We start from the raw sequence: 62,200 nt of genomic DNA, 5'->3' as shown, positions 1-62,200 counted from the left end.
ACAGGATCTGTTAAATATGTATCCAGACCTTTTTAACAGTATCGATAATTTTGAAAGCGAATACCATATTGTCTTGAAACCAGACAATCACCTTGTTATACGCGCACAGAGAAAATGGGCCATACATATGAGGGACGAAATCCAGACTGACTTGGAAAATATGGTAAAACAAGATGTCATACGAAGATAAACCGAGCTTACAGAATTGGCCAACAACTGGTCTGGTGAGGTCTCAAGGTGGATTTATCTAAAAGATGGAGATGATACTGCAGAAGTGGCCTCGTACTCTAAGACTGATCCATGATGTTATTGTTTTTTGAGGAACCAAAGAAGAGCATGACCAGACACTTCACAGTTTAATGAGGATTGCACCGAAAGAAGGAATTTGTTTCAACCGTGAAAAGTGTGCAATTACTGAAAAACAGATTTCGTTTTTTTGTGCAATCTACAATCAAAAAGATATGAACACTGATCCCAAAAAGATAACGGAAATAAAAATTATATTATATTAACTGGATTAAACACTCTTACAAATACAACTATAATTACACTTCAATATAAAAATTGATTTCTCCCCAGTAACAAACCTCCTATTCTCATTGGGTGTTACATTGAAATTCTATTAATCATGACCCTACAAAAAATACATCAGCCCTTAATTCAAGATAATTGCTCGATCTAAGCGCATTTATATAGATAATTTAATGTTCAACGATACTAAACATACGGTTTATTCGTTCCAAACTTTCCAAGCTTTCTTCCTTTACTCATTTGAATTATTAAAAATGAATATCATTGGATCGATCGTCAAAACGTATTAGATTAAAATATGAACTAATCTTGGGCGTACGTCTATGGAATAGTAACGTTTTAACTGAAATATGAACTCCGACGATAAAAAGTAATCAAAGATTTGCTTTTGGAGTTTGTTTATAGATACTTTCTTGGACAAACGGATAAGACCGTTCGCTTATGGTGTGTAAAAAACAATGTGCACAAACTGAAAGAAAAAAAATGTTGTTTTTTTAGTATTTTGTTAAATCTTATTTTAGTACTTCTGCAGTTCTACCTAACAATTCAATAACAAAGATATCGTAAAATTTGAATTGACAGACGTTGTCGAGATTGCACCTCCCTCCAAATTCCAAAATTTTCACTTTTTAAAACCTTTTTTCTGTAAATATCATCAATTAGAGACTTCCTTTCAGATTAGAAACAACCATAAATAATGGTATAACTTTTTATCTAGGGGATCATTTTTTAATTATAACGTTGTACTAAGTTGAACACGAAATTTGTGGCCACTATGAAAAAAATGGCAACTCTCTCTTATGTGACCTGAATATACGTGCAAGAACAGGGTTTAAAAAAGGAAGATTTCTTACCCCATCGTCCCTCATCCCTCTCTCATCTATGTATTTCCCTCCTCCCTCTCTCATCTATGTATCTTCCCTCTCTCATCTATGTATCTCCTACCTTCTATCATCCGTGTATGTATTCATTTATTCATCATGGCCACAAATTTCGTGTTCAGTTTAGTACAAGGATATACTTGAAAACTGAACACCCATGTGAAAGGTTATAACATTGGTTTTGCAATTTTTCATAATCTGAAACTTAAGTAATCGATGATATTAAGTCCGTCTAGATATGAAGAAGAAAATGGGACATAAGTCGTGTTACACCGATAGAAAGAATGCCACTTGATTGCATAATGAAATTGGCGTCATTTTATAAATAAAATCAAATATTGAAATTGACAATATTAGACAACAGAATATTATTTATTAAATAATTTTATTAAATACAGGCATTTTTTAAAAAATGATTTTAGCAGATTTGATCTTTTTTATTGAATCACTTCCGCGTAATTTTATAAATAAAAATTTGGTAGAGTCTGCAAAGATTGACTCTTCCAATTTTGATCTCTTAGCTGCCAAATTCTCACCAAAAATCTGATTAAAAAGCTTGCTGTATGTCTGAATACCCTTTATGTAAAATATCACATTTTTAGACCCAAAATTAGCTGAAAAGTTTGCTAGAGACCGGAAGGGTCCATCCTTTTAAACTTTGTCCCTTTTACAGTAAAATTCTCACCAAAAACAAACGATTAAAACGCTTGCCCTATGTATACAGGCATAGTCACACATAAACAATTTCACTTTTATAGATATAGATTTGTTGACGTTAGTCAATTGAAAATAGCTGAAAACCATACTATTAAATTAAAAAAACTGAATTTCACTAAACGTATCAAACGTTTCATGAGGTTAACGCTGGTAAACAAAGGGATATTCCAATCATTGTAGGTGAGTTATTGTATAATTAGTGATTAGGCCCACAAACAACTTAAATATATGAATGGTATTTGTCGGAGGGGGGGAAATTAAGTGTAATATTTTATGTTCACATTGTCTGAGTAAATTCAGGTTTAAGGAAAAATGTAAAAAACTAATCCATTGCTAAACACTTATGTATAATAAAAGTGCCACAAACCGATCAAACAAGAACTAAAAATATAAAAAAGACCACAAATTTCATAGGAGATTTTCTAGCCTATGCGTTATCATGTTTGTAACTAATATTTATCAACTGTAAAGCAAAGACAAACTACATATAATGTATTTTATCTACAAAAAGTTGTGGTACAGTTCGATTGTGAAAATTATATCTGATTTATAATATTGTGTGTGGCAATTTTATTTATGTAGACAGATGGCCAATAAATAATGCAACATTCATAAGAAAAGAGAGCAACAATGTTCTTCATTTCAGGTTTATTTTTATTACTTTATACTTAGTTTCGGTTTTTTATTTTACTTTTAGTACTGACAAATACACGGGGGCTGCCTCGTCAAGCTTACACTTGATTCCCTTATGATGTAAACTTATCGAGAGGCTTTATAATAATAGAAGCTGTTCCGTTGATGGCCGCTCTTTGTATTTCATTACAACTTGGTCTTTCAGCGATTGCTTCTAAGTATTTTTGAAGATATTTTTTTATTAATCCAGATGCTCCAATATTTTGTTATCGTTTCTTATTCAGCTCTATTAAGGTCACAATCATTTGGGACTGTAACATTAACAATGATCGTAGTTTTTCAGACTTGTTCCATATTAAAATATATGGCATTATGGCCTTGTTTTTATGTATATGCCGCCAGTATATCTTTATAACAGCATATGGTAACTTTTTATTTTCATGTTATCTGCAATGGTTAATGTTTCCAAATATTGCTTTTCTATCGTAGTTCTCATATGAGTCAGTAAAGTTGATTTTACAGAACAATATCCACAGACTTAACAAGAATACGGGGTTTCTCTGGTGTCAGTTCTCATATCTATCACTAACGATGATTTCCCGTGTGAGTTCTCATATGTTTCACCAACGATGATTTATCAGAACAAGAATATCCACAACCTTCACATGCATATGGCTTTTCCCCAGTGTGAGTTCTTATATGTTTCACTAACGATGATTTTACAGAACAAGAATATCCACAAACTTCACATGAATGCGGCTTTTCCCCAGTGTGAGTTCTCATATGTACCACTAACGATGATTTTACAGAACAAGAATATCCACAAACTTCACATGAATGTGGCTTTTCTCCAGTGTGAGATCTCATATGTTTCACTAACGATGATTTCAATGAACAAGAATATTCACAAACTTCACACGCATGTGGCTTTTCCCCAGTGTGAGTTCTCATATGTTTAACTAACGATGATTTCATAGAACAAGAATATCTACAAACTTCACATGAATATGGTTTTTCCCCAGTGTGAGTTCTCATGTGTCTCACTAACTTTGATTTTACAGAAAAAGAATATCCACACACTTCACAGGAATATGGTCTTTCCCCAGTATGAGTTCTCATATGTTCTACTAAATATGATTTTTTAGAACAAGAATATCCACAAACTTCACAGGAATGTGGCCTTTCTCCAGTGTGAGTTCTCATATGTATCACTAAATTTGATATTACAGAACAAGCATATCCACAAACTTCACATGAATATGGCTTTTCCCCAGTGTGAGTTCTCATATGTCTCACTAACTTTGATTTTACAGAACAAGAATATCCACAAACTTCACATGAATATGGCCTTTCGCCAGTGTGAGTTCTTACATGTTTCACTAACGATGATTTTACAGAACAAGAATATTCACAAAATTCACATGAATATGGTTTTTCCCCAGTGTGTGTTCTCATATGTATCACTAACTTAGACTTTACAGAAAATGCGTACCCACAAACTTCACATATATGTTGCTTTATCCCAGTGTGAGTTCTGATATGTTCAACTAACGATGATTTTCTAGAACAGGAATACCCACAAAATTCACATGCATATGGCTTTTCCCCAGTGTGAGTTCTCATATGTATCTCTAAATTTGATTTTTCAGAACACGAATATACACAAAACTTACATAAATGTGGCTTTTCCCCAGTGTGAGTTCTCATATGTTTCACTAAAGAAGATTTCACCGAACAAGTATATCCACAAACTTCACATGAATATGGCTTTTCCCCAGTGTGAGTTCTCATATGTTTCACTAACGATGATTTTACTGAACAAGAATATTCACAAACTTCGCATGAATGTGGCTTTTCCCCAGTGTGAGTTCTCATATGTCTTACTAACTTTGATTTTACAGAACAAGAATATCCACAAACTTCACATGTATGAGATGTCGCTGTAGTCTTTGGAATAGGGTAATACATGTTATCGAATATTGTTTCACACCAGGGTGAGTAATCCTATTAAAGTTACGATAATTTTATAAAACAAAAAAGTTTATACATTTTACATGAAACATACCCTTCTCTATTTATTCCAAATTTACAAATCAGTTAGTTTACGCTGGAGATGAATCATCTCATAATATGCCAAACATTAAAATAATAGTTTTTTGAATGCTGAGTTCTCTGTAAGTTAATTTGTTTTTTCCAGAGTGTGTTCATATATATCTAAGTAAACTTTATTTTGAAGAAGTTGAATATTCACACATACCCCGAAATATGTGTTTCTAATAAAATCACACACTTAATAAAAATGTGATTTTCCCAGTAGTTTGATTTCTCATAAGACAAATTTTGATTTGATATCTTATTAGTTTTTGATTTATTTGAAAATTAAACAGATATTTCATGATTAAAACTAATATTACCTTCAAGATGTGTTAAGTTTTCACAACTATTTCATGAGATTCGTAAATAGTATTGCCCAGTAAAAGATGTTTTCCCACAAATGTCGCTGTAGTCTTCCGAATAAGGTAATACTGTTCATCGAATAATTTTTAAAGAAAAGCATATTCCATTAAAATTCAATCATGGGGTTCAATCAGGAACATCTGCAAAAAATGAAATTAAATATTTTAGTATTTGCTTTGATGTATTAGTATTGTTTACTGTGTATTTTATTGGATTTAAGTCAACACCCCTTGATTAATTTCATCCAAACATTCATAAGTGTCACGTTAAAAATAAATATTTTCTAATTTTACACAGAAACACTCGATACAGGTGTTGCTTAGAATATAATCTAGTTTGAAAGAACATCTGGAGGTTTTTTTGGATGTAGATCACAATGTGCTACTATCAAACCAATGTCTAAATATGTTTGTTTTGCATCCAAAACTTTAATTAGGTTGAAAATCCTACAGTGAAATTCTATACATTTTAATTTTTTAATTATTATTCCTTTTTGTTATTTTCTTATATATTTGTAATTTTTTTTAAATTTTGTCGATCCTATGATTCTATCAAGCTATCCTTGAGAAAATATTACTATTAACCTAGTTTATCTGAATATAAACATTATTTGTAACAATATAATTTTTACTAAGAAGGTTGTAAATGTTTCAAGTCTCTTTCAACACAAAATATTTTTAGTTTAATAATTATCAAGTACATGAAGAAATAATTTAAGATCGTTACAAAGACTTCATAAAAAGGTGAGTTTTATAAACACGACAAAAAATTCATTTTTCTGAGAGTATCCTAGACGTCTTCAAAGATTACATAAGATTGTTCATTGAGTATTATTGCCACATATGAGCTGGTGTAACTACCATAACTAATCCCGTCTTAAATAACGTTCAAGAAGATTCTCAAATCTAATTATCTAAGCCCAACATAAAACCTGCACCCTCTGTCCCACTCTCAAAATGTTTAATCCCTATACCCGGTTTTCAAATAATTTAATAGAATGTCTTCTGATGAATGTATATTAACTGTACTCCCTGGACGTACATACTTAGACATTATCCAACAAGCAGAAAAATCCTGCCCTTTTCCATGTTTGTATTTCTATATAGCAGAAATCCTTTTACTCTTATAGTTGTCTTCCTCAGTGTGCAAGACTTTGGAATTCCCTTTCTGTCTTCTGCTTCCCGGACTGTACAGAAATGCAGTAATTTAAATGTAATATATATGATTAAAATTATTCATTAGTTACAGATGTTTAACTTATAAACTTTTTAATGTTTGATTTTTAAATATTAGTAAAACAAAACATTTAAACTACTATAAACATTTAATCTAACCATATTATTTTAGGTTTTATGTAAACATTAAGATTACATTAGAATATGCATTGAGCTGGTGAAACAATAATAATATAATATAATAGCTTTTGCAACTATGATAACAAACTCAGTCTTAGATAAGATTAAAAAAAGAATCTCAAATCTCTCTGTCCCACTTTCACAATGTTGAATCCCTGTAGCACATTTTTCAAGTAATTTATGGAATCTACTTGGATGAATATATAGTAACTTGACCCCGACATCTTCTACTTAATCCGACACGCATCAAAACCTTGCCCCCTTCTTGTTAATATTCCTATATACCTGAAAGCATTTACTCTTGTATTTGTCTCCCTCAGTCTGTTAGACTTTGGAATTCCCTTCTTGTTTTCTGCTTCCTTTACTGTAGAGAAATGCAGTATTTTAAATGTAATATGTACTGACATTCATCAACTCGTTTCTTAGTAATAATCCTAAATATTAGTCCTTTACATCCAGCTGGTAATTTGCCTTGTTTGGGATGAAAATGTTTGAAAAAACATATTTAATGTTTTATTTCCAGATATCTGTTCACCCTTAATTCATATGAACATAAAGATATTTTTAATCACAATCATTTTACTTTACATGTTGTATATGTTGTCTTTAAATATGATTAAGACTTCAGATTTTAATCACTATAAACAGATAATACATATTAAATCAAACAATATTATTATATAATATCCGTGTATTTTTGGTTCCAAATAGTTGCATCTTATGTCCGACTGGTGTTGTGACTTGTTTGGGGTGAAAAACAGAAACAATATTCATTCACTCATATGCACTCTCCGCTTATCTCGGCATTGTTTCCACTCGTTCTGGGCTTCTCCTTGCCACTGGACTCAAGCAGTGCCGATTAAGGATGTGTGTGGTTGGAGATTGCGCAACTCTTGTCTCACAATTACACGCACTACTAAAGTTATCCCTAAAAGGTATCTTTTGTCTTTCAAGACTGAACAAAAGCATATATATATATATATATATATATATAATGGGTTAATAAATTCCAACGAAAGAAAGATGTATATTTAAATAAGGGAGTAGTCACCAACAATGTGTATTTTTTAACATTGTTTTATTATTCCGTGTCTTGGTTTTTCATTGAGAATTATTTTTGGATCATTGTAATAATGTTTTTAAGTCATTGAAATTGTTTATGCGCGTTTCAAACGGTCTGTGATGTGTCTTAGTCAGAAATTATTTTCAAATGTGTAAAGATGGCAATTTTCATTTTCGTAGTTAGTTTGTAGTTTTTCCAAGGGTGGAGGCTTGTAAGTGTTTATTATACATTGGTATGCTGTATTTTTATTGCTTTTTTATTTGGTTTGTCCAGGGAGATTTTGACCTCGCTGTAGTCAGTAGCTATCTCTTTCTGCTAATGTGTGTTTCTTTTCCTTTAGGGTGGGGTAGGGTGTGTGTATGTGTGTGTGTGTGCGTGTTTATGTGTGTGTGTGTGTGTGCGCGTGTGTGTGTGCGTGTGTGTGTTTGCTTTTATTGGTTTGGGTATGTGTATATTGTTTTATAGTATTTTGGGGTTATTTGCTTCCTTTGGAAGGCGGCTGTGGTCTGAGGTCGTTACTAATGTGTATGTGTGGGGAGGGGGGACTGGCTATTCTGAAGTAAGGGTAGGGGTGCTTTCATTCTATTTTGATATTTATTTTTTGGATTCTTGGATTTTAGTATTGTGATTTTTCGTTTTAGTCTTATATTATGTTTTTTTAGAAAGAAGGATGTATTTAAAATAGGGGATTTTTAATGTTTCTATTTATTTGTCTCCCCATGTGGGTATGGCCAGACCCAGGATCGGTTCCTAGTGTGGGGAAGATTTTGTTTCCCCAGAGGGGGGGGGGGTGGAGGGGGGTAGGTATGGGAGGGGGATAATAGAAGGGAAGATAGTCGTTTCAGTCATGAGGGGGTTCTCCTCCCCTGACTGAGGAGGGAGCGAGGTGTTGGAACAGATATTATACTATGGTTCTAGGTGTCTCCTAGTGTTGTTGGTTTCGAGATTAAGTAGGGTTGGTATTGTTCAGTGTGTTGTATTAGAGATAGGGGTGTTAAGTCTGTGTGTGGTTGTCACATACTCCACATCGCGGTTTGTTGCATTTTGTAACTCCTTTTGTAGTATGTGGGACGAGTTTTGAGGAAGTTAGGATGTGTTTTAAGTTTTTGGGTTGGCGTTTGCTTTTTATTATTTTTGTTGTTTTAAGTATGTTGTTTAGTTTGTCGTTCTGATTGAGGAGGATAAGGTTTTTGTTATCTGTGTGAATAGTTCTGGGTTGTTTGTGTTGTGTGTAGAGACGTATGCTAGAATTTGTTCTTTGTATTGTTCTTTTGGGGTTCTTAGTTGGTCCATTGGAATTTTTTCAGCCAGTTCAATACCTTTCTGTATTAGTGGTAGTGGGTATCCTCTTTTCCACAGTGTTATTTGTAGTTCATTCAGTCTAGTTGAACGGAGGTGTCTGTCTGTTACTATGGTGCAGACTCTACGTGCTAGGGAGTAGGGTATTGATTTAGACAGTTTTTAGGATGGTGGCTTTTGAAGTGGAGGTATTGTTGAGTGTCTGGGGGTTTGTGGTAGATGTCGGTGATTATGTTGTTGTTTTTTATTGTTACTAGGATGTCTAGGAAAGGTAGTTCTGTGGGGCTTTGTTCTAGTGTGAAGTTTATTTTTGGGTGTAGATTTTGTAGCAAAGTGTGGAGTTCTTTGATATCCCCCCATGAGCTTCTCCAGAGGATAAAGCAGTCGTCTAGGTATCTTTTCCAAGATTTTATGAAGAGTGTTTTTATATTGTGCCCGTACTTTTGCTCTATCCTTTCATAAAGGGTCTCTTCTAGGAAGGCGAGTGTAAGGGTGGCATATGTCGGTGCCATTTTGGTACTCATTGCTGTGCCTAGTATTTGGATGTAGTTGTCTTTATTGAATTGGAAGGAGTTGTTATTGAGGATTATGTCGATGCTATCAATCACGAATTGTTTATTGAATCTTGGGTGTAAAGTCTGTGTATGTTTGTCAATCCAATATGCGATAGCTTCTTTTCCTAGATTGTGTGGGATATTGCTATATAGGCTGCTAACATCGAATGTGGCTAGTATAGTCCCATCGTCTACTGTTTGTGGTAGGGAGCTAAGGAAGTGTGTGTTATCTCTTACAAAACTTCTGACTAGATTGGTGAAGGGCTGTAATAGTATATCTATTAGGTTGCTAAGTCTGCTTGTTGGGCATGATGGTCCTGCTACTATGGGTCTGAATGTGAGGTCGTTGGGGTTTGGGGTGCTTATGTATTCTGACTTTTGTATGTTGATGGCATGTCTTGCCTGGTTAGATGTGTGTATTTTGGGTAGCCCATAGAAGATGTTTGTTTTTGTTGTGAAGTTTGTAAGGAAGTCTTTTTCTTTTTTAGTTAATGTACTATTGTATGTTGTGCAGAGTTTTGTTATTTTAGATATGGTTGTGTCGTCTATGTTAGAGCTAATTGGTTTGTAATAATTTTCGTTCCCTAGTGATTCTGAAATTTTTGTTTTATAGAAGTTCTTATTCATTATAACTACTGCACTACCTTTGTCTGCTTCCTTTATAACTAAGTTGTTATTGTGTTGGATTTTTTTAAGTGCTTGATTTTGTTTTCGTGTTAGATTACTGGTGGGGTTTTCTTTTTGTTGGGGTTGAGGCTCCAGAGTGTTTCAAAGAAGGTATTTAGTTCTTTTGTGTTGTTATGTTTGTTGGGGAAGTATGTTGATTTGTTCTTAACTAGAGAGTCGTCTGTTGTGTTATCACTGTCGTTAAGTATATCTGAGTCTAAATTTGCGTTCAAATTCTTTGAGGTCTTTCTTTAACTCTGCTATGTTACTTCTGGGAGTTGGGCAGAATTTGAGGCCTAGTTTTAGTACTTCAATTTCGTCCTTTGTAAGCGTCTCTGTAGATAGGTTGATGACTTTGGGTTTTTGTTGTCTAGTCTGGTGTTGTCATTTTGTAAGGGATTCCTAAAAAATGATTGTGAGGGTCGTTAGTTTCGTTGATTCGGTTGGGAGGTTAGTTGTGTCGTTTTGTGGGGATGCATGGGTTATGATGGTACCTGGAGTATTCGGATTGGTTGTGTTTGTGTGGGGGGTATTTTTGGGGTCGGTTTTGTACTGTGGGATACTGGGGGTGGGTGTTGTAAAGATTGTTTTGTATTGGGTGGTATCTATAGGGATGGTTTAGTTCCATTGGGTTGTTACGGTGGGGGTTGATAAGTAGGGGTTTTTTGGCGGTTTGTGTGGGTGGGGTGGGGTAAGAGATAGTGGGTTCTTGGCTGAGTTGGGTGACGTGGTTGGTAGTAACTATTTTCGTATTGTTGTGGGAGGTTGTATCTTTTAGTGTTGTCATGTGGTAGTGGGTTGTCGGTTGTTGATATGTTGCTTTTTGGAGCATTTTGGTAGTAGTATTTGTGTTTGTATGATGTCTGTGTTCTTGTGTGGATGTGTGGTGTTCTATATGGGAGTTTTGGTTGAGTTTGTTGGTGGGGCTGGGTGTATGGTATGAATATGTTCCGGTCGTTTCGTTGTGTGTGTTTGGGTCTGTTGTGTGGGTATGTTTGAGAGTGATGTGTGTCTCGTTTCTTACCTTTGTTTTGGAATCTCTCCAGCTGTTGGAATCGGGTATGTTTCGGTTTTTGGTAGGTTTGACTGGTCATGTTCGTACTTGTTCGTTTTTTTTCTTTTTCTTGAAGATTCTTTAGCCAGGTTATCTTCCTTTCGATAATTCTTTTGGATTTTTCCTCCTCCTCTCTGTATTCAGACTCCCAAAGTCCAATAAGGAATTGGTGGGTCTCTTTGGGGCATAGTTTTCTGATGTCGGTGAGTATTTTATCGTCGATTTTGGCGTACTCCTCTGTGAGGTGTATCTTTCTGTCCTCCTGTATTTCGATTTCAGCTTGTAGTTTTGATATGTTTAGGGCTTTTTTAATTTTTTTCTGCTGCTTTGTGTCTTGTGGTGTGACTTTTTCTCGGAATTTGTTTGGGATAAACTGCTCCTCCATGGTTAAAAATGTCCTGTAGGTTAGGGCGGTGTCGCTACATTTGACTGCACAGTAGTAGGCCATTTTTCTCTTTTTAATAAGAGTTTTCCATGTTTGGACGTTTTTTTCCTTTGTTTCCGGATATGTGGTTCCTTTAGATGTTCTAAATTTTCTTGTTGCTTTTTTAGGAGACCTACAATTTCGTCAATATATATACTAGCGCATTCATTAAGGAGTCCATAGGGAACAAACTAACACAAGGTCCCTTTAATATAATATTAGAGATATATAACATTTTAGATTAGTTTATAAAGAGTATCTCTAAATAATGAATAAAAAAATATATTTAAGATTTCAAAATGGAGGTTAACTTTAATATAATAGCAGAGGAATATAAAATTTTAGAGTAGTTTATAAAAAAGTATCCATAAATAATGAATAAAAAACTATATATAAAATATATTTAAGATTTCAAAATGGAGGTCAACTTTAATATAATAGTAGCGATATATAAAATTTTAGATTAGTTTATCAAAAGTATCCAATATTAATGAAAAAAAAATATATTTCAGATTTCAAAATGGAGGTCAACTTTATTATAATAGTAGAGATATATAACACTTTAATATAATAGAGGAATATAAAATTTTGGATTAGTTTATAAAAATTATCCATAAATAATGAATAAAAAAATATATTTAAGATTTCAAAATGGAGGTCAACTTTTATATAACAGAAGAGATGTATACCATTTTAGATTAGTTTAAAAAATATCCATAAATAATGAACAAAAAATATATTTCAGATTTAAAAATGGAGGTCAACTTTAATATAACAGAAGAGATATAAACAATTTTAGATTAGTTTATAAAAAGTATCCATTAATAATGACAAAAATATATATTTTACATTTCAAAATGAAGGTCACCTTTAACATAATAGGAGAGATATATAAAATTTTAGATTAGTTTATAAAAAGTATCCATAAATAATGAATAAAAAAATATATTTTAGATTTCAAAATGGAGGTCAACTTTAATATAATAACAGAGGAATATAAAATATTAGAGTAGTTTATAAAAAGTATCCATAAATAATGAATAAAAAACTATATTTAAGATTTACAAATAGAGGTCAACTTTAATATGATAGTAGACATATATTATTTTAGATTAGTTTATAAAAAGTATCCATACATAATGAACAAAAAATATATTTCAGATTTAAAAATGGAGGTCAACTTTAATATAACAGAAGAGATATATAACATTTATGATAAGTTTATCAAAACTATCCAAAAATAATGAATAAAAATATATGTCAGATTTCAAAATGAGGGTCAACTTTAATATAATAGTATATATATATAAAATTTTAGATTAGTTTATGAAAAGTATCCAAAAATAATGAAAAAAAATATATATTTCAGATTTCAAAATGAGGGTCAACTTTATTATAATAGTAGAGAAATATAAAATTATAGAGTAGTTTATAAAAAGTATCCATAAACAATGAATAACATACTATATTTCAGATTTCAAAATGGAGGTCAACTTTAATATTATAGTAGAGATATATAAAATTTAAGAAAAGTTTATAAAGTATACATAAATAATAAATGAAAAATATATTTCAGATTTCAAAATGGAGGTCAACTTTTATATAACAGAAGAGATATATACCATTTTAGATTAGTTTAAAAAATATCCATAAATAATGAACAAAAATATATTTCAGATTTTAAAATGGAGGTCAACTTTAATATAACAGAAGAGATATAAACAATTTTAGATAAGTTTATAAAAAGTATCCATTAATAAAGAATAAAAAATATATTAAAGATTTAAAAATGGAGGTTAATTTATATATAATAATAGAGATATATAAAATTTTAGATTATTTTATAAAAAGTATCCATAAATAATGATAAAAAATATATTTCAGATTTAAAAATGGAGGTCAACTTTAATATGATAGTAGAGATATATAAAATTTTAGATAAGTTTATAAAAAGTATCCATAAATAATGAATAAAAAATTATATTTCAGATTACAAAATCGAGGTCAACTTTAATATGATAGTAGAGATATATAACATTTAAGATTAATTAATAAAAAGTATCCATAAATAATGAATAAAAAATATATTTCAGATTTAAAAATGGAGGTCAACTTTAATATGATAGTAGAGATATATAACATTTCAGATTTATTAATAAAAAGTATCCATAAATAATGAATAAAAAATATATTTCAGATTTCAAAATGGAGGTCAACTTTAATATGATAGTAGAGATATATAACATTTTAGATTTATTAATAAAAAGTATCCATAAATAATGAATAAAAAAATATATTTCAGATTTCAAAATGGAGGTCAACTTTAATATGATAGTAGAGATATATAACATTTTAGATTTATTAATAAAAAGTATCCATAAATAATGAATAAAAAAATATATTTCAGATTTCAAAATGGAGGTCAACTTTAATATGATAGTAGAGATATATAACATTTTAGATTTATTAATAAAAAGTATCCATAAATAATGAATAAAAAATATATTAAAGATTTAAAAATGGAGGTCAACTTTAATATGATAGTAGAGATATATAACATTTTAGATTTATTAATAAAAAGTATCCATAAATAATGAATAAAAAAATATATTTCAGATTTCAAAATGGAGGTCAATTTTAATATGATAGTAGAGATATATAACATTTTAGATTTATTAATAAAAAGTATCCATAAATAATGAATAAAAAAATATATTTCAGATTTCAAAATGGAGGTCAACTTTAATATGATAGTAGAGATATATAACATTTTAGATTAGTTTAAAAAAAATATCCATAAATAATGAATAAAAAAATATATTTCAGATTTCAAAATGGAGGTCAACTGTAATATGATAGTAGAGATATATAACATTTTAGATTTATTAATAAAAAGTATCCATAAATAATGAATAAAAAAATATATTTCAGATTTCAAAATGGAGGTCAACTTTAATATGATAGTAGAGATATATAACATTTAAGATTTATTAATAAAAAGTATCCATATATAATGAATAAAAAAATATATTTCAGATTTCAAAATGGAGGTCAACTTTAATATGATAGTAGAGATATATAACATTTTACATTTATTAATAAAAAGTATCCATAAATAATGAATAAAAAATATATTAAAGATTTAAAAATGGAGGTCAACTTTAATATGATAGTAGAGATATATAACATTTCAGATTTATTAATAAAAAGTATCCATAAATAATGAATAAAAAATATATTAAAGATTTAAAAATGGAGGTCAACTTTAATATGATAGTAGAGATATATAACATTTCAGATTTATTAATAAAAAGTATCCATAAATAATGAATAAAAATTATATTTCAGATTTCAAAATGGAGGTCAACTTTAATATGATAGTAGAGATATATAACATTTTAGATTTATTAATAAAAAGTATCCATAAATAATGAATAAAAAAATATATTTCAGATTTCAAAATGGAGGTCAACTTTAATATGATAGTAGAGATATATAACATTTTAGATTTATTAATAAAAAGTATCCATAAATAATGAATAAAAAATATATTTAAGATTTAAAAATGGAGGTCAACTTTAATATGATAGTAGAGATATATAACATTTTAGATTTATTAATAAAAAGTATCCATAAATAATGAATAAAAAAATATATTTCAGATTTCAAAATGGAGGTCAACTTTGATATGATAGTAGAGATATATAACATTTTAGATTTATTAATAAAAAGTATCCATAAATAATGAATAAAAAATATATTTCAGATTTAAAAATGGAGGTCAACTTTAATATGATAGTAGAGATATATAACATTAAAGATTTATTAATAAAAAGTATCCATAAATAATGAATAAAAAATTATATTTCAGATTTCAAAATGGAGGTCAACTTTAATATGATAGTAGAGATATATAACATTTTAGATTTATTAATAAAAAGTATCCATAAATAATGAATAAAAATTATATTTCAGATTTCAAAATGGAGGTCAACTTTAATATGATAGTAGAGATATATAACATTTAAGATTTATTAATAAAAAGTATCCATAAATAATGAATAAAAAATATATTTCAGATTTCAAAATGGAGGTCAATTTTAATATGATAGTAGAGATATATAACATTTAAGATTTATTAATAAAAAGTATCCATAAATAATGAATAAAAAATATATTTCAGATTTAAAAATGGAGGTCAACTTTAATATGATAGTAGAGATATATAACATTTAAGATTTATTAATAAAAAGTATCCATAAATAATAAATAAAAAAATATATTTCAGATTTCAAAATGGAGGTCAACTTTAATATGATAGTAGAGATATATAACATTTTAGATTTATTAATAAAAAGTATCCATAAATAATGAATAAAAAAATATATTTCAGATTTCAAAATGGAGGTCAACTTTAATATGATAGTAGAGATATATAACATTCTAGATTTATTAATAAAAAGTATCCATAAATAATGAATAAAAAATATATTTCAGATTTAAAAATGGAGGTCAACTTTAATATGATAGTAGAGATATATAACATTTAAGATTTATTAATAAAAAGTATCCATAAATAATGAATAAAAAATTATATTTCAGATTTCAAAATGGAGGTCAACTTTAATATGATAGTAGAGATATATAACATTTTACATTTATTAATAAAAAGTATCCATAAATAATGAATAAAAAATATATTTCAGATTTAAAAAAGGAGGTCAACTTTAATATGATAGTAGAGATATATAACATTTTAGATTTATTAATAAAAAGTATCCATAAATAATGAATAAAAAATTATATTTCAGATTTAAAAATGGAGGTCAACTTTAATATGATAGTAGAGATATATAACATTTTAGATTTATTAATAAAAAGTATCCATAAATAATGAATAAAAAATATATTTCAGATTTAAAAATGGAGGTCAACTTTAATATGATAGTAGAGATATATAACATTTAAGATTTATTAATAAAAAGTATCCATAAATAATGAATAAAAAATTATATTTCAGATTTAAAAATGGAGGTCAACTTTAATATGATAGTAGAGATATATAACATTTTAGATTAGTTTAAAAAAAATATCCATAAATAATGAATAAAAAAATATATTTCAGATTTCAAAATGGAGGTCAACTTTAATATAATAGTAGAGATCTATTAAATTTTCGATTAGTTTATAAAAAGTATCCATACATTATAAATAAAAAATATATTTCAGATTTCAAAATTGAGGTCAACTATAATATAATAGTAGAGATATATAAAATTTTAGAACAGTTTATAAAGAGTATCCATAAATAATGAATAAAAAAATATTTTTAGGATTTCAAAATGGAGGTCAAATTTAATATAATAATAGAGATATATAAAATTTTAGATAAGTTTATAAAGAGTATCGATAAATAATGAATAAAAAATTATATTTCAGATTACAAAATTGAGGTCAACTTTAATATGATAGTAGAGATATATAACATTTAAGATTTATTAATAAAAAGTATCCATAAATAATGAATAAAAAATTATATTTCAGATTTCAAAATTGAGGTCAACTATAATATAATAGTAGAGATATATAAAATTTTAGAACAGTTTATAAAGAGTATCCATAAATAATGAATAAAAAAATATTTTTAAGATTTCAAAATGGAGGTCAACTTTAATATAATAATAGAGATATATAAAATTTTAGATAAGTTTATAAACAGTATCCATAAATAATGAATAAAAAAATATATTTCAGATTTCAAAATGGAGGTCAACTTTAATATGATAGTAGAGATATATAACATTTTAGATTTATTAATAAAAAGTATCCATAAATAATGAATAAAAAATATATTTCAGATTTCAAAATGGAGGTCAACTTTAATATGATAGTAGAGATATATAACATTTCAGATTTATTAATAAAAAGTATCCATAAATAATGAATAAAAAATTATATTTCAGATTTAAAAATGGAGGTCAACTTTAATATGATAGTAGAGATATATAACATTTCAGATTTATTAATAAAAAGTATCCATAAATAATGAATAAAAAATATATTTCAGATTTCAAAATGGAGGTCAACTTTAATATGATAGTAGAGATATATAACATTTCAGATTTATTAATAAAAAGTATCCATAAATAATGAATAAAAAATTATATTTCAGATTTAAAAATGGAGGTCAACTTTAATATGATAGTAGAGATATATAACATTTAAGATTTATTAATAAAAAGTATCCATAAATAATGAATAAAAAATATATTTCAGATTTAAAAATGGAGGTCAACTTTAATATGATAGTAGAGATATATAACATTTAACATTTATTAATAAAAAGTATCCATAAATAATGAATAAAAAATTATATTTCAGATTTCAAAATGGAGGTCAACTTTAATATGATAGTAGAGATATATAACATTTAACATTTATTAATAAAAAGTATCAATCAATAATGAATAAAAAATATATTTCAGATTTAAAAATGGAGGTCAACTTTAATATGATAGTAGAGATATATAACATTTTAGATTTATTAATAAAAAGTATCCATAAATAATGAATAAAAAATATATTTCAGATTTAAAAATGGAGGTCAACTTTAATATGATAGTAGAGATATATAACATTTAAGATTTATTAATAAAAATTATCCATAAATAATGAATAAAAAATTATATTTCAGATTTCAAAATGGAGGTCAACTTTAATATGATAGTAGAGATATATAACATTTTAGATTTATTAATAAAAAGTATCCATAAATAATGAATAAAAAATTATATTTCAGATTTAAAAATGGAGGTCAACTTTAATATGATAGTAGAGATATATAACATTTAAGATTTATTAATAAAAAGTATCCATAAATAATGAATAAAAAATATATTTCAGATTTAAAAATGGAGGTCAACTTTAATATGATAGTAGAGATATATAACATTTAAGATTTATTAATAAAAATTATCCATAAATAATGAATAAAAAATTATATTTCAGATTTCAAAATGGAGGTCAACTTTAATATGATAGTAGAGATATATAACATTTTAGATTTATTAATAAAAAGTATCCATAAATAATGAATAAAAAATTATATTTCAGATTTAAAAATGGAGGTCAACTTTAATATGATAGTAGAGATATATAACATTTAAGATTTATTAATAAAAAGTATCCATAAATAATGAATAAAAAATTATATTTCAGATTTAAAAATGGAGGTCAACTTTAATATGATAGTAGAGATATATAACATTTTAGATTAGTTTAAAAAAAATATCCATAAATAATGAATAAAAAAATATATTTCAGATTTCAAAATGGAGGTCAACTTTAATATAATAGTAGAGATCTATTAAATTTTCGATTAGTTTATAAAAAGTATCCATAAATTATAAATAAAAAATATATTTCAGATTTCAAAATTGAGGTCAACTATAATATAATAGTAGAGATATATAAAATTTTAGAACAGTTTATAAAGAGTATCCATAAATAATGAATAAAAAAATATTTTTAAGATTTCAAAATGGAGGTCAACTTTAATATAATAATAGAGATATATAAAATTTTAGATAAGTTTATAAAGAGTATCCATAAATAATGAATAAAAAATTATATTTCAGATTACAAAATTGAGGTCAACTTTAATATGATAGTAGAGATATATAACATTTAAGATTTATTAATAAAAAGTATCCATAAATAATGAATAAAAAATTATATTTCAGATTTCAAAATTGAGGTCAACTATAATATAATAGTAGAGATATATAAAATTTTAGAACAGTTTATAAAGAGTATCCATAAATAATGAATAAAAAAATATTTTTAAGATTTCAAAATGGAGGTCAACTTTAATATAATAATAGAGATATATAAAATTTTAGATAAGTTTATAAACAGTATCCATAAATAATGAATAAAAAAATATATTTCAGATTTCAAAATGGAGGTCAACTTTAATATGATAGTAGAGATATATAACATTTTAGATTTATTAATAAAAAGTATCCATAAATAATGAATAAAAAATATATTTCAGATTTCAAAATGGAGGTCAACTTTAATATGATAGTAGAGATATATAACATTTTAGATTTATTAATAAAAAGTATCCATAAATAATGAATAAAAAATATATTTCAGATTTCAAAATGGAGGTCAACTTTAATATGATAGTAGAGATATATAACATTTCAGATTTATTAATAAAAAGTATCCATAAATAATGAATAAAAAATTATATTTCAGATTTAAAAATGGAGGTCAACTTTAATATGATAGTAGAGATATATAACATTTCAGATTTATTAATAAAAAGTATCCATAAATAATGAATAAAAAATATATTTCAGATTTCAAAATGGAGGTCAACTTTAATATGATAGTAGAGATATATAACATTTCAGATTTATTAATAAAAAGTATCCATAAATAATGAATAAAAAATTATATTTCAGATTTAAAAATGGAGGTCAACTTTAATATGATAGTAGAGATATATAACATTTAAGATTTATTAATAAAAAGTATCCATAAATAATGAATAAAAAATTATATTTCAGATTTCAAAATGGAGGTCAACTTTAATATGATAGTAGAGATATATAACATTTAACATTTATTAATAAAAAGTATCCATAAATAATGAATAAAAAATTATATTTCAGATTTCAAAATGGAGGTCAACTTTAATATGATAGTAGAGATATATAACATTTAACATTTATTAATAAAAAGTATCAATCAATAATGAATAAAAAATATATTTCAGATTTAAAAATGGAGGTCAACTTTAATATGATAGTAGAGATATATAACATTTTAGATTTATTAATAAAAAGTATCCATAAATAATGAATAAAAAATATATTTCAGATTTAAAAATGGAGGTCAACTTTAATATGATAGTAGAGATATATAACATTTAAGATTTATTAATAAAAATTATCCATAAATAATGAATAAAAAATTATATTTCAGATTTAAAAATGGAGGTCAACTTTAATATGATAGTAGAGATATATAACATTTTAGATTTATTAATAAAAAGTATCCATAAATAATGAATAAAAAATTATATTTCAGATTTAAAAATGGAGGTCAACTTTAATATGATAGTAGAGATATATAACATTTAAGATTTATTAATAAAAAGTATCCATAAATAATGAATAAAAAATTATATTTCAGATTTAAAAATGGAGGTCAACTTTAATATGATAGTAGAGATATATAACATTTTAGATTAGTTTAAAAAAAATATCCATAAATAATGAATAAAAAAATATATTTCAGATTTCAAAATGGAGGTCAACTTTAATATAATAGTAGAGATCTATTAAATTTTCGATTAGTTTATAAAAAGTATCCATAAATTATAAATAAAAAATATATTTCAGATTTCAAAATTGAGGTCAACTATAATATAATAGTAGAGATATATAAAATTTTAGAACAGTTTATAAAGAGTATCCATAAATAATGAATAAAAAAATATTTTTAAGATTTCAAAATGGAGGTCAACTTTAATATAATAATAGAGATATATAAAATTTTAGATAAGTTTATAAAGAGTATCCATAAATAATGAATAAAAAATTATATTTCAGATTACAAAATTGAGGTCAACTTTAATATGATAGTAGAGATATATAACATTTAAGATTTATTAATAAAAAGTATCCATAAATAATGAATAAAAAATTATATTTCAGATTTCAAAATTGAGGTCAACTATAATATAATAGTAGAGATATATAAAATTTTAGAACAGTTTATAAAGAGTATCCATAAATAATGAATAAAAAAATATTTTTAAGATTTCAAAATGGAGGTCAACTTTAATATAATAATAGAGATATATAAAATTTTAGATAAGTTTATAAAGAGTATCCATAAATAATGAATAAAAAAATATATTTCAGATTTCAAAATTGAGGTCAACTTTAATATGATAGTAGAGATATATAACATTTTAGATTTATTAATAAAAAGTATCCATAAATAATGAATAAAAAATATATTTCAGATTTAAAAATGGAGGTCAACTTTAATATGATAGTAGAGATATATAACATTTAACATTTATTAATAAAAAGTATCCATAAATAATGAAAAAAAAATATATTTCAGATTTAAAAATGGAGGTCAACTTTAATATGATAGTAGAGATATATGACATTTTAGATTTATTAATAAAAAGTATCCATAAATAATGAATAAAAAATTATATTTCAGATTTAAAAATGGAGGTCAACTTTAATATGATAGTAGAGATATATAACATTTAAGATTTATTAATAAAAAGTATCCATAAATAATGAATAAAAAATTATATTTCAGATTTCAAAATGGAGGTCAACTTTAATATGATAGTAGAGATATATAACATTTTAGATTTATTAATAAAAAGTATCTATAAATAATGAATAAAAAATTATATTTCAGATTTCAAAATTGAGGTCAACTATAATATAATAGTAGAGATATATAAAATTTTAGAACAGTTTATAAAGAGTATCCATAAATAATGAATAAAAAAATATTTTTAAGATTTCAAAATGGAGGTCAACTTTAATATAATAATAGAGATATATAAAATTTTAGATAAGTTTATAAAGAGTATCCATAAATAATGAATAAAAAATTATATTTCAGATTACAAAATTGAGGTCAACTTTAATATGATAGTAGAGATATATAACATTTAAGATTTATTAATAAAAAGTATCCATAAATAATGAATAAAAAATTATATTTCAGATTTCAAAATTGAGGTCAACTATAATATAATAGTAGAGATATATAAAATTTTAGAACAGTTTATAAAGAGTATCCATAAATAATGAATAAAAAAATATTTTTAAGATTTCAAAATGGAGGTCAACTTTAATATAATAATAGAGATATATAAAATTTTAGATAAGTTTATAAAGAGTATCCATAAATAATGAATAAAAAAATATATTTCAGATTTAAAAATGGAGGTCAACTTTAATATGATAGTAGAGATATATAACATTTTAGATTTATTAATAAAAAGTATCCATAAATAATGAATAAAAAATTATATTTTAGATTTAAAAATGGAGGTCAACTTTAATATGATAGTAGAGATATATAACATTTAAGATTTATTAATAAAAAGTATCCATAAATAATGAATAAAAAATATATTTCAGATTTCAAAATGGAGGTCAACTTTAATATGATAGTAGAGATATATAACATTTTAGATTTATTAATAAAAAGTATCCATAAATAATGAATAAAAAATTATATTTCAGATTTAAAAATGGAGGTCAACTGTAATATGATAGTAGAGATATATAACATTTAAGATTTATTAATAAAAAGTATCCATAAATAATGAATAAAAAATTATATTTCAGATTTCAAAATGGAGGTCAACTTTAATATGATAGTAGAGATATATAACATTTTAGATTTATTAATAAAAAGTATCCATAAATAATGAATAAAAAATTATATTTCAGATTTCAAAATGGAGGTCAACTTTAATATGATAGTAGAGATATATAACATTTAAGATTTATTAATAAAAAGTATCCATAAATAATGAAAAAAAAATATATTTCAGATTTAAAAATGGAGGTCAACTTTAATATGATAGTAGAGATATATAACATTTTAGATTTATTAATAAAAAGTATCCATAAATAATGAATAAAAAATTATATTTCAGATTTAAAAATGGAGGTCAACTTTAATATGATAGTAGAGATATATAACATTTAAGATTTATTAATAAAAAGTATCCATAAATAATGAATAAAAAAATATATTTCAGATTTCAAAATGGAGGTCAACTTTAATATGATAGTAGAGATATATAACATTTTAGATTTATTAATAAAAAGTATCCATAAATAATGAATAAAAAATATATTTCAGATTTAAAAATGGAGGTCAACTTTAATATGATAGTAGAGATATATAACATTTAAGATTTATTAATAAAAAGTATCCATAAATAATGAATAAAAAATATATTTCAGATTTCAAAATGGAGGTCAACTTTAATATGATAGTAGAGATATATAACATTTAAGATTTATTAATAAAAAGTATCCATAAATAATGAATAAAAAATTATATTTCAGATTTCAAAATGGAGGTCAACTTTAATATGATAGTAGAGATATATAACATTTAAGATTTATTAATAAAAAGTATCCATAAATAATGAATAAAAAATTATATTTCAGATTTAAAAATGGAGGTCAACTTTAATATGATAGTAGAGATATATAACATTTTAGATTAGTTTAAAAAAAATATCCATAAATAATGAATAAAAAAATATATTTCAGATTTCAAAATGGAGGTCAACTTTAATATAATAGTAGAGATCTATTAAATTTTCGATTAGTTTATAAAAAGTATCCATAAATTATAAATAAAAAATATATTTCAGATTTCAAAATTGAGGTCAACTATAATATAATAGTAGAGATATATAAAATTTTAGAACAGTTTATAAAGAGTATCCATAAATAATGAATAAAAAAATATTTTTAATATTTCAAAATGGAGGTCAACTTTAATATAATAATAGAGATATATAAAATTTTAGATAAGTTTATAAAGAGTATCCATAAATAATGAATAAAAAATTATATTTCAGATTACAAAATTGAGGTCAACTTTAATATGATAGTAGAGATATATAACATTTAAGATTTATTAATAAAAAGTATCCATAAATAATGAATAAAAAATTATATTTCAGATTTAAAAATTGAGGTCAACTATAATATAATAGTAGAGATATATAAAATTTTAGAACAGTTTATAAAGAGTATCCATAAATAATGAATAAAAAAATATTTTTAAGATTTCAAAATGGAGGTCAACTTTAATATAATAATAGAGATATATAAAATTTTAGATAAGTTTATAAAGAGTATCCATAAATAATGAATAAAAAAATATATTTCAGATTTCAAAATGGAGGTCAACTTTAATATGATAGTAGAGATATATAACATTTTAGATTTATTAATAAAAAGTATCCATAAATAATGAATAAAAAATATATTTCAGATTTAAAAATGGAGGTCAACTTTAATATGATAGTAGAGATATATAACATTTAAGATTTATTAATAAAAAGTATCCATAAATAATGAATAAAAAATTATATTTCAGATTTCAAAATGGAGGTCAACTTTAATATGATAGTAGAGATATATAACATTTAAGATTTATTAATAAAAAGTATCCATAAATAATGAAAAAAATATATATTTCAGATTTAAAAATGGAGGTCAACTTTAATATGATAGTAGAGATATATAACATTTTAGATTTATTAATAAAAAGTATCCATAAATAATGAATAAAAAAATATATTTCAGATTTCAAAATGGAGGTCAACTTTAATATGATAGTAGAGATATATAACATTTTAGATTTATTAATAAAAAGTATCCATAAATAATGAATAAAAAATATATTTCAGATTTAAAAATGGAGGTCAACTTTAATATGATAGTAGAGATATATAACATTTAAGATTTATTAATAAAAAGTATCCATAAATAATGAATAAAAAATTATATTTCAGATTTAAAAATGGAGGTCAACTTTAATATGATAGTAGAGATATATAACATTTTAGATTAGTTTAAAAAAAATATCCATAAATAATGAATAAAAAATATATTTCAGATTTCAAAATGGAGGTCAACTTTAATATAATAGTAGAGATCTATTAAATTTTCGATTAGTTTATAAAAAGTATCCATAAATTATAAATAAAAAATATATTTCAGATTTCAAAATTGAGGTCAACTATAATATAATAGTAGAGATATATAAAATTTTAGAACAGTTTATAAAGAGTATCCATAAATAATGAATAAAAAAATATTTTTAAGATTTCAAAATGGAGGTCAACTTTAATATAATAATAGAGATATATAAAATTTTAGATAAGTTTATAAAGAGTATCCATAAATAATGAATAAAAAATTATATTTCAGATTACAAAATTGAGGTCAACTTTAATATGATAGTAGAGATATATAACATTTAAGATTTATTAATAAAAAGTATCCATAAATAATGAATAAAAAAATATTTTTAAGATTTCAAAATGGAGGTTAACTTTAATATAATAATAGAGATATATAAAATTTTAGATAAGTTTATAAAAAGTATCCATAAATAATGATAAAAAATTATATTTAAGATTTCAAAATGGAGGTCAACTTAATATGATAGTACAGACATATACAATTTGAGATTAGTTTATAAAAAGTATCCATAAATAATGAACAAAAAATATATTATAGATTTTAAAATGGAGATCAACTTTAATATGATAGTAGAGATATATAACATTTTAGATTAGTTTATAAAATTATCCATAAATAATGAATAAATAATATGTTTCAGATTTCAAAATGGAGGTCAACTTTCATATGGTAGTAGAGATATATAACATTTTAGATAAATTTATAAAAAGTATCCATAAATAATGAATAAAAAATTATATTTCAGATTTCAAAATTCAGGTCAACTTTAATATGATAGTAGAGATATATAACATTTTAGATAAATTTATAAAAAGTATCCATAAATAATGAATAAAAAATATATTTCAGATTTCAAAACGGATGTAAACTTTAATATAATAGTAGAGATATATAAAATTTTAGATTAGTTTGTAAAAAGTATCTCTAAATAATGAAAAAAAATATATTTTAGATTTCAAAATGGAAGTCAACTTTTTATGATAGTAGAGATATGTACAATTTTAGATTAGTTTATAAAAAGTATCCATAAATAATGAATAAATAATATGTTTCAGATTTCAAAATGGAGGTCAACTTTTTATGATAGTAGAGATATATAACATTTTAGATTAGTTTATAAAAAGTATCCATAATTAATGAAACAAAACTATATTTAAGATTTCAAAATGGAGGTTAACTTTAATATAATAGTAGAGGAATATAAAATTTTAGATTTATTTATAAAACGTATCCATAAATAATGAATAAAAAATATATTTCAGATTTCAAAATGAGGGTCAACTTTAATATAATAGTAGAGATATATAAAATTTTAGATTAGTTTATAAAAACTATCCATAAATAATGAAAAAAATATATTTCAGATTTCAAACTGGGGGTCAACTTTAATATAATAGTATAGATATATACAATTTTAGATTAGTTTATAAAAAGTATCCATAAATAATAAATAAAAAATATATTTCAGATTTCAAAATGTAGGTCAACTTTTATATAATAGTAGAGATATATAAAATTTTAGATTAGTTTATAAAAAGTATCCATAATTAATGAAACAAAACTATATTGAAGATTTCAAAATGGAGGTTAACTTTAATATAATAGCAGAGACTTAAAACATTTTAGATTAGTTTATAAAAAGTATCCATAAATAATGAAAAAAATATATATTTTAGATTTCAAAATGAAGGTCACCTTTAACATAATAGGAGAGATATATAAAATTTTAGATTAGTTTATAAAAAGTATCCATAAATAATGAATAAAAAAATATATTTGAGATTTCAAAATGGAGGGCAACAAGAATTAATAATTATATATTTTTTCCTGAAAAAGATGACCATACAGTAATTCCCTTTTTACTAAAATAGCAATAAGCGTGGAGGATAAAAACATAAAATTTCACTTTGTGTTTGAGTTTTGATGATTATTTATATTAGAAATGTTTCACAAATTTTAAATGGGTAGAATTTAATTACGTTATTATTTCACATGTAAGGCTGTAATTAAAATTTAATTTAATTAACCACATTGTTTAAAAAAAAGAAATAACTCAAGATGAAGTTTTCAAATGAGTAAATGTGTTTTTATAATCAAAAAACTTAAACAATAAAAAGTACAATGTTATGATATTAATTATTGCCAATCAAACGTGAAAAAATATGCGTGATTTCTGTGAACTATACGAACTATTGAAAGGCAGAAGCGACTTAATGATTTTTTAAAATCTTCGTTCATCTTCTTCAAACTTAATCTTTGTAATAATTTTGTTCAATTTTAAGATTTACACAGTTTTATGATTAATAATATTATAAACATTTGTATATTAAATATGAAATACGGTTTTACTGAATGTTCATTTGGTTAAATACTGGCTTCAATATTTAGTTTGGTAAAAAGAGTCAAACAAATTATAACGGGGGGGGGGCTACAAAATGCTAAATATTTGTGCAATAATATTTTCAAGTCGGTTTTAATGTGGCGATAAAATAGCTGACAAGAGCCATGTTTATATTAAAACTTAATATTTAAAAAAATTGAAACAATTAATGAAAAATCTATATTGTAACGGACCATTTTGAAATAATGGTATTTTAATTGTTTTAATCTTTTAAAAATAAATTAATTTTTAGGAAGTTTATTTTTCTTGGCAATTCAAGTGATTATAGTATATATCACTATCTGAAAAGCGCTATTTGAAAAAAAAGCATAATAAAATTCAATTTATATCATTTTTTAATTGCAATTTTAAGGTAAGTTTTTATTCAATATGTGTATTTAATTTTTTTTAAAATAAATATATTTTCTTTATTTAAACTCTTATGTTTCATAATAAAAAGAAATTTCGATAGATTTAAATATATTTTGTTCAAATTTCGAAAAAAAGCAATATGGGGGGGCACTCACTTAAAAAAAATATTTCCTCTCGTATATTTTACGGAAACTGCATTTTACATGTAATTTCATTCTAAAATAGATAAGTATAAAATATTTCACGAAAATCGGACCATTACTTGATTTTTGCTAGATTTATTAATCACGGGTATGTTTTCACGTTCGGAATTCTTACTAGATGAGAACGCCAATTATGTAAACACGATTTTCGTGTCGATATTTCATTATTTTCCTACGATGAAATTGTTTTTTAAATTATTACTAGTTTACTTGCTGCTTCTTCTTCTAAATGGTACAAAAGTTATATTGATAATATTAATTTATAATAAAGTTACATCGTTTTACATATAGGGGTGTTAAGTCTGTGGTGTCTTTTGGAGGTGCATACTATTGGGTACTTATATATTTTTGGTATCGTGCTGAAATAATGTTTTTATTTACAAAGTCATTTTTACCTTGTAATTATACTTAGGATTGAATACAAATATTTTTGTGAAACTTGAATTAACCTGAAAACACTATTTACAAATAGCGCGGTACGAAAAATGCATAAGCACAAAATTTTGCCACAACTACTCCCGCCACTCAACCGCCCCCATCCCCAATGTAAATAGGATATTTGTAAAATGTTAAATGGTAATCCACTCGGTAAATGTCGGTGCCTTACTTATGGAAAAATGGTTAATTAAACTGCTGAAGCACCTGTTAAACTAAACAAGTTCTATAATTTAATACCCCCAAAGTATGAAAACATAAAAATATTTTTTTAAAACGCTCGTGAAAACTTAATTCAATTAAAAAGCATTAAAAACTATGTAACAACACAAAATAAAAAACTGAACCACTTTTTAAAAAACTTTCTTGTTATTTCAAAATGTCTACTAAAGATTCCTCCATATGATAAGTCACTTTACTCTAATAAACACTACTGAAGGCGGTGAAATGATGTATAATAGTCCCGGGGTAAAAGGGTTCATATCATGAAAACGATAAATTTGCGACGGATTGGATTTCAGATTCGTTTTCAGCGACCTTGAATAACTCTAAAAACCAAATTAGAGTAGTTGGTGTTCTAGGTGTATCAGAATTTGGGGGGAATTTTTGACACCCCTCACATAAAACTGCGAATAAAATAATTAAAAAAAAAAACTCGTAATTTCTCTTTTAAAAGTGGGTTGTTTTTTTTCTTTATGGATTATACTTCCAGATTAAACTCACTAAGTTGTATTAAAAGTAATAGAAATATTATTTTTTTATTTAAAAAAAAGCAGTAATGAAAGCAATTGAATTTACCGAGTTAACTATTTTTCAATTTTTAAACTTTAAAAATCTATCAGAATTTTTCTATTGATTCAATTTTTACGATATTGCAGGGTCAATTTTTACGATAGAAATATTTTTTTAAAGCAGTAATGAAATCAATTGAATTTACCGAGTTAATTATTTTTCGATTTTTAAACTTTAAAAATCTATCAGAATTTTTCTATTGATTCAATTTTTACGATATTTTCAGGGTCAATGTGAACTTTTATGCTCTTCCACTAAAGCGAATATAATATTTTAGACAAACGTTTTTTTAATTCACGCCCCCCCTATTTTCAAATGTCTATTAAAAAGTAAATAATTAATTTAATCACCAAAGTTTTATATATCACAAACTTAAGATAAAAGCTCAATAAATAATATATTCACATTTAAAACAAAAAAAGAAGCGTTTTTTAGAAATGTACCTGCAAGTCCGAAGTTGAAAACCTTTTTTTTGTTCTTGTTTTTTTTTTTAATGAAAATTTTGTCCTTGCTCCTTTAGTTTTTCTGTTGTATCAAACTTTTATATTCAGCTTCACTTTAACGCTGATTTGGACAACTTTTAATGTTTTTGTTTACATTGAGTTACTAGAAAAACGTTATCCTATTCACCATTGCAACACTGGTGACTCTCTCCGTTAATCTGGTCCCTCATCGTAACATGTTAAAACAATTAAATATTTAAAAAAAAACAAACTTTTTTTTTGCTCAGTTGTCTAACAATTCAACCAACTTCGAATTAAATTATTTTGTATATGATAATTATTATTATATTGTTAGAATTCATAAGTTTTACTGAAATAAACACATTATTAAAAAAAAATCTTAATTTAATCACCAAAGTTTTATATATCACAAATTGAAGATAAAAGATCCATAAATAATATATTCAAATTTAAAACAAAAAAAGAAGTGTTTTTTAGAAATTTAACTGTAAAGTCCGAAGTTTAAAACCTTTTTTTTTTTAAACCACGTTGTTTTTTTTAATGAAACTTTCGTCGTCCTTGCTCCTTTAATTGTTCTTTTAAAAGTGGGTTGCTTATTTTCTTTACGGATTATACTTCCAAAATAAACTATATAAGTTGTATAAAAAGCAATAGAAATATTTTTTTAAAGCAGTAATGAAATCAATTGAATTTACCGAGTTAATTATTTTTCGATTTTTAAACTTTAAAAATCTATCAGAATTTTTCTATTGATTCAATTTTTACGATATTTTCAGGGTCAATGTGAAATTTTATGCTTTTTCCAATAAAGCGATTATAATATTTTAGACAAACGTTTTTTTTTTATTCACGACCCCCCCCATTTTCAAATGTCTATTAAAAAGTAAATAATTAATTTAATCACAAAAGTTTTATATATCACAAATTGAAGATAAAAGATCAATAAATGATATATTCAAATTTAAAACAAAAAAGAAGTGTTTTTTTTTAGAAATTTACCTGTCAATCCGAAGTTTAAAACCTTTTTTTTAAAACCACATTGTTTTTTTTGTTTTTTTTTAAATGAAACTTTCGTCCTTGCTCCTTTGATTGTTCTGTTGTAGCATAAGGTATCATTTATCAAACTTTTATATTCGTCTTCACTTTAACGCTGATTCGGACAACTTTTAATGTTTTTGTTTACGTTGATGTACTAGAAAAACGTTATCCTATTCGCCATCACAACACTGGTGACATTCTCCGTAAATCTGGTCCCTCATCGGAACATGTTAAAACAAATATTAAAAAAAAGTTTTTTTTTGTGTGTGTGCTCAGTTGTCTAACAATTCAACCAACTTCGAATTAAATTATTTTATATATGACAATTATTATTATTTTCTCAGTTTTACTGAAATAAACACATTATGTGCAAAAATCTAAATATTCGATTGAAAAATATATTTTTACAAGATTTTTTTTTTAATGGGAGAATCATTTTTTTATTCACGTATGTTATAAGGCATGGCGAAATCAATATATATATATTTTTTAATTAATTGCAATGAAAATATAAACTAACTTCAATGTTACAGATTATATTAAAAGTTATCGGATTTAATTTATTTTGAAGTGTATAAACAATGATGATGATGATGATTTATTTTGAAGTATATATAAAAGTTATCGGATTAAATGAATGAAAGCAACATCTGATTTTTATAAAATAAATAGTTGTTGTTTTTTTCGAATAAATAATATTTTTTATTGGATTGCAAAAAAACTTATTTTAACGTTTCATATTATTTTTAAAGTTATTGGATGTAAATATTGGAAAAGTGTATAAAAAGGAAAAAAATAATAATAACTTACCTTTCATTCCAGGAATTCAATACGAAAAAAGTGGGATGAACTCGCTTTTTTTTCTTTTGTGTTCAAAACAGAAAATTTGTTTTGCTTGTTAGGATTTCTTTAGTAAATTGATACAACTTTTGTTTTGTGTGTCCAATTCATTAAGAAATAAAATATATGAAAATATAAAAGAATCAAAATTAAAAGATGAAAAACACAATTTAACCGTGAAATTATTTCAAGAGAAAATCAGCTGTTAAAGAACAATGAATTTAGGTCATTTTAAGACGGTGTAATAATTATTTCGTTCCTCCTGTAACAATGTCCGTTCATTAGTTCAAAATGTAGAGAATCGTTTTCCAACTATGTTTAGAGCATATTAAATAATTAAATAAAGGAAGTTTTGCAGTTACGCCCGGCAAAGTCACAAGTAAGGTCATCTTAAAACGGTGTAATCATTATTTCGTTCCTCGAGAAAAAATGCCCGTTCATTAGTTAAAAATGTGCTATTGTTTTCCAATCATTCTTAAAGCATATTAAATAATGGAATAAATTATATCGATGCTTAAAGATAAAATAATTATAACATTAATATGGTAAAAACAATCGACGTTTTTATAAAGCAGCGTCACACTTTAACCGGAAGTTACTATTGCTATTGAAGCCATAAACGTTTTAATAAAATGAAGTTAAAATTGGTAATGCGGCATATTCACTTATTATATTCACGAATTATAGAGCAAGTCATATATAGAGCGAAATATCCAGAACTTCAAAACCAACTTCGGTACTTCTACAGTTTATCGCCGAAAAATGAGGCGCAATTTTTCGTGCATCTGTCGTTAAAATGCGAGAGAGAATCAGTATTTTAAACTATGACCGAAGGAGGAAATAAATAACAAAAAAATGAAACTGGATAATGAATTTTCGGTTTCATTTAAATCAATTTGTTGTTGACCCTTGTAAGGGTTCAGAAGTTTAAGTGAAATTAAATTAAATCTCCCCCCCCCCCAAAAAAAAAGGGATGAAACAAAACGACACCTCATTCTGATTTAAATCGCATTTACTTTTTAACAAACACAATGAGGTGATTACACAAGATTTCAATTGATGAGAGTTCTTTCGAAGTCATTATGATTAAAATGTTAGGATAAAGTCCTTCGTGGAATTAATGAGTTTTGTAGGTTAAATCCTGCGTGAATATAATAAGATTAATTTAAAGTGTATGTTTATCTGGCGTAGTTCGCCTTACTTAAACAGTCCCACGAGGAAAGTAATTCGATAGAGATCTGTTGTTATTAAGTCAGAAGATGTGCGGAATGAATGCAAGTGATTTTTTAGTGTCCGCGTGGCGTGTGTATGGCGGTGTTGACGGTATTGGCAGTGACGATGTTGTGAACATTAGAGGCATGTTCTCGTTGTGCCGTCGAAGGGAGCTGAAAGGGAAAAGGCTGAAATCTCTCAGTAGACGACTGTTTTATACATTTTGGGCGGCTCCAAAACCCGATTGCTACTGCTGATATTTTGGTTTCTGGAAAAGCGTTAAAAAGACAATCTTTTTAATTTTCTTATTAGTTATGTGTGTCACGTGATGGTGCTTTCAACTACGTACGCCAAAAATATGTTCATTTTACTTTTGTTGTTTCAGAAAGGTGTGTGGGCGTATTTGAACTTGTGCTGTTGCTGACAAAATATATTTATTTGCAAAATGTGCAGGAAAAATTCAAATGAATAAAGGTTCGTTTATTTGTGCACGAGTGTGCGTGTATGTGTGTGTGTGTGAGTGACTGAACTCCCTTCCAAATTGCTTTAATTCAAAAAATATTTCATTAAAATTATTTATTTGTTCGGAAAAAAACAACTCTATTTTATAAAAATCGAATGTTGCTTTCGTCCAGTGGCATGTGTGTGTGTGTGTGTGTGTGTGTGTGTGTGTGTGTGTGTGACTGAACTTCCTTCAAAATTGCTTTAATTAAAAAAAAAAATCATTAAAATTATTCATTTGTTCGAAAAAACAACAACAACAACCCTATTTTATAAAAATCCAATGTTGCTTTCGTCCAGTGGGGGATTAAGGGCGGGGCGGGAGGGTTCCGCCCCCGGGCGGCACGTACCAGGGGACGGCATTTTGAGAGGGTAAAAAAATGAATAAAAATAAATGAAAGCTAACAAAAAATCTGAAATTTTATTCCGAAAATGTTGCAAAACATTGGAACTTTTAGAGATATCGGAATCAGAAAAATGTGTCCCTATTTTATGAACGGCACATTAGAGGTTGAAAGTAGAAAATAAAATATAAATAAAACCTAACAAAATATCTTAAATTTTGTACCGGGAAATTTGTAAAAAAATCGGAACTTTTGGCGGTATTGGAATCATAAAAATGTGCCCCTATTTTACGAGCGGCACATACCAGGGTGCGGCATTTTGTGAGGATAAAAATAAAAAATGGAAAAAATAAATAAAACCTAACAAAATATCTTAAATTTTATACAGAAAAGTTTGTAAAAAAATGGATCTTTTGGAGGTATCGGAATCGGAAAAATATGTCCCTAGGTGATTGACAAAAGAGGTAATCATATGCCAGCGGTGGGGGGCACAACGGGTAATACTATTCAAGCGGGGGGGGGGCATGTAATTGTATGCCACCGGGGGGGGCAGGCAATTATATTCCACTAGGGGAAAGGCGGCAGATTTTATGACCGCCCCGGCCGGCAAAATCTGATGCTACGCCACTGCTTTCGTCACCAAATTGTTTTATTAAAATTATATTTTCTTACGCAGTCTTTTAAATTAATGTCTTTACAATTATATTTTGATACATTGTTATAGGTAAATATTTTGGTTTTCAAATTGCGCTTGCCCAGTTGAGACAATTATAAATATGTCTTTTTAATTTTCTGTTTAAAAAAATATACGTTTCATGAAAAACTTCCCCGTTTTCATTTTTTAAATCAAAACATTTCCAATTAAACAATTACGGATATATGTTCTCTTTCACTTTCTTTATTTACTTTTTATCGTAGTTCTTTCTGGAAGTAATTAATATCTAGTTTAATTTTTTGGTTATTTATTTCCTACTTTGGCCATAGTTTATAATTCTGATTTCTCTCTGGATTTTAACGACAGGTGCGCGGAAAATGGCGTCTTCAATTTCGACGATAAACTTTAGAATTACCACAACTTCTAACAAAGGGTAAAGATTTGACATTGCAGGGAGCTATAAACTGTGGCAGAACACATGAAGCTTCCATAGACCACATGAGACAATCAGCTGAATTCTACGAACGAAAAGAAAAAAAGAGATGCAGTAAAATACAAAGGCTATAATCCAAATGGAAAACGTCCAGCATGCAGTGTAATATGTTAAGCTTGTGGATGGAGAAATCATTGTGGCAAAGTCTGCACCAACAGAAATGAGAAAGCAACAGAGAATGTGGCAACACTCACTACATGGAAGGAGGCAAATAGTAAACCAGGACACCGAGAAATACAAAGGAAGCAGTACAAGCACCAGAAACACAGCAACCGTGTTCACTCTGTAAATGGTTTCCAGAGGGACAATGAAGGAATATTTAATAAGTTTGAACTAATGTTTTTCGACTCTATCCAAAAACAAAGTGACCGACGGCCAGAGATTTTTACAAACCCTATAATAGTGTCCCAACCGCCCAGGCACACACTTTCGGAAAGCTTAAGATGATACAAGAGCCTACATACATTTCAGAAAATGTTTCCATACCTGATAAATGTAGCAGAACAAACACTCCTCCATGCAACAAAGATGAACCAACTAGGCGCTGTTACACTATTAGGACGAAATTTCGTAAATCGTAATTCTGAATTTCACATGAAAACAATGGTATCAACGTATTCCTTTTAGATGATAACATCCAAAAATTACGAAAATCGATAAGGTAGAAAATTATTTAATAAAGAAAATATAAATAGAATTTGAAGAAAACTATCATAAGACAGGAGAGTTGAAAAGGTAGGTGATTTTTCCGTTTCGATTGAAACACGATGGCAGCAATTTTTTACCTGCTAACACGATTAAAGTAGTTTTTTCACAATTTAGTAATATTAATGTAATTTCGACTGCATAATTTGGAAGCTACCATTGTAATTTATTAAAATTGACAAAATCCAGTAGAAACCATCGTTTTCTTTTATCTAAAGATTCTATTTATCGACTACAAAATCTCGTTTAAATAGTGTTAAAGCGCCACCAACTGTTTTAACAGCATATAATTTTTCTAATATAAAACCGCACAGATCCATAAAATACCTTGTTCACACAAAGGAAAACGGAAAACCGTCAAGTTCTTTGTTGCGACAACAGAAGGACCCGCTATCAATATGCGTTATTTTGAGGGTGAATAGCATATTATCTTTACACCAGACAACCACCTTGTTATACGTGAACAGAGAAAATGTCTCATACATATGAGGGAAGAAGTCCAGACTGACTCGGAAAATATGGTAAAAAAAGGTGTCATACGAAGAGTAACACAGACTGCAGAATGGGTCAACAGCTTTGTTTATGTGCGTAAAAACCATGGAAATTCCGCCTGTTTTTAGATCCGAAAGATTTAAACAAGGTCATCATGCTATTACATAAACCTCTGGAAATGATCAACTTTTTTTTTTACATAGGCATCACCACATTATCAAGGCCAAGAGGCCACTCAAGTATAAGGGTTAAAGAGTGTACATTAGAAATTGGACAATATAGTAATCATTAGTAATGAAAATTTGGTAAATTTGATAACTTATATGGAACGGCTCATCAAGAACTTATTTACGTTAGACTTAAAGACAACCATATTGTAGTCAGCCGGAAAGCAGGAAAACGGAAGACAATTCCACAGGCGTGCAGTTCTAAGAAAGAAGCTTTGTTCATGGAATCTACGTTTAGGTTTAGGCACAGATAAAGAGTGGGGAGAATTTTTGATAGGGTTTTCAGCTAGACGAGTGTTTCTTGTGAAAGTTTGGCGAGGGGGGACCATAGATTGAAGCTCAGTCGAACACTTTCCCTGAAAATAACGATACATCAGAGACAAACTCGCAACATCTCTTCTGTGAGATAGAGGTTGCAAGGAAGAGAAAAGGGCATCTCCTACGAGGCTACGAAGTCTATTTTGAACTCTATCAAGGCAGGCCAAATTTACAGCTCACCTTCCTCTCCAATGCATGCTGTACATTTTAAGGGTATGAAATGACGATTGTATATCGCCCTGGAAAAGATATGACATCAGTGAGTGGATTCTAAAGGCTAGAAAAAAAAGGTTAAAGAAGCCCTTAACCTGGACGATAGAGAAGTGGACAAAAATATGAGACGTTATTGACCTTATCGAGACGAACTCTCCATTGAAAATGGAATATTATTGAAACCAAACAGAATTATAATACCTTAATCAATACAATAGGAAGCATTACAAAAACACACAAACGCTAAGAAATGTAAACTTCGAGCAAAAGTTGTGTTTTGGGCACAAAATTAACAAGGACATAGACAACAAATATAACTAAGAATAAAACACATGCAAATTAAAAGATACAAATTAAAGCAGTTGGCCCGAAATATTCAGACAATGTGACAAAAATAGGAAACTTTATTCGCACGATCTGGACGAACTGACGATAGAAAATGGAATATTATTGAAATCAAACAGAATAACAATACCCAAATTAATGCAACAAGAAGTATTACAAAAATACATTATAAACACCAAGGAATGGAGACATGTAAACTCCGAGCAAAATGTTTTTTTTGAATGACATTAACAAGGACGTAGACAAAAATATAAATTTTTACTCAGAATAAAATACATGCAAATAAAAAATTACAAATTCCAATCAATTCCCAATCAGTATAAACGCTCAAATATTATGGTATATACAAAATGTTTTTATAGATTTCAATGGTTACTTATATTTTTCATCGTGTATTGTGTATGTAATAAAAGAAGCCTGGTTTTTCTCTCTGTACCAAACTGCCGTAGGTTTCCATTGCCAAATGCCACACAAAAAATTATCATGTCTAAACATTCGACTCCGCCTTTTCTAACTACACTGCCTTGTTCCATACATAGTTATTCTTTATAATTACATCCTACATTTCATCCTAGGAGAGGCATCATCACTACTGCCCAGATAAATAGACGGAGTAGTTCATATTTCCTGCTCTCCCCGACATGTCCTCCCACTCTCCCAGACAGGATCGTGTAAATACATAACCATCACAGCTATTTTGACATAACACCTATATTAACTGGGTTAAACACGCTTAAAAATACAACTACAATTACACTTCAATCTAAAAAATTGATTTCTCCCCAGTAACAAACCTCCTATTCTCATTGGCTGTTACCTTTAGATTCTATTAATCCGGACGATTCAAAAGATACATCAGCCCTTAATTCAAGATAACTGCTCGATCTAAACGCATTTATATAGATAGTTTCATATTCAACGATACTAAACATACTTTTTTTGTTTTAAACTTTCCAAGCTTTCTTCCTTTACTAATTTGAATTATTAAAAATAAATATCATTGGATCGATCGTCAAAACGTATTAGATTAAAATATGAACTAATCTTGGGCGTACGTCTATGAAATAGTAACATTATAACTGAAAAATGAATCCCGACAATAAAAGTAATAAAAAGATTTACTTTTGGGGTTTGTTTATAGATATATTCCTGGACAAAGGAATAAGAATGTTCACTTATGGTGTGTAAAAACAACGCACACACAAACTTCAAGAAAACAACCGTTGTTCTTTGAGTATTTTGTTAAATCTTATTTTAGTACTTCTGCAGTTTACGACCCGTACAACCTAGCAATTCAATGACAAAGATATCGTAAAACTGGAAGTGACAGACGCTGTCGGGATTGCACCTCCCTCTAAATTCCACAATTTTCACTTTTTAAAATATTTTTTTCGTTAATATCATCAATTAGACTTCACTTTCTGATCTATGTATATCCCCTCCCTCTCTCATCTATGTATCTTCCCCCTCCCTCTCTCATCTATGTATTTTGCCCCTCCCTCTCTCATCTATGTATCTTCCCTCCTCCCTCTCTCATCTATGTATCTTCCCTCCTCCCTCTCTCGTCTATGCATCTTCCCCCTCCCTCTCTCATCTATGCATCTTCCCCCTCCCTCTCTCATCTATGTATCTTCCCTCCTCCCTCTCTCATCTATGTATCTTCCCCTCCTTCCCTCATCTATGTATCTTCCCCCTCCTTCTCTCATCTATGTATATTCACTCTCCCTCTCTCATCTATGTATCTTCCTCCTTCCTCTCTCATCTATGTATCTTCCCCCTCCCACTCTCATTTATGTATCTCCCCTCTCCCCTTCTCATCTATGTATCTTCCCCTTCCCTTTCTCATCTATGTATCTCCCCTCCCTCTCTCATCTATGCATTTTCCCCCTCCCTCTCTCATCTATGTATCTTCCCCCTCCCTCTCTCATCTATGTATCTTCCCCCTCCCTCTCTCATCTATGTATCTTCTCCCTCCCTCTCTCATCTATGTATCTTCACCCTCCCTCTCTCATCTATGTATCTTCCTCCTCCCTCTCTCATCTATGTATCTTCCTCCTCCCTCTCTCATCTATGTATCTTCCCTCTCCCTCTCTCATCTATGTATCTTCAATTTCAATATTTCATTTTATTAATAAAATGAAATATTGAAATTGACAATATTAGAAAACAGAAAATTTTTTTATTAAATAATTTTATTAAATACAGGAACTTTTAAAAAATGATTTTTAACAGTTTAGATCTTTTTTATTGATTCACTTCCGCGTAATTTTATAAATAAAAGTTTGGTAGAGTCTGCAAAGATTAACTCTTTCGATTTTGATCTCTTAGCAGGCAAATTTTCACCAAAAATCTGATTAAAAAGATTGATGTATGTCTGAATACCCTTTATGTAAAATTTCAACTTTTTAGATCCAAAATTAGCTAAAAATTTTGCTAGAGCCGCAAAAGTCCAACCTTTTAGACTTTGACGCTTTCACAGTCAAATTGTCGGCCAAAAAAACGATTAAACCGTTTGCCCTATTTATACAGGCATAGACAATTTCACTTTTATAGATATATAGATTTGTGGACGTTAGTTAACTGAAAATAGCTGAAAACCATACTATTTAATTAAACGTATCAAACGTTTCATGAGGTTAACGCTGGTAAACAAACGGATATTCCAATCATTGTAGGCGAGATATTGTATAATTACTGATTAGGCCCACTAACAACTTAAATATATGAATGGTATTTGTCGGGGGGGAACATTCAGTTTAATATTTTATGTTCACTTTGTCTGAGTAAATTCAGGGTTCAGGAAAAATGTAAAAAACTAATCCATTCCTAAACACTTATGTATAATAAGAGTGTCACCAACCGATCAAACAAGAAGTAAAAATATTTAAAAATACCACAAATTTCATAACAGATTTTCTACCCTATGCGTTATCATATTTGTAACTAATATTTATTAACTGTAAAGCAAAGACAAACTACATATAATATAGTTTATCTACAAAACTTTTTGGTACAGTTCGATCGTGAAAATTATATATTACTTATAATATTGTTTGTGGCAATATTATTTATGTAGAAAGATGGCCAATTAATAATGCAATATTCATAAGAAAAGAGAGCAACAATGTTTTTCATTTCTGGTTTATTTTTATTACTTTATACTTAGTTTCGCTTTTTTATTTTACTTTTAATTCTGAGAGATCAATGGGGCTACCTCGTCAAGCTTACACTTGATTCCTTACGATGTAAACTTATCCGTGGGCTTTTTTAACAATAGATGCTGTTCTCTTGATGGCTGCTATTTGTATTTCATTACAGATTGGTCTTTCAGCGATTGCTTCGAAGTATTTCTGAAGATACTTTTTTTAATAATCCAGATGCTCCAATATTTTGTTATCTCTTCTCGTTCAGCTCTATTAAAGTCCAAATCATTTGGGACTGTCACATCAATAATGATCGCAGCTCTTTCGGACTTGTGCTATATTATAATATCTGGAATGATAGTCTTGTCCTTTATGTATATGCCGCATTGCCGCAAGTATGTCTTTATAATAGCATATGGTAACTTTTAATTTTCATTTTATCAGGAGTGGTTCATGCTTCAAAACATTGCCTTTCTATCATAGTTCTCATATGAGTCAGTAAACTTGATTTTAGAGAACAATATCCACAAATTCCACAAGAATACGGGGTTTCTCTGGTATCAGTTCTCATATGTATAACTAACGATGGTTTTCGATTACAAGAATATCCACAAGCTTCACATGAATATGGCTTTTCCCCAGTGTCAGTTCTTAAATGTTTCATCAAATATGATTAATAATAACAAGAATATGCACAAACTTCGCATGAATGTGGCCTTTCCCGACTATGATTCCTCATATTTATCACTAATGATGATTTTATGGAACATGAATATCCTCAAACTTCATAGAAATGTGACTTTTCCCTTTTTAAAATTTTTTTTTTCCTTTGAAGTTTGTAATGCGGGGTATGGAGCAACCAAACCAGCTGCCAATATTGCCCCGCATTTTATTGAAACCAACCGAGAGCTCCTTTTAGTATCTTCGCTGTTCCCGTAAGTGCAATTGTCTGGATCTCTTTTGCATTTGGTTCACTAGGAATATTATTTAGGTAGGACTTCAGGTTCTTCGTCATAAGCCATGTGGCACCCATGATAACTGGTATGATTGCTATCTCCCTAAGATTCCAGTTTCTTTTCATATCATACATGAGACCTTGGTATTTGGTCTGTTTCTCTCTTTCAGCTCTGTTAAGACCGCCATCATTAGGAACACTCACTTCAATCAAGGTTGCAACTCTCTCTGACTTATTCCATATAACTATGTCAGGTTTCACAACAACATTTTCAAGGTAGGTGGCTGTAGGAATTACATGGTCGTAGTGTATGTTATATAAGTCATTTCCAACTGTTCTTTCAAGTTGATGTTCCCAGGACTTAATGCTACACTGGATGTTTAATTTTTTACAGATGGTCTAGTGGAGGTACTTGCATACTCCATCATGTCTCGCTGTATAGTAGCCGTCCCCTAGAAGAACTTTGCAACTTGATATCAGATGACCAACACTTTCCTATTCTGTATGGCAGAACCTGCATTTATTGTCATTATTGATCCCCGCCATCTTCTTGAATACATTGGTAATCAATCCCTGATCTTGAACAGCCATTATGCCCCTTATCTGATGGTGGTGGAGGGCTCCCCTTTTGAGACAGTCCAAGCAACCTTCTTTATGTATTCCTAATTATTGTTTTATTTCGTTTTGCATATTTTTCCTTTGTTTTTTTTTCTTTTTCGTGTTCTGTGATCGTCCAGTATTCTTTCTGTGGTATTTTCTTTATATACTGAACCCTTAAACGTCGTGTTTTATTCGTGGTAATGCCAAGTTAGATTTGCTTTTATTTTATTCTTGTTGAAAAAAAAGGTCCGGCATCCAAATTACAAATATGTTACGATGTGGGTGTTATTATTATTAAGATGACGTATGTATTTGTATTGTGCTTTGTGTGATCATGTTGTGAGATGCTATGAGATGTTAGATATTATATATATCCATTGTGATTATTAATATTGTTGACATGGAGACATTAGTGGGATATAGAGACAGAGTACATATAGATACACTTTGAGAGGAGATTTGATATATAGATAGACCAAGGGTTTGACATTTATACTTCTGACAGTTCTGTATGAACGGGAGTGTTTCTTTAACATTTATACTTTGACACATATACTTTCTAACACATATTTTTTACATGATGATTTTCTCAAAGGTTCTTATAAAATAAATTAACAATACCTTTTCTGTTGAATAACAACACGAAGGTGCAGATACAAAAAGATGAAGATGTTCTTTTTATTACTCCATATGACCGGTCAATGGCTTTTCATCCAGGAATTCAAGTCTTACATGATTTCTTCTTCTAACCTCGCTTCTAAGGTTCCATGTCAGCTCTCTCTTCTCCCCGAATCTGATCTGACTCTCTCTAACTCTCTCTGACTTCTCTAACTAACATCGAACTCTTTCCTATATTGAGAAATCACATGTATGTCTGGTCAACGTGACTATTACTCACGTTTCATCAACATGAGCGATTTGCATGTTTTTGAAACCATTTCTGACGATCAGGAAATTCCCCATTTTCCTTGTTGTTTTACAAAGGAATTTCACCTACTTCTCTAATTCTATAACCCATATTTTATTATGCATTATTTCTAACAATGTGAATTGTTTCCAGTCAAATTTGTATTTATTAAATATTTTAACAGAATCAACAATTTACTGGACATTCCATTTAAAAACTATTGTTCTTTAAAACTTATCTACAAGGTTCGATTTCCGTTTTATCTGATATTATTTTTATTTAACTAATTCTCTCTCTTTTTAACTTACATTAAAACGGGACAGCCCCTTTTCCTGTAACAATAGCAAGCTGGTTGATCGCAGTAATTTTATTTTTATTGGTGAGCTGGGTTTTGCAAATTTTCCTCACCCGGCGTACATATTCTTTACTAATCTTCTCCCTCATCCTGGCATGCTGTATGTTTTCGTTTTCCTCAATGACAAGGTACTTATAAGGCACATGCTCTTCTTATAGATCCCTGATGTCGGTGTTTTCATTAAGCTGCATATTTTCTGTGTGGGTCTTCCTCCCAGCTCTGAGTGTACACTTGGCACATTTATCAAGGCCAAACTTCATTCCGATGTCACTGGAGAATGTGGGCATTATCTGCAGAAGCTGGTGCAGATCGGTGTCAGATCTAGCATACAGCTTAAGATCATCCATGAAGAGCAGATGATTTATTCTCTTGCTTGGATCTCGATGGCGTCCCTGACTCAAATTGTAGGCGGTTTGATTCTTATTCAGTACCTTGCTTAGTGGGTTTATTGCCATACAGAAGATTAAGGGGGATAAGTTGTCATTTTGGAATATTTCCGTCTTTATTTTTACTTCAGGGTTGGTGGTCTTTCCTCCATTGTTATTTAATGATATTGTGATTCTCCACATCCGAATGTGAGCAGCCAATGTTTGTCTAATTACACAAATTTTCCCCAGTATGAGTTTTCATATGTCTCACCAACGATGATTTATCAGAACAAGAATATCCACAAACTTCACATGAATATGGCTTTTCCCCAGTGTCAATGTTTAACCAACGATGATTTATAATTACAAAAATATGCACAAACTTCACATGTATGTGGCTTTTCCTTACTGTCAGTTCTCATAAGTATCACTAACGATTTGATGGAACATGAATATCCTCAAACTTCACATGAATGTGACTTTTCCCCAGTGTGAGTTCTAATATGTTTCACTAAATTTGATTTTAAAGAACAGGAATATCCACAAAATTTACATGAATATGGCCTTTCCCCAGTGTGAGTTCTCATATGTTCACCTAAATATGATTTTTTAGAACAAGAATATCCACAAACTTCACAGGAATATGGCTTTTCCCCAGTGTGAGTTCTAACATGTCTCACTAAATCTGATTTAAGAAAACAACAATATCCACAAACTTCACATGTATGTTGCTTTTCGGTTTTTTCCCCAGTGTGAGTTATCATATGTCTCACTAAATTTGATTTCACAGAAAAAGAATATCCACAAACTTCACATGAATGTGACTTTTCCCCACTGTGAGTTCTCATATGTCTAACTAACTTTGATTTTACGGAATAAGAATATCCGCAAACTTCACATGTATGTGGCTTTTCCCCAGTGTGGGTTCCCATATGTTCCACTAAATATGATTTTGTAGAACAGGAAAATCCACAAATGTCACATGAATGTGGCTTTTCCGCAGTGTGAGTTCTCATATGTCTCACTAAATCTGATTTAGGAGAACAAGAATATCCACAAACTTCACATGAATGTGGCTTTTCCCCAGTGTGAGTTCTCATATGTCTCACTAAATTTGATTTTGTAGAAAATGAGTATCCACAAACTTCACATGAATGTGACTTTTCCCCAGTGTGAGTTCTCATATGTCTTACTAACTTTGATTTTACAGAAAAAGAATATCCGCAAACTTCACATGTATGTGGCTTTTCCCCAGTATGGGTTCCCATATGTTCCACTAAATATGATTTTGTAGAACAAGAATACCCACAAACTTCACATGAATGTGGCTTTTCCCCAGTGTGAGTTCTCATATGTCTCACTAAATTTGATTTTATAGAAAAAGAATATCCACAAACTTCACATGAATGTGACTTTTCCCCAGTGTGAGTTCTCATATGTATAACTAACTTTGATTTTACAGAAAAAGAATACCTGCAAACTTCACATGTATGGGGCTTTTCCCCAGTGTGAGATCTCACATGTCTCAGTAAATTTGATTTTTGACTAAAGGCGTATCCACAAATGTCACATGAATGTGGCTTTTCCCCAGTGTGAGATCTCATATGTATTACTAAATTTGACTTTACAGAACAAGAATATCCACAAACTTCACATGAATGTGGATATTCCCAAGTGTTAGCACTCATTTTCAATTACTATTGTGTTTTAAAATAAGAATCTTAGCAACCTTTAGAAGAATGTGGTATTGCACATGTGAGAACTCTAATAGCTTTAACTAATTTTTCAATATTTTCTTTAGAATTTTTATACATTTTACACCAAACATTGCATCCAGTTTTACGTCAATATTAATTATTAGTCTTTTCCCCAGTGTGTGTTCTCATATGTATCACAAATTTAATTTTTCAGAACATGAATATCTACACACTTCAAATAAATGTGGCTTTTCCACAGTGTGAGTTCTCATATCTCATTAATGATTATGTGTAATAACAGGAATATCAACACAGTTTACAAGAATATTGTTTTACACCAGTGTGAGTTCTCATATTAAACTAACGATATTTTTATAAAACCAAAATGGTTATACATTTTACATGAAGCATTACTTTTTATTCCAAATTAGTTTGTTTAAGTTGGGGATAGATCATCTCATAAAATGCCACACATTAAAATTATATTTTTTTAATGCTGAGTTCTCTGTAAGTGCTTTTTTTTCTTCAATGTGCGTTCATATATATCTAAGTAAACTTTTTTTTTAAGAAATCGAATATTCACAATTTCCCCGAAATATGTTTTTATAACAAAATCACACACTAAATAAAAATGTGATTTTCCCAGTTTGATTTCTCATAACACAAAACTTTGGATTTGATATCTTATTATTTTTTCATTACTTTAAAAATACAACAGATATTAGATAAAAACTAATATTACCTTAAATATGTGTTAAGATTTCACAACTATTTCATAACATTTGTAAATAGTAGTGGCCAGTATAGGAAATGTCCCCACAGATGTCGCTGTAGTCTTCCAAATAAGATTATACTGTCCATCGAATAATGTTTAAAGAAAGGCATATTCAATTAAAATTCAATCATAGGGTTCAATCAGGAACATCTGCAAAAAAATGAAACTCAATAGTTTTAGTTTTTTTCTGTGATGTATTAGTATTGTTTATTGTTATTTTTATTGGATTTAAGTCACACACTCTTGATTAATTTCATCCAAAAGTTCATAAGAGTCACGTTAAAAATAACTATTTTCTAACTTTACACAGAACCGATACACGATACAGGTTTTGATCAGCTGAAAGTTTAGTTGGAGTTTTTTATGATGTAAATCAAAATGCGCCATTATGAAACAGTTGTCTTAATATGTGTTTGTATCCAAAACTTTAATTTGGTTACAAATCATACAGTGAAATTCTATACATTATAATTTTTTTAAGTCTTATTACTTTTTGTTTCTTTGTTTTTGTATTTGTCAATTTTTTTATTCACTCAAGCTTTCTTTGGGGAAATATAACTGTTAACCTTCTACTTATCTGAATATAAAAATTATTTGTAACTATATACTTTTAACTAAGAAGGGTGTAAATGTTGAAAGTGTCTTTAAATATCGACCCATTTTTAGTTTAATAATTATCAAGTACATTAGCAAAGAATTTGAGATCATTACAAAAACTTCATAAAAAGGCAAGTTTTCTAAACACTACTAAAAATTAATTTTCCTGAGAGTATGCTAGACGGCTTCCACGCTTACATTAGATTATACATTCAGGATTTTTGCCACATATCGGTTGATACAACTACCATAACTTGCTCCATCTTAGATAAGGTTCAAGAAGAGTCTCAAATCTAATTCATCCCTCCCGCACACTCAAGCTCCCCTCTTTTTCCAACTCTCACAATTTTTAATCCCTATACACGCTTTTCAAGTAATTTAATGGAATGTGCTCTGATGAATGCATAGTAACTGTATCCCCTGGACATACATACTTTTACGTTTTCTGACAAGCAGAAAACCCCCTCCCTTTTCCATGTTGTATTTCTATATAGCAGAAATCTTTTTACTCTTAAAGTTGTCTCCCTTAGTCTGCTAGACTTTGGAACTCCCTTCATGTTTTCTGCTTCCCTTACTGTACAGAAATGCAGTAGTTTAAATGTAATATATATGATTAAGATTATTCATTATTTACAGATATTTAACTTATAAACGTTTTAATGTTTGATTTTTAAACATTAGTAAAACAAAACATTTAAATTACTATAAACATTTTATCTAACCTTATTATTTTAGGTTTTATGCAAAACATTTAGATTACATTAGAATATGCATTGAGCTGTCTTAGATTAGGTTTAAAAAAATCTCAAATCAGAAAGTTCTCGCCCCTATGCTCAAGATACACTTCCTGCCCCACTTTCACAATGGTGAATCCCTGTACATTTTCAAGTAATTTCTAATTAATCTGACAAGCAGCAAAATCTCGCCTATTCATTATTGATATTTCTATATACCTGAAAGCCTTTTACTCTTGCAGTTGTCTTCCTCAGTCTGTTAGGCTTTGGAATTTCTTCCATTTTCTGCTTCCATGACTGTACAGAAATGCAGTAGTTTAAATATCATATGTACAGGCATTGATTAACTCATTTCTTAGTAATAGTCCTAAATATTAGTCCTCTATATCAAGGTAGTAATATTACTTGTTTGTGATGAAAATGTGTAAAAAACGTCTTGAATGTTTTATTTTCAACTATCTGTTTTCACCTAATTCATATGAACGTAAAAATATTTTTAATCACTGTTGTTTTACTTAACGTGTAAATATTTTGTCTTTAAATATTATCAAGACGAAAAGTTTTAATCACTATAAACAGATAATACATATTTAATCAAACCGTATTATTATATAATATCCCTGCATTTTAGTAGCATATTATGTTCGACTGGCATTGTGACCTGTTTGGTGTGAAAAACAGAAAAAATATTCATTCACCTATAATTCATCTTAATTATTTAGCTATGAAAAAAAATAAGGTACAAGGTGGAACAATACAATTGTCGTTATAGCAACCACAAGTGTTTAACTTATACACGTTTTAATATTTGATTTTTAAATATTAGTAAAACAAAATATTTAGATTACTATAAACATTTAATCAAACCATATTATTTTAATGTTTAAATATTTAATTTTTGAATATTAGTAAACAAAATTTGTAAATTAATATAAACTATATTATTTTACGTTTTTAATGTTTGTTCTTTAAATATTAGTAAAACAAAATTTGTAAAATAATATAAACCATAATGTTTTACGTTTTAATGTTTGTTCTTTAAAAGTTAGAAAAACATATATAGTATACATTGAAACTGTTATTTTAAACTTACTCGCATGTAAAATTAGCATTTTAAACGATAAGTTTGTTAATTGAAAAATGTTTAATAATTTCTTTTCTATTAAAATATAGAATTTTTCATACACTTTTAATACATTGTAACAATGAATTCCCTTTTAATAAAAAATTCATATTATTTTTTACAATCTGATTCAATCGACTTCAGTAATAAGGAATCATTTAGTTTGTTTATATGAAAGTCGCTACAGACAAGGTAAGAAGCCACTTGATAAAGGAAGTATTTAAAAGAAAAAATACTCGAATAAAACTGTCCTTAATATGGATTATCTCCCTTGATAATCCAAGAATATGAATACTGCTTATTTCCTCTTGTCAAGTAGACAAGGAGTCCAAATCCTAATTGAATAACAAAGAATACTAGACGGAAACATATCGTCCTTTTCATTACATAAACCCTTTAAATTTTTTTCTAACATTTCTGTTTAAAACATGTAATATTTTCTCAGAAAATATTTGAAGCAACAAAAGTTTAATTTAATCCTCTGAGTAGAAAACGAGTAAATTTTATAATGCTCAACCTTCACAGAACTTTCATTTCTTATTCAAACATAAACATATTTTCTCTTTTAGCCTTGCACTTAAACTTGGAAATAATCGGTTTAGGAGTAGCATTTGTTTGTCAGTTTCTGTTGCAAAAACAACCAAGTGAGTTATGGGGTTTCGGCATGATTTCTGGCAGTACTCGAATTTATTGGAGGCAAAAAGCTTGGATTTTCAATAATGGCCAATATCATCAGAATTTTAATAAGAGGAAACGAAATGAAATACAATTAGCAAAATGTTCAGCTACGAATAAACAAATATTTTGCTTATCAACACATATATTAAACATGTTATTTAAAAGTTATTTAAATGGTGCTTAAAAGTCATAGAAAAAGGATATTATACGACCTGGGCAGTTCAGTATCAGAATGAGCTCAACAGTTTCCAGGATATTACTGCCAGGTCAGAAGAGTAGTTTTCCAAGTTGAAAATCAGATGCGATCTAGTTATCTGATAGATTTGAAGCATGTACCTAATCTGAGGTGATATCCAGAATATTTGATTGTCGCATACCATGATTTCAAAGGGCATATGAGATGGTCGTCCTCTTTGGTGGTGGTAAGATCCATTGATGTTGAGGTGTGTGTGTGTGTGTGTGTGTGTGAGTGTATTATATGATGGCATGAATTTTATGATCTATGGTAGAAAAACAAAGGTACAGGGTGGAACGATACAATTGTCACCACAGAAAAGACATGTTTTTGATAAAAACCATTTTTTTTGCAGCAGCAACTAAAGTCTTCCTTGATTTACTGAAGAGTGTAGTGATTTCCTGGTGCAAACCTGTGGCCGCTGGTAAACCAAGCTTGGCTTCAGAAGGAGTGCTATGACTTTGTACGCTTCTCTTACTGTCCCCCTCCTCCTCTGATCTAAACCCTCTGGAATACTTACATCGAGAGCAATTACCAAAACTAATTATATGCATACTGTTCTACAGGTAGTTCAAAATTTTAAAATAATAAAAAATATGGTCGGTCCGTCATATTTAAAAATAAATTGATATATATATATATATATATATATATATATATATATAATTATAAAATAAAATATATAAATAATTATAAAATCTATGTAATAAAAATTTATGTGTTTGACTATTATGCACTAATAGTCTTTAAAATGTATATGTATATGCAAAGAAAAACAGTACTGTATGTGGATGACAATTAAAGCCACGCCCCCTCTCTTCGGGTTGAGCATTTTGTAAGTATATTTTAACCTGACACATATTTAAAACATTAAGCGAGCCTACTATTTATTTGTAAACAAATGATGGTTTGAGCATTGTCTGCGATGGGCGGGTGTGGATTTAATACTCGAGGAGAACTATTTACAGCACTTATTTGTGATCCGATGGTAAGAGCTGTAAACTGACAATGTGGTGGTTGTAGGTTCGATCCACGGCTGGAGCATAGTGTATGTCTAGCTGCACTGATGAGTTGTGATACAACAAAACAGTAATGTATATGGACGACAAATGTACATTTTATATATATATATATATATATATATATATATATATATATATATATACAGGGTGTCCACAAAGTCTGGCTACATTATCTGCATTCTGTAGATTATGTAGCCAGACTTTGTTGGCATCCTTTATATATATATATATATATATATATATATATATATATATATATATGGTGCCCACAAAGTCTGGCTACATAATCTAGTGGATGCTTTCACAAAGTCTGGCTACATAATGTAGCCAGACTTTGAGGACACCCTGTATATATATATATATATATATATATATATATATATATATATATATATATATATATATATATATTAAGGACATTAATTTAACAATTTTTTTTTACACAGGCATCACCACATTATCAAGGCAAAGAGGCCACTTAAGGATAATGGTTAAAGAGTGTACAGTAGAAATTGGACAATATAGTAATCATAAGTAATGAAAATTCGTAAAATTTGATAACTTAAATTGAACGGCTCATCAATAACTTATTTACGTTAGACTTGAACACAAACATATTGTAGTCAGCCGTAAAGCAGGAAAACAGAAGACAATTCACCAGGCGTGCAGTTCTAAGAAAGAAGCTTTGTTCATGGAATCTATGTTTAGGTTTAGGCACAGATAAAGAGAGGGGGGAATTATTGATAGTGTTTTCAGCTAGACGAGTGTTTCTTGTGAAAGTTAGGCGAGGGGTGACCATAGACTTTTCATAAAAATAAGGATACATCAGAGACAAACTCGCAACATCTCTTCTGTGAGATAGAGGTTGCAAGGAAGAGAAAAGGAGATCTCCTACGAGGCTACAAAGTCCATTTTGAACTCTATCAAGGCAGGACAAGTCCTTTCTAGCAGCTCCTGCCCAGATGTGGCAACAGTATTCCATCCTTGGACGTACCTGGCTCTTATATAGATAGAGAATTGCATCCGCAGTGAGATATCTACCGGATCGATAGAAAGAACCCAACCATTTTTCCAGCGGCCTTGGCAACAGATTTGATGTATGTGTTCCATTTACGATCAGTAGTAACGGTCAAGCCCAGAAGCTTGTCAAAACTTGAGGCCTCCTGAAGAGAAGAGCCATTCATTTCAATTGATGCCAAATGTGGATCAGAATGTTGATGATGTAGAGAAGATTTGTTTTAGATGCATTAAAAGTAACAAGCCATTCCTTTCTCCATTGTACAACGTGATCAAGATCAGAGGAGAGAGAATTAGAGAGAACTTGATCGTTTATCGTCTTAGATGTGCTACCATAAATGGTAGTGTCGTCAGCATAAATGTCTACAAATGATGTAAGGATGTGATTTGGAAGATCATTAATGTAGATCAGGAAAAGAGTTGGGCCCAGGATGGACCCCTGAGGGACACCGGCATTAATACTGTGAGCTTCTGATTTTTGCCCCTCAACTACTACTCTTATGAACCTATCAGAAAGAAATGATTTAATAATTGAGAAGACATTTCCAGCAATACCATAGCTAGAGATCTTATGAAGAAAACCTTTATACCATACCCTATCAAAGGCCTTAGATATGTCAAGAGCAATTGCCCTAGAAAGGTTGCCTCCGTCGAGAGATTCTCTAACCCTATTAGATCTAACTGTAAGCACATCTGCTGTAGATCTAGCAGAATGGAAACCATATTGAGTGTCACTAAGAAGGTTATTTTTGTTGAGATGGTTGATTACTTCTGTATTTAATATAGATTCCAGCAACTTACTCATGACGCACAGGAGACTTATTGGCCTGTACTGAGATGGGGATGAGCGATCACCTGAATTCTTAAATACAGGGCATACTGATGAAATTTTCCAGGGAGATGGGAAACAATTCTCCTTAAGACAACGTTTAAACAGTTTTGTAAGGATGGGTGCTAGTTCTGGTTGAAGATTTTGAGTACTATAATTGGAATACCGTCAGGGCCAGTTGCTTTACTGGAATCAAGGTTTTTGATTAGTTTGGCAACATCACGTACAGATATACGCATATCACATAATGTGTTTTCTGATACAGGAGGAAATATTGGGGGTTGGTGGCCTTGATCGCAAAGGGTAGAATTAGCTGCAAAGTTCTTAACAAAGAGTTTGGCTTTGTCTGATGCTGACGAGGTTACCTCAGGTCCATTGATAATAGTTGGGATGGAGCACACGCTTCTGTAAAGAATTCTGTTTTTCATTTTCCAAAACTGGTGGGAACCAAACCGCTGCTCAGCTAAATTCTACAAATGATGTAAGGATGTGATTTGGAAGATCATTAATGTAGATCAGGAAAAGAGTTGGGCCCAGCATGGACCCCTGAGGGACACCAACATTAATACTGTGAGCTTCTGATTTTTGCCCCTCAACTACTACTCTTATGAACCTATCAGAAAGAAATGATTTAATAATTAAGAAGACATTACCAGCTATACCATAGCTAGAGATCTTGTGAAGCAAACCTTTATGCCATACCCTATCAAAGGCCTTAGATATGTCAAGAGCAATTGCCCTAGAAAGGTTGCCTCCGTCGAGAGATTTGCTACTCCTATGAGATATAACTGTAAGCACATCTGCTGTAGATCTCGCAGAACGGAAACCATATTGAGTGTCACTAAGAAGGTTATTTTTGTTGAGATTGTTGATTACTTCTGTATTTAATATAGATTCCAGCAACTTACTCATGACGCACAGGAGACTTATTGGCCTGTACTGGGAGTGGGATGAGCGATCACCTGAATTCTTAAATACAGGACATACTGATGAAATGTTCCAGGGAGATGAGAAACTATTCTCCTTAAGACAACGTTTAAAGTTTTGTTAGTATGGGGGCTAGTTCAGGTTGAAGTTTTTTTAGTACTATAATTAAAATACCGTCAGGGCCAGTTCCTTTACTGGAATCAAGGTTTTTGATTAGCTTGGCAACATCACGTACAGATATATGTATATCACATAGCGCATTTTCTGATACAGGAGGAAATATTGGGGGTTGGCGGCCTTGGTTGCAAAGGGTAGAATTAGCTGCAAAGTTCTTGGCAAAGAGTTTGGCTTTGTCTGATGCTGACGAGATTACCTCAGGTCCATTGATGATAGTTGGGATAGAGCACACGCTTCTGTTAAGGATTCTGTTTGCTATTTTCCAAAACTGGTGAGAACCAAGCCGCTGCTCAGCTACTTTGGATTTAACGGATTGAGCATACAACTCTCTTGCGTTCTTTATTACTTTCTTACAATGGTTGCTGGCAGTCCTGAAAGCGGCTTTAGTTTCCATACATCTATTATGTTGGAAGTAGTGGAAAAAGTGATTTCTGTGCGCAATGGCAGCAGCACATTCTGGAGAAAACCATGGCTGGCTGTTAGGTTTTTGCTGAAACTTTTTCGAGGGTATGAAACGGTCTATACCTACAATGTACCATTCCGTCAGGTCTAATACTATAGAGGACACATCCTTTTTAAACATTGAACGCAGAGGTAGATCCGATATAAATGTACGGAAGGTATCCCAATCAGCCTTAGTGTATCGATATACTGTACGATGGAGAGGGACGTCTGGGGACTTATTACATTTCATTTTTATCTTAATTGATACAACAGAGTGGTCGGAAGATCCAAGAGGAGACAGAACAGAAACTGAACATAGTTCAGGGCAAGTTGTGAGAAAAAGGTCTTGCAGGCTCTCATACTGGCCGTCATTGTCGGGCACACGGGTGACTTCATTAACAATCTGAGTGAGGTCATAGGCAATGGAGAAATCATGACAGAACCTCCCCTCATCATCGGTCTTGTTTGAGTGGGTCAACCATTCGACGTTGTGAACATTGAAGTCTCCACATACGTGAATGTTAGCTGAAGGATAAGCAGATAGGACTTGGTCAATTTTCTCAGATATGCTTTTAAAGATAGTAACTCTGCTGTTGTGGGGGTTATAGAGAGTAAATACAAATGCAGTAATGTGAGCTACAGCAACCTGGAAGCAGATATAGGATAAGTTAGGATCTTCCCTGGAGATGTCCCTACCACATGGAAAGTTACCTTTAATATAGGCACATATTCCATGCCCATGGCGATCTTGGGGGTCAGATTCAGAAGTTAAATTAGAGTATCCTGTAATTGCGAACTCTTCTAGGGAAATAGCCTGTCTAATGCCAGTTTCGCTTAAAAATAAAAGGTCTGGTTTAGTCTCCTGTAATTGGGTTTCAACCTCTGGAAGGTTAGAACGTAGACCCCTGATGTTGGAGAAGGAGACATGGTAGTAGGGATCTACGTTGGAAGTTGGAGAACTGGGTTTAATCGTGTATTTTTTCTTATTTTATTCTTTCGTTAAAAAATGTTTTATTCATTTTGTTTTTAATCCTATTTCATATTTGAAAAGCCCCCCCCTCGTTAATAATAAAGTAATTAGTTAGAAAGCCAATCTTAGCATGGGCATGGATGTCCTTGATAACTAATTGGTACTTTCACCTTACAATTTTAGTAAAAAAAAAAAGTCTAAAAGGCAAAAACAAATATATTACAAATAAATGTATGTAATGGCAAAATACGTCATGGAATAAGTCTTTTCTGTGTTTTATACTTATTTTGAAGCGTTTATTTACTTTGAAAATTAGCGATGAGTTCACGTTAGAACATGTGGAAAAAAAACTATTTAGGGGGTAAAGTAGATTACCAGGTGATAGCGTAAGCTCCGAGGGGTTGCAAAGGATGCCCTATGCGACCCCCCCTACTGGGTCGAGTAACAAGTATTGTAGTACGGCGAGCAGCGAGTAACTAAGTTGTGCCAACCGTTCACCAGTAAGTCATTAACAGAACTGGTACTAGTCAGAGACACAATTCTTTTATAACAGAAGAATTGTGCCTCCCCCTACTCCTCCAAGTCTATAAGAGACTCGTCCTCTCAACCACTCAGATTAGAATTCCACCCTCAAGGCCGGCGCCACCAAGTAAGCAATCTTCTTTTTTTATTTTTTATTTTTATTTTTATTTTCTCACATAATTGGTACTTTCACCTTACAATTTTAGTAAAAAAAAAGTCTAAAAGACAAAAACAAATATATTACAAATAAATGTTAGTAATGGCAAAGTACGTCATGGAATAAGTCTTTTCTGTGTTTTATACTTATTTTGAAGCGTTTATTTACGTTGAAAATTAGCGATGAGTTCACGTTAGAACAAGATTAAAATGTCTATATTCATCTACAGAGTCTGGCAATCGTTCAAAAATAAAAAATAAAAAAATAAAAAAAATACTAATAAAAAACCTATCAAATCACGGTTACACTTTTTGCAAAGTTTTGTTATGCCGTTAAAGAATATTTTGTTTAATAAATTGTTAAATGAAAGTATAGAATAGTTAACATGTGTGTCCTAAGGCATCTGAAATTTAATAGCAAAACAAAATTCGATTTTGATTTTTTTTTTTTCGTCATTTACGCCTTATTCGGGTGGCCGCTATTGTTAGGGGCGATAATTCCAATTTCTTCTTGGTCAAATAACATGACAAATGAGCAACAAACAATTTTTTTTTTCGAAAAGAAAAATATTTGAAAACCAAAATATTTATTATAAAAATGTATGAATATATAATTTTAAAAGCATTTATTATAAAAATGTATGAGTATATAATTTTAAAAGCATTTATTATAAAAATGTATGAATATATAATTTTAAAAGCATTTATTATAAAAATGTATGAATATATAATTTTAAAAGCATTTATTATAAAAATGTATGAATATATAATTTTAAAAGCATTTATTATAAAAATGTGTGAATATATAATTTTAAAAGCATTTATTATAAAAATGTATGAATATATAATTTTAAAAGCATTTATTATAAAAATGTATGAATATATAATTTTAAAGGCATTTATTATAAAAATGTATGAGTATATAATTTTAAAAGCATTTATTATAAAAATGTATGAGTATATAATTTTAAAAGCATTTATTATAAAAATGTATGAATATATAATTTTAAAAGCATTTATTATAAAAATGTATGAATATATAATTTTAAAAGCATTTATTATAAAAATGTATGAATATATAATTTTAAAAGCATTTATTATAAAAATGTATGAATATATAATTTTAAAAACATTTATTATAAAAATGTATGAATATATAATTTTAAAAACATTTATTATAAAAATGTATGAATATATAATTTTAAAAACATTTATTATAAAAATGTATGAATATATAATTTTAAAAGCATTTATTATAAAAATGCATGAATATATAATTTTAAAAGCATTTATTATAAAAATGTATGAATATATAATTTTAAAAACATTTATTATAAAAATGTATGAATATATAATTTTAAAATCATTTATTATAAAAATGTATGAATATATAATTTTAAAAGCATTTACTTGAACGTCTGCATAAGAAAATATAATTTTAATAAAATAATTTTGTAATGAAAGCAACACCCGATTTTTATAAAATAAATATTTTGGGTTTTTTTTTCTTTTGAATAAATATTTTTTTATTGGATTTCAATAAAAATAAACGGATTTTAATGTTTCAGATTATTTTTAAGTTATTGGATGCAAATTTTGAAAAGGTATATAAAAAGAAAAAGAAAAACTTACCTTTAATTGCAGGAATTCAATACGAAAAAATGGGACGAATTCGTTTTCTTTTGTGTTCAAAACAGAAAATTTGTTTTGTTTGTTAGTATTTCTTTAGTAAATTGATACAACTTTTGTTTTGTGTGTCCAATTCATTAAGAAATAAAATATATGAAAATATAAAAGAATCAAAATTAAAAGATGAAAACACGATTTAAACGTGAAATTATTTAAAGAGAAAATCAACTGTGAATTTAGGTCATCTTAAAACGGTGTAATCATTATTTCGTTCCTTGTGTAAAAAATGTCAGTTCATTAGTTAAACATGTGCAATTGTTTTCCAATCACGTTTAGAGCATATTAAATAATGAAATAAATTATATCGATGCTTAAAGCTTGAAAAATTATAACATTAATACGATTAAACCAATCGATGTTTTTATAAAACAGCGTCACACTTTAACCGGAAGTAGTTTACTATTGCTATCGAGGTCATTTATGTTTACTTTTTTAACATTTAAGATGACAAAGTTAATAAAATGCATTCAAAATAAGTAATGCGGCATATTCACTCATTGTGATAATCGCTACATACCGGAGGTTCCGGAAGTAGACGATCGCAGACAAAATCGACCCTCATGATGAAAAAATCCTAAGTCATTGTCTGTTTGTTTGTTTTTTAAATTTTTTTTTTACCGTTTTAAATTTAAATGTAATAACTTTCAGTGTTCAATTTAAATATAATAAATAAAAATGGATCAAGTAAAGAACAGATGCTATGTAGCAGACGACGCCGTAAATATATTAAAAACGCACTATTTAAATAGCTTTTATTTTAAAAAAAATCTGGCTCGCGAATAGTCGTCCAAATATTTATTTAAAACTATTATTTTAAAAATATATTAATTGTCGCTAAAGTTAATGTTTTAAAGAATGGTAAAACTATACAAACACCGTGACAGCGAATTAACCCTACCCCTAACCCTAACCCTAACCCCTAACCCTAACCCTAACCCTAACCCTAAACCCTAACCCTAACCCTAACCCTAACCCTAACGCTGTCACGGTGTTTGTATAATAATACCTAAAGAATAATTAAATAAATATTGAATTGTTATACAAACGCACACAGAACCCCTCACTCCCCCCCAAAAAAAAGCACACGGTACATAAAAATCAACCTTGATCGAAAAAATCCGAAACAGAAAGACACCTATTTATTTAAATATCTTTTATTTATTAAATACGTTCGTTTTGTTACTTACTTAAAAAATGTTTTGTAAATATATATTTTTTTCTTTTAAATCTTCAAAAGATGTGTAAATATATTTTAAAATATTTGCTGGCGAATAGTCGAGCATATTTTCTATTTGACGTGTTTACAAACAACGGACGCCATGTGCTTGCGCCACCGGTGTTAGTTGAAATGTGCGCTTGTTACCGCCAGGCGGCGTCGTCTGCTACAGAGTATCTATTCTTTACTTGACCCATAAAAATAAATAAACGCAAAATTGTTAGGTGAAAGTACAAAATGATCTCATAAAAGAAATTTAATCCCAGACCAACTTCCGCCAAACAAGATTTAATTAAATTTATCGCTATTTTATGTTTAAAATGTAAACCTACCTCCTGCCCCGTAGCAAAAAAAAAAAAAAAAAGGAGAGAGAAAATTGTCAAAATGTAAATATCATGTTTTGCTGCCTTCCCTTCTCTCTCAATCACCAAACTTTACAAAAATGGTGGGGGTGATATGTCTTGTTGAACGCTATGTGGTCAAGAAATGGGTGCGCATTTTACGATAAAGTTATATTAGAAAGTGATCCCTCACTCTAATGAATTAAATTTTAATTTATTATTAAAATTTGGTATTTCCTATAATTTATAAATGCGTGGCAAAAAAAGTAGATCTTTGTTGTGCGACTATAGGTGTCGATGTTAGTCCCACAAACTAAAAAAATGAAAACGAAAATATGTGTGTAAAATGGAGTTGAAAAATCAAGCAAAGATGACCGAGGAGGAGAATAAATTTAATAAAAAAATTATTTTTTCCAAATCGTAAATAAGTGAAGAGAGAAGACCAGACTGCAGTAGAAAAAGTTCCTGCGACTAAGGTAATTAAATGTTGTTTATGTAATGCACCAGAAAAAGTTCCTGCGACTGAGGTAATTAAATTTTGTTTATGTAATGCAGTAGAAAAAGTTCTTGCGACTGAGGTAATTAAATATTGTTTATGTAATAAAGTAGAAAAAGTTCTTGTGACTGAGGTAATAAAATGTTTTTATGCAACACAGTAGAAAAAAGTTCCTGCGACTGGAGTAATTAAATGTTGTTTATGCAATGCAGTAGAAAAAGTTATTGCGACTGAGGTAATTAAATTTTGTTTATGTAATGCACCAGAAAAAGTTCCTGCGACTGAGGTAATTAAATAGTGTTTATGTGATGCAGCATAAAAAGTTCCTGCGACTGAGGTAATTAAATGTTGTTTAATGCAGTAGAAAAAGTTCTTGCGACTGAGGTAATTAAATGTTGTTTAATGCAGTAGAAAAAGTTCTTGCGACTGAGGTAATTAAATTTTGTTTATGTAATACACCAGAAAAAGTTCCTGCGACTGAGGTAATTAAAAGTTTTTGCGACTGAGGTAAGTAAATGTTCTTTAATGCAGTAGAAAAAGTTCTTGCGACTAAGGTAATTAAATGTTGTTTATATAATGCAATAGAAAAAGTTCTTGCGACTGAGGTAATTAAATTTTGTTTATGTAATGCAGCATAAAAAGTTCCTGCGACTAAGGTAAGTAAATGTTATTTAATGCAGTAAAAAAAAAGTTCTTGCGACAAAGGTAATAAAATGTTGTTTATGTAATGCAGCATAAAAAGTTCCTGCGATTAAGCTAATTAAATGCTGTTTAATGCAGTAGAAAACGTTCTTGTGACTGAGGTAATAAAAATGAAATGAAGTAGAAAAGTAAACGTTCTTGGTTAGAAATAACCAGTTCTTTTTTAGGAAAAATTAAACAACATAAAAGTCCATCGCTTTCTTTAGAGATAGAAACAGGTAAAAAGTCAATCTACCCGTCGAGAATCAAATGACGGGTAGGTGCACACAAGTTTAACGTTCTGTGGACGGAATCGATGTTGACGTTTATAGCATGCTGGTTGAGGATCGATTGATTAGTTTTAGGCCAAAATGCCCTTTTATAAGTTTCAACCAGCTCCACGAACACTGCCGGAAAAAAGTATTTTTGACATTTTTATTCTTCATAATCCGATTGAATAAAAAAAAAACATCTTTGTAACGTAAGATACTTTGGAAGACGTCCGCGTAGAAAGACAGAGTTTTTTTATGCCCACAGAATTTGTGTGGGTATAGAATGGAAATGTGCACATAGCTGAAATGACCATTAAACCGCCGGACGCGCACAACTGAGTTTTACAGTTGGGGCTGCACGCCCTTATTCTGTTTGAGTAGATCTTGCTATGGTGACGGCGAGGCTACGATATGACCCCCCGCTTCCTTAGAAAATTGATTTGATAATCAATTCAGTAATAAATGAACGTTTTTAAGGTGTCCTGAAAGTGAACCAAATTCGTTGAAGCTTCCTGTCGGCGAGGAAGGGTGTATGCAAATTTTCCACATGGTTGGTTGAGAATGATCAGTGCATACATGTTAGGTTGAAATCGATGAGCGAGTGCAAGTGGATCTGCACAATTGTGTTCTTAGTCTGCGAATGCGTCTGCAGAGTTTAAGCGATGAAGGTTGAAGTCAGTTACACAACGGCTTGCAAGCGAGTTTGCAGCGCCAAGTACAAGCGAGTTTGTACCGAGGTTGGTGTGCATCTTTCATGTTGATCAGTTTCGCATGCGTTGGTTGAATCAATGAACCTCTAATCGTCAAGTTTTTAATGTGCATGTCGCAGCTAACTCATTTTAAACTGGCGTGAGTTCTATGGCAGTTGTTATTGATGTCCGTACATTTTATGCCCTTGCGAAAATCCTTGATGGTTCGGGTTTGTTGAATAAGTTGTCGGAGAAAGTTTGAAACGTTTTGTTTACTGAGTTTGACATTTTCAACTCGTATGAATCAAGAACTCGGTGTCAGTTCATGTTGAAGGATGTGTTCACATTTGTCGGCTATTTCATCGACCAGGGCGGGAGATAAGGCCTGGGCCACATTCACTGAACGTCAGTAAGTGTGTCAGGGCACAGCAATGCTGATGTAAGAATCGTAGTTGGTGTTGTCGCTAGCCATCTTGATTGACTGAACAACTTGAGTCAACTCCTTGTTGCGAGACTATGGGTGAATGGAAGTAGAAAATTAAAAGTTCTCGGTTATAAATAAACAGTTCTATTTTAGGAAGAATTAAACAACATAAAAGTCCATCGCTTACTTTAGCAAAGAGACAGACACGGGTAAAAAGTCAATCTACCCGTCGAGAATCAAATGATGGGTGACTTTATACGAGTTTAACGTGATGTGGATGGAATCGATGTTGATGTTTACAGCATGCTGGTTGGCGGGGTTGAGCGATTAGTTTTTGCGCAAAATTCCCTTTTTATAGATTTCAACTGTCTGCACGAACGCCGTCGGAAAAATTATTTTTGAAATGTATTTTCTTCGTTATCTGATTGGGTAAAAATAACTTTGTGATGTATGGCCCGGAGGTTTTTTTTGGTTGGTTTATAGATGGAGAAGGGGTGAAGGAAATGAGGCCATAGAGGTCACAACAAAGAATATATTTAATTGACAACGTTTGAAGTATGTAGAATCTGACTCCATGCAATTAAGGACAGACGAATATTGAAGGTTGAGAACCGGTTTTATTTATTAATGACAGTTTTAATTAGAAGAGGTAAAGTGTTCGTAGGATGTTTGTAGGTGTGTATGCATTGATAAGGAATG

The 62,200-nt window shown here is 29.1% G+C and overlaps 1 long non-coding RNA gene across 1 annotated transcript; it reads right to left on the bottom strand.

Annotated features, from left to right (window-relative positions):
- Window positions 1–1,780: 1,780 nt before the first annotated feature.
- On the bottom strand, window positions 1,781–32,301 carry LOC145271127 (uncharacterized). The gene is made up of 2 exons (XR_013865701.1): window positions 31,928–32,301; window positions 1,781–5,359 (listed from the first exon to the last, which is right to left on the bottom strand). It is a non-coding gene; the product is annotated as an uncharacterized LOC145271127 (long non-coding RNA).
- Window positions 32,302–62,200: the final 29,899 nt, after the last annotated feature.

This window comes from Euprymna scolopes, chromosome 46, assembly GCF_053919585.1.
Source record: "Euprymna scolopes isolate OS-2025 chromosome 46, ASM5391958v1, whole genome shotgun sequence".
Lineage (NCBI taxonomy): Eukaryota > Metazoa > Mollusca > Cephalopoda > Sepiida > Sepiolidae > Euprymna > Euprymna scolopes.
This window is presented reverse-complemented; position numbering and strand designations above follow the sequence as displayed.